Genomic DNA, 60054 nt, shown 5'->3' on the forward strand with positions numbered 1-60054 from the left:
TTAATTATGCATTATAATTGAATTTTAATGGTTGATATTATTTGTTGAATTTTAATTGGGTACATTTTAGGATTTAGGTTTTGATGAATTTTAGTTGTAGGTTTTGTTGAATTTTAGTTGAATTATATTTTAATTGGGTACATTTTAGGATTTAGGTTTTGTTGAATTTTAGTTGTTTATTACATTAAGGTTTTGTTGAATTAAAAGTTATGAAATGAAGTTTTGGGTTTGTGTAGTTTTATGAGATGGTTTGTGTAGGTTATGAAATGAATTTAGGTGATATATGAAATCATGTTTTGGGTTTGCTACAAAATTTTGGATTTATAATGATATGAATAGCCTAGTTTATATTCTAACCTTTGACAAAATTTGGTCATATTTTTTTATCTTTAGTGGTTGAAAATGGAACGGAGTTGGATGTATGGTAGTAAACGATTTTCTACAAGGTTCTTACAAGGGATTCAAGAGTTCATTAAGGTTTCCTTGAAACATCAATCAGAACATGAATCAAGTTTAATTCTGTGTCCTTGTTGTGATTGCAATAATTCAAGGGGGTATCGGGATATTGATGATATTGTTGATTACATAGTTCGTCGCGGTTTTAAGGGTAACTACACGACATGGACATGGCATGGTGAGAGCATAGATCATGGGGCAAGTTCTAGTATGCCTAGCTCGAGTCAGCATAATAATTGTGATAATGGTGATGATAATGAAATTGAGGATGATATTGGTGTTGAAAGTGAGGAAGAAGAGGAGAAAGATAGGATAGATAATATGATGCACGATGTGGAAGACCATCATTTCGTTGAGCGTCCCCGTATGTATGATAGTATAATCAAAGCTTCCGCAACACCGTTATATCCTGGTTCTACACAAACTGTACTTGGTGCCGTCATCGAATATTTCAACTTAAAGGTGGAAAACGGTTGGACCAACAAGAGTTTTTCACAGTTTTTGGAGGCCACGACGTCCGGTAATCTTCCTGAAGGAAACAAACTTCCAAGGTCTAACTATGAGGCCCAGAAGCTTATGTGTCCTTTGGGTATGGATTATGAGAAGATACACGCGTGTCCAAATGATTGCGTGTTGTATCGAAAGCAATATGCAAATCTGCATGAGTGTCCAAGATGCGGATTGTCCCGTTACAAGATCGTGGAGAATGATGCAACATCAACTAAGAAGAAACCTTCTCCGGCTAAGGTGCTTTGGTATCTTCCAATTATACCAAGATTTAAGCGCCTTTTCTCAGAAGAGAAAACTGCAAAACTCTTGAAGTGGCATGCCGAAGGGAGGAAGAAAGATGGGTTAACGAGGCATCCTGCTGATTCTCCACAATGGAGGAACATTGATCAAAAGTACAAGGTCTTTAGGGAAGAAGTTCGGAATCTCAGGCTTGGTCTTTGCACGGATGGAATGAACCCATTTGGGACACTTAGTACCCAATATAGCACTTGGCCGGTTCTTCTCACCATATACAATTTGCCTCCTTGGTTATGCATGAAGCGTAAATACATCATGTTGTCGCTCTTAATCTCTGGGCCTAAACAACCCTGAAATGACATAGATGTGTATCTAGAGCCACTCATTGAAGATTTGAAATTGTTGTGGGATGAAGGGGTGTTGATGTTTGATGCATACATCAAAACCAATTTCACTTTACGTGCCATGATTTTTTGTACGATAAATGATTTCCCGGCTTATGGAAATTTGTCAGGGTATTCTGTAAAGGGAAAGAAGGCATGTCCAGTTTGTCATGATGATTTGGTCTCGAGGCGCCTAAAATTTTGTGGGAAAGATGTGTACATGGATTACCGGATGTATCTTCCTGAAGATCACCCATTTCGAAAAGAGAAGGAAGCTTTTAATGGAGAATTGGAGATGAGAGAAGCTCCTGCCCCCTTATGTGCGTGTGAGGTTTATGAACGGGTTAAAGACATTGAGACAGAGTTTGGTAAGCCTTATAAAGGTCAGCCAAGTGGTGGTTACAAGAAGAGGTCTATCTTTTGGGATCTCCCATATTGGAGAGATTTGGAAGTTAGGCATTGTTTGGATGTAATGCATATTGAGAAAAATGTTTGTGATGCCATTGTTGGGACATTGTTGAATATGCAAGGGACAACGAAGGATGGGCCTAAAGTTAGACAAGATATGGCTGCTATGGGTCGCTCCGAGTTGGCACCTCAAGAAAGGGGAAAACGCTGGTACCTTCCCCCAGCTTGTTTCACCTTGTCTAAAAAGGAGAAAGTTAGATTTTGTGAGTCTTTGCATGGCTTAAAGGTCCCTGCTGGTTACTCTTCAAATTTTCGTAGACTTGTGTCCATGTCTGACTTGAAATTAGTTGGAATGAAATTTCATGATTGTCACGTATTGATGCAACAATTGCTGCCGGTTGCAATTCGAGGGATATTGCCGCCAAAAGTGAGGTATACCATTACAAGATTGTGTTTCTTTTTCAACACAATTTGTAGCAAGGTGATCAATCCAACAATACTGGATGATTTGCAGGCCGATATACTTGAGACCATGTGTCGGTTTGAAAAGTATTTTCCGCCATCATTCTTTGACATGATGCCTCATTTGATTATTCATCTTGTTCGTGAAATTAAGCTTTGTGGGCCAGTTTGTATGAGGTACATGTATCCCTTTGAACGGGAAATGGGTACCTTGAAAGATAGAGTGATGAATCCGGCCAAACCTGAAGCTAGTATTGTCCAACGAACCGTCGCGGAGGAAGTTGCTGCATGGGTTTCTCAATATATGGCACGTTTGAAAGAAGTAGGAGTACCAAAGTCTAGACATGATGGGAGACTTGGGGGTCAAGGTACAATTGGCAGGAAAAGGATATCAATCGGTTCTGAAATGATGTGTAAGGTTGAGCTGTTTGTGGTGCAAAGTCTTAGTGAAGTCCATCCATACGTGGCTGAGCACATGAACTTTCTTAGAGAGAAATATCCTTCAAAAAATGGTCCTCAACTGATAAAAGAGCATAATCGTTCATTCCTCACATGGTTCAAGCGTCGAGTGATGGATCAATTTTCCGACACGTCTAATGAGGTATCTGACATGGTGAGATGGTTGGTATATGGTCCTAAATGTCAAGTCATATCTTATGAGGGGTACGACATCAATGGCTATTCTTTTTACACGAAGCGACAAGATGACAAAACGACGATGCAAAATAGTGGTGTTACGACAATATGTTTGTCTTCAGAGTATGCTAGTGTAAAAGATAGAACACTTGTAGATAAGACGAACTCTTACTATGGAGTCATTGAAGAAATATTAGAGTTGGAATATAAGTATTTTAAGATGTTAGGTTATGATACATATGACAAAACATAAATCATGCGGAAAAACCATAAAGCCAGGAAACATATTATTTACACATAATCATTTAGCATAGTTTAGATGCATACACTTTGTAGCGTGCCTTCCCTAGCTGCGCCCGAACCGAACAAGAACAAGTCTTTAGGACACCAAGTGTCGTCCCTCCGTAGATAGTCCACAGCATGTCCGGATCCGCCTTAAGCTTGACCAACTAGAATCGCCCTTAAGGTTACTAGGATTTTCGGCTAATAGGTTGCAAGTGTTTGGCTGATTTTTGCTTCAAAATCTTACCTTTAGAATACTTCAATTGTGTCTCTAAATTATGACCCTAGGCACCTATTTATAGAGATATGGAAAAGGAATTATAATCCTACTAGGATGTGGATTTATTAATTAGAATCCTATTTGAACTCTAAATAATAAAATTTAATCTATTAGGATTAGGATTTAATCAATACACGAATTCCGATCGGATTAGGATTCGTTACGAACACGAGCGTCGTATGGCCACGAGCATCGCACCACCCGCGCAGGCCTTGCGGCCCACACGAGCAGTCGCTGCTCGCAGCCCACGAGCACGTTCAGCGCGCGCGCGCCAAAGGCCTTGCTGGGCCTGGCCTTGCGCTGGACCTGGCGAGGCTGTGGCAGCTTCGTGTTTGGGCGCTCGGCTTGCTGGGCGCGGGCCTGGCTTCGTGCTGGGCTTTTGTCTAGCAAGCCTCGTCCGATGCTAATTCGTACTATGCGCTTCCGATTAAATTCCCGGTTCCGGAATTCATTTCCGATACGAACAATATTTAATATTTCCGATTCCGGAATTAATTTCCGTTTCGAACAAATATTTAATATTTCCGTTTCCGGAATTATTTTCCGATTCCGATAATATTTCCGATTCTGACAATATTTCCGTTTCCGGCAATATTTCCGATTCCGGTAATATTTCTATTTCCAATAATATTTTCCGATACGTACCATGTTTCCGTTTCCGAAAACATCTACGACTTGGATAATATTTATATTTCCGTTACGATCCATATTTCCGTTTCCGGCAATATCATCGTTTCCGGAGTATTCATTTCTTGCTTGTGACGATCTCAGCTCCCACTGAAACCAAGATCCGTCGATTCCGAATATCCATAGATGGAGTATTTAATGCCATTAAATACTTGATCCGTTTACGTACTATTTGTGTGACCCTACGGGTTCAGTCAAGAGTAAGCTGTGGATTAATATCATTAATTCCACTTGAATTGAAGCGGCCTCTAGCTAGGCATTCAGCTCACTTGATCTCACTGAATTATTAACTTGTTAATTAATACTGAACCGCATTTATTAGACTTAACATTAAATGCATACTTGGACCAAGGGATTTATTTCCTTCATAAGATTCCTCTATTCCGGTGCAAGTGGGTTGATATTAGTCGCGGTGTCAAAAAGGATGAACATGGGTACCTGACACTTGTAAACTTTAGTCGAGTTGGGCATCTTGCAGATCCTTTCATATTAGCATCACATGCAAAACAAATCTTTTACATGGTTGACCCTGCCGATCGTAGTTGGTCAGTTGTTCTGGAAGGCAAAAGAAGAATACTTGGCGTTGAGGATGTAGATGATGAAGAAGAGTACGATGAGCAGTTTAATGAGATTCCACCTTCCTCCTGGCATATCCCTCAAATGATTGACGATGTTGACAAGAGTTATACGCGCCGAGATCAAGATGAAGGATTTTATGTTGAAAAAGAGAAATAGTGAGATAGGTACTATTTTGGCAACTATTTTTTTCACCAAGTTAATTTGTGGATTAGTTAAAAGTTGGGTTCGAAAACGTCATTTTTGCCTAAATATGTACTATAACGACCCAATTAGCCTTAAATGTGGAATAATAGATTAGTACGAGTCTTAGAAAGTTATAACTATGCATATGAGACATGTAATAAGATTGAAAACATTCCTTAAGTTGTTTAGTTAAAAGTTGGGTTCGAAAACGTCATTTTTGCCTAAATATATACTATAACGACCCAATTAGCCTTAAATGTGGAATAATAGATTAGTACGAGTCTTAGAAAGTTATAACTATGCATATGAGACATGTAATAAGATTGAAAACATTCCTTAAGTTGTTTAGTTAAAAGTTGGGTTCAAAAACGTCATTTTTGCCTAAATATGTACTATAACGACCCAATTAGCCGTAAATGTGGAATAATAGATTAGTATGAGTCTTAGAAAGTTATAACTATGCATATGAGACATGTACGTAATAAGATTGAAAACATTCCTTAAGTTGTTTAGTTAAAAGTTGGGTTCGAAAACGTCATTTTTGCCTAAATATGTACTATAACGACCCAATTAGCCTTAAATGTGGAATAATAGATTAGTACGAGTCTTAGAAAGTTATAACTATGCATATGAGACATGTAATAAGATTGAAAACATTCCTTAAGTTGTTTAGTCAAAAGTTGGGTTCGAAAACGTCATTTTTGCCTAAATATGTACTATAACGACCCAATTAGCCTTAAATGTGGAATAATAGATTAGTACGAGTCTTAGAAAGTTATAACTATGCATATGGTTTGGGTTTGAATCGAAATAATGACAGCATGCATGATTGAGAGAAGAGTTTTGTGAGATTGGGTGATTGTTTCTAAGTTACGGTCCCTACGTTATGTGCTTTATTCCAATGATTTTCTCTAAAATTTGTTTATAGGACAAAATAGATAGTCATGCCTTCATTCCTATACGTCTGAAATGTTTGGTCAGACATTGCAATATTCTGATGGTGTCTTTTATGGGTTTCTGTTCCAAAATGTTGCAAAACCCTTGAGCGTTTTAGTGCAATTGAGCATGTAAATGCAATATGACAGAATTGGTACCACTATGTCTTTAATTTTGTAATGAATTTACTGTAGGAAAACAATGATTTAAATAAGAGTTTGGATTTATATACGCGAATGAAGAGCTGTGCAGATCAATGAGTTCTGGTCAGTTCGGTGCACTGATCTGCACAGCTCAGATCAGAACTGTGCAGATCAATGCACAGAACTGATCAGAACTGACCAGTTCTGTGCACTGATCTGCACAGTTCTGATCTGAGCTGTGCAGATCAGTGCACAGAACTTGTGAGTTCTGATTAGTTCTGTGCATTGATCTGCACAGTTCTGGTTTGAGCTGTGCAAATCAGTGCACAGAACTGGTCAGTTCTGATCAGTTCTGTGCACTCATCTGCACAGCTCAGATCAGTTCTGTGCAGATCAGTGCACAAAACTGGTCAGTTCTTTATTTTATTTTTTTAAATCCTGCTTTTGAAGGTAATTAATGTTGATGATTTTCCAAACTGCAGTAGCGTCAGGCATGGATGAAGATCAACACGCAAATTCAGGTCCATCTAACGAATCACCAAATCAAGTGCCCCAAAAGCAAAAAAGGAAGCCAAGAGGCCCTACAAAAGGAATAAAATCCATGCCCGGGGTTCCAAGAATAATTGAATGGGTTCACTTGGACCGACCCACAGGGAAATGGGCAAAGAATTACAAGAATCACATTGGCGAGATAAGTCGCGCAAAGGTTTCAATATTGATCAGAACCTGGGAAGATGTTTCACAAGGAATAAAAGACACTTTGTGGGAAGATGTCAAGGTAACCGGTTTTATTTTGGAAATTCAGTTGTACATATCTACGTGTCTTTTTCATGTGCTAAAAGACTTTCTTGTTCCTTTTCTTTTTCTTTCATTTAGAGAGAATTTCATATCACAGATGAAACTAAGAAAGAAGTTGCCTTAAAGAGTTGTGATAAGCGTTGGAGGGAATTCAAATCAAGATTGGCGACTGGTTGGATCCGGGGTACAAGAAAAAGGCCAAAATATGAAAAGATGCCATATGATTTGTATAGTTATATAACTGAGGATATATGGAAGGAATTTGTGAAGATACGTACCTCCGAAGAAGCTGAGGTATAAAAAATTATTCTTATTTAAAGTCTTGGTATAATCTAAGTTTTATTTTGTTGTAATAATTTCTTTTACCCCCCTAAAATTAGGAAATAAGTGAGAAAGCAAGACAGAGTCAATCTTTCAACATATATCCTCATCATATGGGACAGAAATCATATGCTGAAATGACAAGTGAATGGCAAAGAAAAGGGTACATTCCCTCAGTTTCTTCGTCATCTGAAGGTTCCTCTGCGTCTACAATTTCTTCAAGTTTGCCGAGTAGGACATGTTTACGGCTTCTTGCAAGATCGGTACCAGATGAGAAAGGAAATCCTTACTTGCCGGATGAGGGCACACAAAAGGTCAAAGAAAATATTGTAAGTTCATTTAACAATTTTGCGTAATGTTGTGATTCCTCTAATTTCATTTATGTTCTTATATATGAAACCAAGTGTTGAACTTTTCTCAAAACCATTTGATTTCATGTAGGATGAATGGAAAAGGAAACAAGATGAAGGGGAATTTGTTCCTAAAAGGCTTGATGATGTCTTATCTCGTGCACTTGGTAAGACTAAAGAAGGGAGACCAATAACATTTGGTGGTGGAGTAGGCATCAAAGCTGTGTGGGGGACCGGAGAGCGGCGTAGCTCTCGACGGTATGGAGATGCGGAGATGGAGGAAATGGAAGCAAGAGTGACCAAAAGGGTCAAAGATGAGACAATACAAGAGATGAACTCCAAGATGGATGCCATGGTTATGGAGAAATTTATCACATTTGCTAAAGAACTTGGTGTCCAAATACCAAGCCAGATGAGGATAGACGCAAATGTTCATAGTAGTTGTCGTTCCGGGGGTTTAGATCCATTTGCCGACATTACGGTATGATAATTTGTGTCTTTCAAGTAATTTGTTTCTAGTTAATTCTATTGAACTTTTCTAACATGTTACATTGTATTTGCGTTATTTTTCAAAATAAATAATAAGGAACCTGTCCCGTGCCATCTATACCTGAACATAGGCTCCGAGAAAGTCTTTGTTGCCTATGGTACCATATGTCCAGAGTTGCTCCTTGATCACCACAACGACGTCACTTCCGATAACGTGAAAGTGAGCGTTGATGATTTTGAGCCCGCGTACAAAGAAGCTCCCGTCCCCGTGCCTTCTCAATATATTAAGAAACTTGCTCAAGCTCATGGTACCTTCACTCAGTGGCCAAAGCATTTGGTGTCGCTTACGAATGAGGAGGTTACTAACATATGCATGATAATTTGAAGTAGAACTATTATACCATGTATGCTCACTAATATGTATATCGTTATTTGAAAATCATACCTCAGGTAAACAAGCCTACAAGTAAAGAGCCTAAAGGGAAAGGGAACAAAGGGAAAGAGATAGTGCTTGGGGGAAGTGGAACAAAAGCGTCCAACACTAAATCAAAAACCTATTTCCTTGAAAATTATAAAGTGCAAAATTTGAGTGGTAAGTGCAATGTGATGAAAACTATGATGTTGGGATTAAAAGAAGGGGAGCACGTTAAGGTGCATGGCACTAAAAGGACATTAAATATGGAAAATGACTTTGAAATTAGTGTCACCGTTGAAGACACCGATCAACTTCTCTCGGGAGCATGGCTCAATATATCGATAATACAAGTTTTTGTTATGTGAGTTACCTAAATTCATATTTTGCCCCTAAATTTGATTTTTATGATTGTCTTAACGTCCTTACACTATATATTATAGGGCTTTGAGTGAGTTGTGTTTTCACGATGATTGTCACCCCAATAGTATTGGATTCATGTGCCCGGAGATGATCTCGGCCACCATGTTAAAGACCGATGCAGATTGAATTCTATTGTACATGACGAGGTCCATGAGTGCACTTAGTTCTAAGACATTCATCTTATGTCCATACTACGAAAAGTATGAAAATTAATTTGAACTTCGTTTTTAATTGATTGTTATAAATTTAACTTTTTTTTTCTAACAACATACGTTTATTGTTTGTATGTAGGAGTCACTGGATGCTTTTAGTTCTTTGCTTGTCTAAACGTGAGGTCTACATATTTGATTCTCAACAAAAGTAGAGAAATTTGATGATTAAGGAGCCACTACACAAGTAAGTAAAGTATGCATATGAAAATGTCATTTTGCCAAAAATTTTGCCTAAAAATGACCTAGAACGACCCAATTAACCTTAAATGTGAAATAATAGATTGTAAAGAGCCTTAGAAAGTTGTAAATATGCATATTAAACGTGTAATAAGTTTGAAAACATTCCTTAGGTTCTTTAGTTCAAAGTTGGGTTCGAAAACGTCATTTTTGCCCAAATATGTCCTAGAACGACCCAATTAGCCTTAAATCTGAAATAATAGATTGTAAAGAGCCTTAGAAAGTTGTAAATAAGCATATTAAACGTAGAATAAGTTTGAAAACATTCCTTAGGTTCTTTAGTTCAAAGTTGGGTTCGAAAACATCATTTTTGCCTAAAAATGACCTAGAACGACCCAATTAGCCTTAAATGTGAAATAATAGATGGTAAAGAGCCTTAGAAAGTTGTAAATATACATATTAAACATGTAATAAGTTTGAAAACATTCCTTAGGTTCTTTAGTTCAAAGTTGGGTTCGAAAACTCCATTTTTGCCTAAATATGACGAAGAACGACCCAATTACCCTTAAATGTGAAATAATAGATTGTAAAGAGCCTTAGAAAGTTGTAAATATGCATATTAAACATGTAATAAGTTTGAAAACATTCCTTAGGTTCTTTAGTTCAAAGTTGGGTTCGAAAACTTCATTTTTGCCTAAAAATGACCTAGAAGGACCCAATTAGCCTTAAATGTGAAATAATAGATTGTAAAGAGCCTTAGAAAGTTATAACTATGCATATGAGACGTGTAATAAGTTTGAAAACATTCCTTAGGTTCTTTGGTTCAAAGTTGGGTTCGAAAACATCATTTTTGCCTAAAAATGACCTAGAACGACCCAATTAGCCTTAAATGTGAAATAATAGATTGTAAAGAACCTTAGAAAGTTATAACTATGCATATGAGACGTGTAACAAGTTTGAAAACATTCCTTAGGTTCTTTAGTTCAAAGTTGGGTTCGAAAACATCATTTTTGCCTAAAAATGACCTAGAACGACCCAATTAGCCTTAAATGTGAAATAATAGATTGTAAAGAGCCTTAGAAAGTTGTAAATATGCATATTAAACGTGTAATAAGTTTGAAAACATTCCTTAGGCTCTTTAGTTCAAAGTTGGGTTCGAAAACGTCATTTTTGCCCAAAAATGACCTAGAACGACCCAATTAGCCTTAAATGTGAAATAATAGATTGTAAAGAGCCTTAGAAAGTTGTAAATATTTATATTAAACGTGTAATAAGTTTGAAAATATTCCTTAGGTTCTTTAGTTCAAAGTTGGGTTCGATAACGTCATTTTTGCCAAAATATGTCCTAGAACGACCATATTAGCCTTAAATGTGAAATAATAGATTGTAAAGAGCCTTAGAAAATTGTAAATATGCATATTAAACATGTAATAAGTTTGAAAACATTCCTTAGGTTCTTTAGTTCAAAGTTGGGTTCGAAAACTTCATTTTTGCCTAAAAATGACCTAGAACGACCCAATTAGCCTTAAATGTGAAATAATAGATTGTAAAGAGCCTTAGAAAGTTATAACTATGCATATGAGATGTGTAATAAGTTTGAAAACATTCCTTAGGTTCTTTGGTTCAAAGTTGGGTTCGAAAACATCATTTTTGCCTAAAAATGACCTAGAACGACCCAATTAGCCTTAAATGTGAAATAATAGATTGTAAAGAGCCTTAGAAAGTTATAACTATGCATATGAGACTTGTAATAAGTTTGAAAACATTCCTTAGGTTCTTTAGTTCAAAGTTGGGTTCGAAAACATCATTTTTGCCTAAAAATGACCTAGAACGACCCAATTAGCCTTAAATGTGAAATAATAGATTGTAAAGAGCCTTAGAAAGTTTTAAATATGCATATTAAACGTGTAATAAGTTTGAAAACATTCCTTAGGCTCTTTAGTTCAAAGTTGGGTTCGAAAACGTCATTTTTGCCCAAAAATGACCTAGATCGACCCAATTAGCCTTAAATGTGAAATAATAGATTGTAAAGAGCCTTAGAAAGTTGTAAATATGTATATTAAACGTGTAATAAGTGTGAAAATATTCTTTAGGTTCTTTAGTTCAAAGTTGGGTTCGATAACGTCATTTTTGCCCAATTATATCCTAGAACGACCCAATTAGCCTTAAATATGAAAATAATAGATTGTAAAGAACCTTAGAAAGTTGTAAATAAGCATATTAAATGTGTAATAAGTTTGAAAACATTCCTTTGTTTCTTTAGTTCAAAGTTGGGTTCGAAAACTTCATTTTTGCCTAAAAATGACCTAGAACGACCCAATTATCCTTAAATGTGAAATAATAGATTGTAAAGAGCCTTAGAAAGTTATAACTATGCATATGAGACGTGTAATAAGTTTGAAAACATTCCTTAGGTTCTTTAGTTCAAAGTTGGGTTCGAAAACGTCATTTTTGCCTAAAAATGACCTAGAACGACCCAATTAGCCGTAAATGTGAAATAATAGATTGTAAAGAGCCTTAGAAAGTTATAACTATGCATATGAGACGTGTAATAAGTTTGAAAACATTCCTTAGGTTCTTTAGTTCAAAGTTGGGTTCGAAAACATCATTTTTGCCTAAAAATGACCTAGAATGACCCAATTAGCCTTTAATGTGAAATAATAGATTGTAAAGAGCCTTAGAAAGTTATAACTATGCATATGAGACGTGTAATAAGTTTGAAAACATTCCTTAGGTTCTTTAGTTCAAAGTTGGGTTCGAAAACATCATTTTTGCCTAAAAATGACCTAGAACGACCCAATTAGCCTTAAATGTGAAATAATAGATTGTAAAGAGCCTTAGAAAGTTGTAAATATGCATATTAAACGTGTAATAAGTTTGAAAACATTCCTTAGGCTCTATAGTTCAAAGTTGGGTTCGAAAACGTCATTTTTGCCCAAAAATGACCTAGAACGACCCAATTAGCCTTAAATGTAAAATAATAGATTGTAAAGAGCCTTAGAAAGTTGTAAATATGCATATTAAACGTGTAATAAGTTTGAAAATATTCCTTAGGTTCTTTAGTTCAAAGTTGGGTTCGAAAACGTCATTTTTGCCCAAATATGTCCTAGAACGACCCAATTAGCCTTAAATGTGAAAATAATAGATTGTAAAGAGCCTTAGAAAGTTTTAAATAAGCATATTAAACGTGTAATAAGTTTGAAAACATTCCTTAGGTTCTTTAGTTCAAAGTTGGGTTCGGAAACTTCATTTTTGCCTAAAAATGACCTAGAACGACCCAATTAGCCTTAAATTTGAAATAATAGATTGTAAAGAGCCTTAGAAAGTTATAACTATGCATATGAGACGTGTAATAAGTTTGAAAACATTCCTTAGGTTCTTTAGTTCAAAGTTGGGTTCGAAAACGTCATTTTTGCCCAAAAATGACCTAGAACGACCCAATTAGCCTTAAATGTGAAATAATAGATTGTAAAGAGCCTTACAAATTTATAACTATGCATATGAGACGTGTAATAAGTTTGAAAACATTCCTTAGGCTCTTTAGTTCAAAGTTGGGTTCGAAAACGTCATTTTTGCCCAAAAATGACCTAGAACGACCCAATTAGCCTTAAATGTAAAATAATAGATTGTAAAGAGCCTTAGAAAGTTGTAAATATGCATATTAAACGTGTAATAAGTTTGAAAATATTCCTTAGGTTCTTTAGTTCAAAGTTGGGTTCGAAAACGTCATTTTTGCCCAAATATGTCCTAGAACGACCCAATTAGCCTTAAATGTAAAAATAATAGATTGTAAAGAGCCTTAGAAAGTTGTAAATAAGCATATTAAATGTGTAATAAGTTTGAAAACATTCCTTAGGTTCTTTAGTTCAAAGTTGGGTTCGAAAACTTCATTTTTGCCTAAAAATGACCTAGAACGACCCAATTAGCCTTAAATTTGAAATAATAGATTGTAAAGAGCCTTAGAAAGTTATAACTATGCATATGAGACGTGTAATACCTTTGAAAACATTCCTTAGGTTCTTTAGTTCAAAGTTGGGTTCGAAAACGTCATTTGTGCCTAAAAATGGCCTAGAACGACCCAATTAGCCTTAAATGTGAAATAATAGATTGTAAAGAGCCTTATAAAGTTATAACTATGCATATGAGACGTGTAATAAGTTTGAAAACATTCCTTAGGTTCTTTAGTTCAAAGTTGGGTTCGAAAACATCATTTTTGCCTAAAAATGACCTAGAACGACCCAATTAGCCTTAAATGTGAAATAATAGATTGTAAAGAGCCTTAGAAAGTTTTAAATATGCATATTAAACGTGTAATAAGTTTGAAAACATTCCTTAGGCTCTTTAGTTCAAAGTTGGGTTCGAAAACGTCATTTTTGCCCAAAAATGACCTAGAACGACCCAATTAGCCTTAAATGTGAAATAATAGATTGTAAAGAGCGTTAGAAAGTTGTAAATATTTATATTAAACGTGTAATAAGTTTGAAAATATTCCTTAGGTTCTTTAGTTCAAAGTTGGGTTCGATAACGTCATTTTTGCCCAAATATGTCCTAGAACGACCATATTAGCCTTAAATGTGAAATAATAGATTGTAAAGAGCCTTAGAAAATTGTAAATATACATATTAAACATGTAATAAGTTTGAAAACATTCCTTAGGTTCTTTAGTTCAAAGTTGGGTTCGAAAACTCCATTTTTGCCTAAATATGACCAAGAACGACCCAATTACCCTTAAATGTGAAATAATAGATTGTAAAGAGCCTTAGAAAGTTGTAAATATGCATATTAAACATGTAATAAGTTTGAAAACATTCCTTAGGTTCTTTAGTTCAAAGTTGGGTTCGAAAACTTCATTTTTGCCTAAAAATGACCTAGAAGGACCCAATTAGCCTTAAATGTGAAATAATAGATTGTAAAGAGCCTTAAAAAGTTATAACTATGCATATGAGACGTGTAATAAGTTTGAAAACATTCCTTAGGTTCTTTGGTTCAAAGTTGGGTTCGAAAACATCATTTTTGCCTAAAAATGACCTAGAACGACCCAATTAGCCTTAAATGTGAAATAATAGATTGTAAAGAACCTTAGAAAGTTATAACTATGCATATGAGACGTGTAATAAGTTTGAAAACATTCCTTAGGTTCTTTAGTTCAAAGTTGGGTTCGAAAACATCATTTTTGCCTAAAAATGACCTAGAACGACCCAATTAGCCTTAAATGTGAAATAATAGATTGTAAAGAGCCTTAGAAAGTTGTAAATATGCATATTAAACGTGTAATAAGTTTGAAAACATTCCTTTGGCTCTTTAGTTCAAAGTTGGGTTCGAAAACGTCATTTTTGCCCAAAAATGACCTAGAACGACCCAATTAGCCTTAAATGTGAAATAATAGATTGTAAAGAGCCTTAGAAAGTTGTAAATATTTATATTAAACGTGTAATAAGTTTGAAAATATTCCTTAGGTTCTTTAGTTCAAAGTTGGGTTCGATAACGTCATTTTTGCCCATATATGTCCTAGAACGACCATATTAGCCTTAAATGTGAAATAATAGATTGTAAAGAGCCTTAGAAAATTGTAAATATGCATATTAAACATGTAATAAGTTTGAAAACATTCCTTAGGTTCTTTAGTTCAAAGTTGGGTTCGAAAACTTCATTTTTGCCTAAAAATGACCTAGAACGACCCAATTAGCCTTAAATGTGAAATAATAGATTGTAAAGAGCCTTAGAAAGTTATAACTATGCATATGAGATGTGTAATAAGTTTGAAAACATTCCTTAGGTTCTTTGGTTCAAAGTTGGGTTCGAAAACATCATTTTTGCCTAAAAATGACCTAGAACGACCCAATTAGCCTTAAATGTGAAATAATAGATTGTAAAGAACCTTAGAAAGTTATAAATATGCATATGAGACTTGTAATAAGTTTGAAAACATTCCTTAGGTTCTTTAGTTCAAAGTTGGGTTCGAAAACATCATTTTTGCCTAAAAATGACCAAGAACGACCCAATTAGCCTTAAATGTGAAATAATAGATTGTAAAGAGCCTTAGAAAGTTGTAAATATGTATATTAAACGTGTAATAAGTGTGAAAATATTCTTTAGGTTCTTTAGTTCAAAGTTGGGTTCGATAACGTCATTTTTGCCCAAATATATCCTAGAACGACCCAATTAGCCTTAAATATGAAAATAATAGATTGTAAAGAACCTTAGAAAGTTGTAAATAAGCATATTAAATGTGTAATAAGTTTGAAAACATAACTTTGTTTCTTTAGTTCAAAGTTGGGTTCGAAAACTTCATTTTTGCCTAAAAATGACCTAGAACGACCCAATTATCCTTAAATGTGAAATAATAGATTGTAAAGAGCCTTAGAAAGTTATAACTATGCATATGAGACGTGTAATAAGTTTGAAAACATTCCTTAGGTTCTTTAGTTCAAAGTTGGGTTCGAAAACGTCATTTTTGCCTAAAAATGACCTAGAACGACCCAATTATCCTTAAATGTGAAATAATAGATTGTAAAGAGCCTTAGAAAGTTATAACTATGCATATGAGATGTGTAATAAGTTTGAAAACATTCCTTAGGTTCTTTGGTTCAAAGTTGGGTTCGAAAACATCATTTTTGCCTAAAAATGACCTAGAACGACCCAATTAGCCTTAAATGTGAAATAATAGATTGTAAAGAGCCTTAGAAAGTTATAACTATGCATATGAGACTTGTAATAAGTTTGAAAACATTCCTTAGGTTCTTTAGTTCAAAGTTGGGTTCGAAAACATCATTTTTGCCTAAAAATGACCTAGAACGACCCAATTAGCCTTAAATGTGAAATAATAGATTGTAAAGAGCCTTAGAAAGTTTTAAATATGCATATTAAACGTGTAATAAGTTTGAAAACATTCCTTAGGCTCTTTAGTTCAAAGTTGGGTTCGAAAACGTCATTTTTGCCCAAAAATGACCTAGATCGACCCAATTAGCCTTAAATGTGAAATAATAGATTGTAAAGAGCCTTAGAAAGTTGTAAATATGTATATTAAACGTGTAATAAGTGTGAAAATATTCTTTAGGTTCTTTAGTTCAAAGTTGGGTTCGATAACGTCATTTTTGCCCAAATATATCCTAGAACGACCCAATTAGCCTTAAATATGAAAATAATAGATTGTAAAGAACCTTAGAAAGTTGTAAATAAGCATATTAAATGTGTAATAAGTTTGAAAACATTCCTTTGTTTCTTTAGTTCAAAGTTGGGTTCGAAAACTTCATTTTTGCCTAAAAATGACCTAGAACGACCCAATTATCCTTAAATGTGAAATAATAGATTGTAAAGAGCCTTAGAAAGTTATAACTATGCATATGAGACGTGTAATAAGTTTGAAAACATTCCTTAGGTTCTTTAGTTCAAAGTTGGGTTCGAAAACGTCATTTTTGCCTAAAAATGACCTAGAACGACCCAATTAGCCTTAAATGTGAAATAATAGATTGTAAAGAGCCTTAGAAAGTTATAACTATGCATATGAGACGTGTAATAAGTTTGAAAACATTCCTTAGGTTCTTTAGTTCAAAGTTGGGTTCGAAAACATCATTTTTGCCTAAAAATGACCTAGAATGACCCAATTAGCCTTTAATGTGAAATAATAGATTGTAAAGAGCCTTAGAAAGTTATAACTATGCATATGAGACGTGTAATAAGTTTGAAAACATTCCTTAGGTTCTTTAGTTCAAAGTTGGGTTCGAAAACATCATTTTTGCCTAAAAATGACCTAGAACGACCCAATTAGCCTTAAATGTGAAATAATAGATTGTAAAGAGCCTTAGAAAGTTGTAAATATGCATATTAAACGTGTAATAAGTTTGAAAACATTCCTTAGGCTCTATAGTTCAAAGTTGGGTTCGAAAACGTCATTTTTGCCCAAAAATGACCTAGAACGACCCAATTAGCCTTAAATGTAAAATAATAGATTGTAAAGAGCCTTAGAAAGTTGTAAATATGCATATTAAACGTGTAATAAGTTTGAAAATATTCCTTAGGTTCTTTAGATCAAAGTTGGGTTCGAAAACGTCATTTTTGCCTAAATATGTCCTAGAACGACCCAATTAGCCTTAAATGTGAAAATAATAGATTGTAAAGAGCCTTAGAAAGTTTTAAATAAGCATATTAAACGTGTAATAAGTTTGAAAACATTCCTTAGGTTCTTTAGTTCAAAGTTGGGTTCGGAAACTTCATTTTTGCCTAAAAATGACCTAGAACGACCCAATTAGCCTTAAATTTGAAATAATAGATTGTAAAGAGCCTTAGAAAGTTATAACTATGCATATGAGACGTGTAATAAGTTTGAAAACATTCCTTAGGTTCTTTAGTTCAAAGTTGGGTTCGAAAACGTCATTTTTGCCCAAAAATGACCTAGAACGACCCAATTAGCCTTAAATGTGAAATAATAGATTGTAAAGAGCCTTACAAAGTTATAACTATGCATATGAGACGGGTAATAAGTTTGAAAACATTCCTTAGGCTCTTTAGTTCAAAGTTGGGTTCGAAAACGTCATTTTTGCCCAAAAATGACCTAGAACGACCCAATTAGCCTTAAATGTAAAATAATAGATTGTAAAGAGCCTTAGAAAGTTGTAAATATGCATATTAAACGTGTAATAAGTTTGAAAATATTCCTTAGGTTCTTTAGTTCAAAGTTGGGTTCGAAAACGTCATTTTTGCCCAAATATGTCCTAGAACGACCCAATTAGCCTTAAATGTGAAAATAATAGATTGTAAAGAGCCTTAGAAAGTTGTAAATAAGCATATTAAATGTGTAATAAGTTTGAAAACATTCCTTAGGTTCTTTAGTTCAAAGTTGGGTTCGAAAACTTCATTTTTGCCTAAAAATGACCTAGAACGACCCAATTAGCCTTAAATTTGAAATAATAGATTGTAAAGAGTCTTAGAAAGTTATAACTATGCATATGAGACGTGTAATAACTTTGAAAACATTCCTTAGGTTCTTTAGTTCAAAGTTGGGTTCGAAAACGTCATTTGTGCCTAAAAATGGCCTAGAACGACCCAATTAGCCTTAAATGTGAAATAATAGATTGTAAAGAGCCTTATAAAGTTATAACTATGCATATGAGACGTATAATAAGTTTGAAAACATTCCTTAGGTTCTTTAGTTCAAAGTTGGGTTCGAAAACATCATTTTTGCCTAAAAATTACCTAGAACGACCCAATTAGCCTTAAATGTGAAATAATAGATTGTAAAGAGCCTTAGAAAGTTTTAAATATGCATATTAAACGTGTAATAAGTTTGAAAACATTCCTTAGGCTCTTTAGTTCAAAGTTGGGTTCGAAAACGTCATTTTTGCCCAAAAATGACCTAGAACGACCCAATTAGCCTTAAATGTGAAATAATAGATTGTAAAGAGCGTTAGAAAGTTGTAAATATTTATATTAAACGTGTAATAAGTTTGAAAATATTCCTTAGGTTCTTTAGTTCAAAGTTGGGTTCGATAACGTCATTTTTGCCCAAATATGTCCTAGAACGACCATATTAGCCTTAAATGTGAAATAATAGATTGTAAAGAGCCTTAGAAAATTGTAAATATACATATTAAACATGTAATAAGTTTGAAAACATTCCTTAGGTTCTTTAGTTCAAAGTTGGGTTCGAAAACTCCATTTTTGCCTAAATATGACCAAGAACGACCCAATTACCCTTAAATGTGAAATAATAGATTGTAAAGAGCCTTAGAAAGTTGTAAATATGCATATTAAACATGTAATAAGTTTGAAAACATTCCTTAGGTTCTTTAGTTCAAAGTTGGGTTCGAAAACTTCATTTTTGCCTAAAAATGACCTAGAAGGACCCAATTAGCCTTAAATGTGAAATAATAGATTGTAAAGAGCCTTAGAAAGTTATAACTATGCATATGAGACGTGTAATAAGTTTGAAAACATTCCTTAGGTTCTTTGGTTCAAAGTTGGGTTCGAAAACATCATTTTTGCTTAAAAATGACCTAGAACGACCCAATTAGCCTTAAATGTGAAATAATAGATTGTAAAGAACCTTAGAAAGTTATAACTATGCATATGAGACGTGTAATAAGTTTGAAAACATTCCTTAGGTTCTTTAGTTCAAAGTTGGGTTCGAAAACATCATTTTTGCCTAAAAATGACCTAGAACGACCCAATTAGCCTTAAATGTGAAATAATAGATTGTAAAGAGCCTTAGAAAGTTGTAAATATGCATATTAAACGTGTAATAAGTTTGAAAACATTCCTTTGGCTCTTTAGTTCAAAGTTGGGTTCGAAAACGTCATTTTTGCCCAAAAATGACCTAGAACGACCCAATTAGCCTTAAATGTGAAATAATAGATTGTAAAGAGCCTTAGAAAGTTGTAAATATTTATATTAAACGTGTAATAAGTTTGAAAATATTCCTTAGGTTCTTTAGTTCAAAGTTGGGTTCGATAACGTCATTTTTGCCCATATATGTCCTAGAACGACCATATTAGCCTTAAATGTGAAATAATAGATTGTAAAGAGCCTTAGAAAATTGTAAATATGCATATTAAACATGTAATAAGTTTGAAAACATTCCTTAGGTTCTTTAGTTCAAAGTTGGGTTCGAAAACTTCATTTTTGCCTAAAAATGACCTAGAACGACCCAATTAGCCTTAAATGTGAAATAATAGATTGTAAAGAGCCTTAGAAAGTTATAACTATGCATATGAGATGTGTAATAAGTTTGAAAACATTCCTTAGGTTCTTTGGTTCAAAGTTGGGTTCGAAAACATCATTTTTGCCTAAAAATGACCTAGAACGACCCAATTAGCCTTAAATGTGAAATAATAGATTGTAAAGAACCTTAGAAAGTTATAAATATGCGTATGAGACTTGTAATAAGTTTGAAAACATTCCTTAGGTTCTTTAGTTCAAAGTTGGGTTCGAAAACATCATTTTTGCCTAAAAATGACCAAGAACGACCCAATTAGCCTTAAATGTGAAATAATAGATTGTAAAGAGCCTTAGAAAGTTATAACTATGCATATGAGACGTGTAATAAGTTTGAAAACATTCCTTAGGTTCTTTGGTTCAAAGTTGGGTTCGAAAACATCATTTTTGCCTAAAAATGACCTAGAACGACCCAATTAGCCTTAAATGTGAAATAATAGATTGTAAAGAGCCTTAGAAAGTTATAACTATGCATATGAGACGTGTAATAAGTTTGAAAACATTCCTTAGGTTCTTTAGTTCAAAGTTGGGTTCGAAAACATCATTTTTGCCTAAAAATGACCTAGAATGACCCAATTAGCCTTTAATGTGAAATAATAGATTGTAAAGAGCCTTAGAAAGTTATAACTATGCATATGAGACGTGTAATAAGTTTGAAAACATTCCTTAGGTTCTTTAGTTCAAAGTTGGGTTCGAAAACATCATTTTTGCCTAAAAATGACCTAGAACGACCCAATTAGCCTTAAATGTGAAATAATAGATTGTAAAGAACCTTAGAAAGTTATAACTATGCATATGAGACGTGTAATAAGTTTGAAAACATTCCTTAGGTTCTTTAGTTCAAAGTTGGGTTCGAAAACATCATTTTTGCCTAAAAATGACCTAGAACGACCCAATTAGCCTTAAATGTGAAATAATAGATTGTAAAGAGCCTTAGAAAGTTGTAAATATGCATATTAAACGTGTAATAAGTTTGAAAACATTCCTTTGGCTCTTTATTTCAAAGTTGGGTTCGAAAACGTCATTTTTGCCCAAAAATGACCTAGAACGACCCAATTAGCCTTAAATGTGAAATAATAGATTGTAAAGAGCCTTAGAAAGTTGTAAATATTTATATTAAACGTGTAATAAGTTTGAAAATATTCCTTAGGTTCTTTAGTTCAAAGTTGGGTTCGATAACGTCATTTTTGCCCATATATGTCCTAGAACGACCATATTAGCCTTAAATGTGAAATAATAGATTGTAAAGAGCCTTAGAAAATTGTAAATATGCATATTAAACATGTAATAAGTTTGAAAACATTCCTTAGGTTCTTTAGTTCAAAGTTGGGTTCGAAAACTTCATTTTTGCCTAAAAATGACCTAGAACGACCCAATTAGCCTTAAATGTGAAATAATAGATTGTAAAGAGCCTTAGAAAGTTATAACTATGCATATGAGATGTGTAATAAGTTTGAAAACATTCCTTAGGTTCTTTGGTTCAAAGTTGGGTTCGAAAACATCATTTTTGCCTAAAAATGACCTAGAACGACCCAATTAGCCTTAAATGTGAAATAATAGATTGTAAAGAACCTTAGAAAGTTATAAATATGCATATGAGACTTGTAATAAGTTTGAAAACATTCCTTAGGTTCTTTAGTTCAAAGTTGGGTTCGAAAACATCATTTTTGCCTAAAAATGACCAAGAACGACCCAATTAGCCTTAAATGTGAAATAATAGATTGTAAAGAGCCTTAGAAAGTTTTAAATATGCATATTAAACGTGTAATAAGTTTGAAAACATTCCTTAGGCTCTTTAGTTCAAAGTTGGGTTCGAAAACGTCATTTTTGCCCAAAAATGACCTAGAACGACCCAATAAGCCTTAAATGTGAAATAATAGATTGTACAGAGCCTTAGAAAGTTGTAAATATGTATATTAAACGTGTAATAAGTGTGAAAATATTCCTTAGGTTCTTTAGTTCAAAGTTGGGTTCGATAACGTCATTTTTGCCCAAATATATCCTAGAACGACCCAATTAGCCTTAAATGTGAAAATAATAGATTGTAAAGAGCCTTAGAAAGTTGTGAATAAGCATATTAAATGTGTAATAAGTTTGAAAACATTCCTTTGTTTCTTTAGTTCAAAGTTGGGTTCGAAAACTTCATTTTTGCCTAAAAATGACCTAGAACGACCCAATTATCCTTAAATGTGAAATAATAGATTGTAAAGAGCCTTAGAAAGTTATAACTATGCATATGAGACGTGTAATAAGTTTGAAAACATTCCTTAGGTTCTTTAGTTCAAAGTTGGGTTCGAAAACGTCATTTTTGCCTAAAAATGACCTAGAACGACCCAATTAGCCTTAAATGTGAAATAATAGATTGTAAAGAGCCTTAGAAAGTTATAACTATGCATATGAGACGTGTAATAAGTTTGAAAACATTCCTTAGGTTCTTTAGTTCAAAGTTGGGTTCGAAAACATCATTTTTGCCTAAAAATGACCTAGAACGACCCAATTAGCCTTAAATGTGAAATAATAGATTGTAAAGAGCCTTAGGAAGTTTTAAATATGCATATTAAACGTGTAATAAGTTTGAAAACATTCCTTAGGTTCTTTAGTTCAAAGTTGGGTTCGAAAACATCATTTTTGCCTAAAAATGACCTAGAACGACCCAATTAGCCTTAAATGTGAAATAATAGATTGTAAAGAGCCTTAGAAAGTTTTAAATATGCATATTAAACGTGTAATAAGTTTGAAAACATTCCTTAGGCTCTTTAGTTCAAAGTTGGGTTCGAAAACGTCATTTTTGCCCAAAAATGACCTAGAACGACCCAATTAGCCTTAAATGTGAAATAATAGATTGTACAGAGCCTTAGAAAGTTGTAAATATGTATATTAAACGTGTAATAAGTGTGAAAATATTCCTTAGGTTCTTTAGTTCAAAGTTGGGTTCGATAACGTCATTTTTGCCCAAATATATCCTAGAACGACCCAATTAGCCTTAAATGTGAAAATAATAGATTGTAAAGAGCCTTAGAAAGTTGTGAATAAGCATATTAAATGTGTAATAAGTTTGAAAACATTCCTTTGTTTCTTTAGTTCAAAGTTGGGTTCGAAAACTTCATTTTTGCCTATAAATGACCTAGAACGACCCAATTATCCTTAAATGTGAAATAATAGATTGTAAAGAGCCTTAGAAAGTTATAACTATGCATATGAGACGTGTAATAAGTTTGAAAACATTCCTTAGGTTCTTTAGTTCAAAGTTGGGTTCGAAAACGTCATTTTTGCCTAAAAATGACCTAGAACGACCCAATTAGCCTTAAATGTGAAATAATAGATTGTAAAGAGCCTTAGAAAGTTATAACTATGCATATGAGACGTGTAATAAGTTTGAAAACATTCCTTAGGTTCTTTAGTTCAAAGTTGGGTTCGAAAACATCATTTTTGCCTAAAAATGACCTAGAACGACCCAATTAGCCTTAAATGTGAAATAATAGATTGTAAAGAGCCTTAGAAAGTTATAACTATGCATATGAGACGTGTAATAAGTTTGAAAACATTCCTTAGGTTCTTTAGTTCAAAGTTGGGTTCGAAAACATCATTTTTGCCTAAAAATGACCTAGAACGACCCAATTAGCCTTAAATGTGAAATAATAGATTGTAAAGAGCCTTAGAAAGTTATAACTATGCATATGAGACGTGTAATAAGTTTGAAAACATTCCTTAGGTTCTTTAGTTCAAAGTTGGGTTCGAAAACATCATTTTTGCCTAAAAATGACCTAGAACGACCCAATTAGCCTTAAATGTAAAATAATAGATGGTAAAGAGCCTTAGAAAGTTGTAAATATGCATATTAAACATGTAATAAGTTGAAAACATTCCTTAGGTTCTTTAGTTCAAAGTTGGGTTCGAAAACTTCATTTTTGCCTAAATATGACCCAAGGAAACAAGTAAAGTAGTGATTTATAATTGCACTTACATGTAAAATATTCTTTGCATTTACATGTGTAAACAAAGTATATATAATTTCATATTTTATCGAATGTGTAGTGCTTTTCGGAGTTACAAGAGACTAAGTGGACAATCTAAGGGAACTAAATTAACATGGATTCCAGCACAGGTATAATTAGTTTATTATTTACCTAAGAAGAAAGTTTTTCAAAATTATAACATACAATGTGATAGAAATTTTACTTGTGTTATTTATTTTAATGCATTTAGTGTGCTCAACAACCGGGATCACTAGATTGTGGCTACTACGTCATGCGTTTTATGTACGACATAATAATGAATCATGGTAATAGTCAAGATCTTACTAAGGTATGTTCTCATAAACTACGTACTTTATATAATAAATTGAAGTACACAAAACTATTATATTGATCGATCGTTGATAAATTGAATTATTTACACTTTTTTAGGATTTTTCAAGAACATTGCCTTATTCACCGGAGGAGATTAATGAGGTGAAAGATTTTTGGGCAGATTACTTCATGAACAATGTCGAATTTTTAGCTTAATTTGTAATATGAACTCGATCTCTAGCTAGCTACGTACCTTTGTTGTAATAATTTTATGTTTGTTGTAACATGTTGGTTGATCTATGAAGAATTTAATTGCCTTTTATTGGGAACGTTAATTACGTTGTAAACTTTTGTGACAGGTATTATTTATAAATGTATTCCCGGTATTGGGAATGAAGCGTCTAATTTCAAAGACGATCATGTCGGAATTTCCAACTAAAATATTAAAAAACAAATTTAATAATAAAAAAAAATAAGTCATTTGCCACGCACGTTAGCTTAATGTGCGAGGCAAATGACTTAATTTTTTGGTGCTAAAATTGTCATTTGCGTCGCACATTAAGCTATTGTGCGTGGCAAAAGACTTTTTTTTTGGCGCCTGAAAGTCATTTGCGTCGCACATTAAGCTAATGTGCGTGGCAAATGACTTTTTTTTTTGGCGCCTGAAAGTCATTTGCGTCGCACATTTAGCCAATGTGCGTGGCAAATGACTTTTCAACATGGTGCCTGAAAAGTCATTTGCCACGCACATTTGCTTAATGTGCGACGCAAATAAGGTTCATTTGCGTCGAGAGCTTTTGCCACGCACAATGTGCGACGCAAATGTGCTTAAAAGTGCGATGCAAATGACCCTTTTTCCACTAGTGGATCTGATGACGAATATCCTACGTGGTGCCTATATGTACAAATTAAACTCTGACACTTAAGATTGCGACAACTAAATGTTGTTGCAACTTGCGACCTATATCATCACCCAATTTATTGTACACGAAGATAATTTTTACCTAGTTATTTGTAAATCTTACCTAGAATTTTTATAACTTTTTTTATATTTTGATTAACTTTTATGTAATTAAAAAAAAGGTGATAGATAAATATTTTAAAAGGTAAAATCATCAATTTTATACATTATTAGTGATTTTGAAAAAATAATTTTATATAAATGAAAAAATTTATCACTAAAAATAGATAACTTTTACATATATAAGAGTAACTTTTAGCCATTTTGAGTTAAACTTTATTCCGATGTATAATATTTATTGTGCACCACTTGTAAATGAGAACTTAGGAATAGGTATAGTGTATGGAGGTTTTCTAATTCTCTAACTGCTAGAGATTAGAAATGGTGTACTAAGGACAAAATAGTTAGTTCAGGTGCTATACTAACGGCTAAATTGTAACTTCAGGTAATAAATTGATTATGGCCCACGAAAAATAACATTTAACTTTGACTTGTGAGTACCAAATAAAAATGCAACCACGTTACCAAACTATGTTGTTTGGTACCAAATAAAAATGCAACCACGTTACCAAACTATGTTGTTTGGTATCACATGAGAAAATACAAATACTCTCCTTCTACCAAGCTATGTTATATGGCCGATAATAAGTGAAAATGCAAACTATTACTATCTCCGTATTTAGTTAAGGGATATATTTGTCTTTTTCGGCCGTATTTAAGAGATATACTTGTCATTTTTATTAACTTATCACACTACCCATCTAATTAATTAATCTACCTAATATATCATATGTCCCACCACCCTATTAAGCAAATAATTTCAGAACTACCCCCATCCCACCGCTCTAAAATTACATGGTCCCCACTTGTTTTACTTATTAAAACATTTACCATAACCCTACTTATTTTATTACTTTATTTCATTCAATTTTTCTTCTTATTATCCGTGTATAAACAAGTGTATCACTTAAATAAATACAAGAGAATATTTTTCGGTGAGTATAATATTTCAAATCTCAACCGATTATGGAACAAGACTTTCTCGTAGAGTATGGGACGTCTATACTTGCAGTCTCGCAGTGGTGCAGATTTGCAGAGTAGCAGTAATTATATTTGACACCGACACTTGAATTACTTCTCTCTATTTTGGCCGCCTGCCCAATCGTACTGCTTATAATTTATTGCGAGTACCCTTCAACCACTGGGACAAACCCACCACGGAGAGTAGTTTGAACACAAGGCTCTCAATCTCTCATAGTCTCATTTCTTTGTTATAGCTGAAGATAGATGATAAAGGTCGCAAGTTGCGACAATATTTAGTTGTCGTAAACTTACGTGTCGGAATTTAATTGGTACATATAGGCGTCGCGTAGGTTATGTATCATCATAATATTTTATACTATCAATGCAATATTTTTACTATGAAAATATGTAAATAAGGTAGTCGATATAAAGAAAGAAACAAATTAGAATTGTTATTGGTCGTTTTGTACGACGTGAGGTCGACGCTGGAACAAGTCATCGCAAGTCAGTCCGTCCTCGGATCCTATTAAGGAAGCAGTCAAGGTTGGTTCCTATATTCAAGGAGCCATCATCTCCACTATATGCTTGTTGGACAAGGTCAAGGAAGCTAGAAGGGGTCAAACAAACAGTTAGAGGAGATCAAGGGATCAGTTGAGAGTATCAAGGAATAACTAACGGCATTATTCTGTCTTCTATGCTTGACCTAGTACTATATAAAGACCATGAATCCGCAATGAGAGGCCATCTCCAATCTCCATCCAGAATACCTACGGCTTAACCTAATACTTCTCCGCCAACTACCTAACTTTATCATCTCATTCCCCTAATACCATCAATTATTTCCCGTAGCCCATGAGACACAAATAAGAAGAAGCCTTCCTCCACTTAGTTCCACATGGATATTCTACTAAGCATGCCTAATCATTAATCATTGTCATTTACTACCTGCCTTCTCTTTGATCCATATACTCTCACAAATTAACCTTTCCAATACTGCAAATGCTACGTACGCCATATATATCACTCATAAATACTTACCAACGACTGCCTTTCCCGACGATCCCCTACCCGTTTATCCGTCGTATCGCCTATGCCTTCTCACATTTATGCTTCATTATTAGCTATGTCTGCATATACGCAAATAAGCATTGTACTTGTACTCACCTAGGCTATTTATGCCGACAACATAGTGGATTGGTGGACTCATGGCCACCCGCGGTTTTTATCCCTTTCGGGTTTTCCGCGTCACCATCTCTTGTCTCGCCTCTCTGTATTTTCCGCCCTTTATTTCTTGTTATTTATTTGCTATATTTTATCTAGTCGTCTATGTCCCAACCAAAGGTCGTCCATACGAAATTTGGCATAAACAGTTTGGCGCCGTCTGTGGGGAGATGGCTAGATTTATCTTCAAACACATATCCACAAATATCCTCTCAAACACAATATCCGACCCACTTGGGTTCACCAATAAAGTTGTCGCCAGGCTATGGATTGTTGTCATACTTTGTCGCCACCATGAGATGGAGCTACGTCAGGGCACATGTCGTCAACATGACAGGTGTCGTCGACGGGTCAGGTGCCGTCGACGGGTCAGGCGTCGTCGACGGTCAGGTATCGTCGACGGGTCAGGTTTCGTCGACCGGTCAGGTGTCATCGACGGGTCAGGTGTCGTCGACGGTCAGGTGTCGTCGACGGGTCAGGTGTCGTCGACGGTCAGGCGTCGTCGACGGGTCAGGTGTCGTCGCCAGGCTCGTTAGTCGATGGAATATAGAATGACGTCAGGGTACATGTCGTCGCCAGATCAGGTGTCGACATCAGCAGGTGTCATCGCTAGAAGTGACGCGTCTGAGTGGTCGAATTCAACCTAGATGATGCATATCGTGACAACAACGACACCAACGCTTGATGACATCGAAAATAGGTACTAATATTTATAATATTCAACTCTAATCGTTTGGCCTCGTTTTCGAATACGTGACAGGTTTCGGTCTAGACGTCACGGACCATCATGCAGATGTCACCACAAACAAGATACAATATGAGTTGTCTCGTACCTTGATAAGATCTCGAGACGATTTAACACTTGACGTCGCGAGAAGTATGGTATAAAACTCAACCCCAGTGATTTTAATTTAAACTAATATTGTTTCTAGTCCTTGTTGTCACTAAAACAGATGCGAACACGTGACGTCATCCACCAATGACATGACGTCAACATAGTTTCATCCGACGTGACCTCCACATCAGTCGACGACGTCTCCAAAAACGAAGGCGACAAATGGAGATTCAACAACAAATTGTCGGCAATACTAGATTTTGTGGCTAACTTCAGTCCAAGTATCAAATAGGAGAATTTGTAGTTGTCCTGAAGTCGCCACAGGGGAGCATATAGTATACTCTATCTCATTTAATTTTCATATAGTATACTTGATTTGCTTTTTATATAGTATACTTTGCTTGTTTTAATTTCCAAAAGCACTTTCAAATATATGCTATAAGTTGTTATCCTACTTTTTGTACTAACGTCGTCACCACTTGTCGTTTGATCATGTCGTGTCGCCAAGTATTGTCTTGTTTACAGGTATTGACGTGTCGCTTGGCTAGGTCATGAATACATCAGGCGACCGACGTTAGAATGCAGGTGACAAGGTACTGTCTTGTCTACAGATACTGACGTGTCGCTTGGCAAGGTCGTGAGTAAAGTAGGCGACCAACGTTAGAAGTGTTACACGAGGTCACGACACAACATGAGGTCACGACGACACAACATGACGCCACGACAGCAAGACGCGACCATTCTGGTTACCCCTGTGACGACAAGAAGTTTCTCGGTGTTAAACATGGTACGTAGAAGTGATTATCGAACATCTTTATTTTAACAATATATTTCTTCGTAAGTTCGCCAACAGATCGTTGATTGATACATGAATATCAAGGGGGGCTAAAGGTACGAACATACTTTCGAAGTGAGTTATCTTTTATTTATAATATACACGTATTATCGCTGCCACGTACATCGCAGATCGTGAGGGTCATCAACACAATCGAATGGTATGAGTGACTCAATTCATTTATTAATGACGTCAAAATTTTATAAACTAACACCTCATATCCTATTGAAATTTTCTCATATATCATCCGTGATAACTATTTTTCATTTACTAACGACATGCCGCGACTATACGCGTTAGTATGTATATTAATGACAACAGATTACCTTGATCATGACGGTATGCCCCGACGCCACGAGATGGCAATGACCGATGACACGACGCCACCAGACTACCGAGAAAGCTAAGGAAATCGGAATGTCGAATAATCATCATCAATGACCATGATGACACATGAGTAACTTCTAAACTATTTTTCACACACTTTCTCATTTCAATTCATTCATTGTTGTTCTCTTGTATTAATATGTCTCGTATCCAACGTTCATCAAGTTAAACTAATAAATTTTTGCATCGCACCATGAATGTCTCAATTTTTCTAATGACTAAACCATTTTATCAAATCGTTTTGAGGTAATTTGACTTGACACATGAGACGTTTAGAGGTTGCATCATGCTGGCACGCATGTACGAAGTCAAATATAAACGAACGTCATCATATCTGTGGCCGACTTCAGTCATGATATCTTCCTAAAGCCGCCACAGGGGGGCAAGATAGTACATACTCCCGTTCAGTTTAATATACTTGTTACAACTTTGAAGTTTAACTGACGATGTGATACAATTTATTTTCATGATGATCTTGTCGTAAGATTTTGGTAACAGGTACGATGCTAAGACAAATGTACGAACACTGGGGGCTCAACCACTATCACATGTCGAAATAGGCGGATAAAGAAAATTCATTGGGTTTCCCAAAGACGACAAGTGATAAGACGTCAACCGATTAACAAGAAAGGTAATTTATAAAGAGTTCACATGTATTTGAATTTACGACATATTGTAATGTAAGTTTGTCAAATGATTTTACCAAAGACGTTAAGAAAAAGTCCACTTCTTAAGACAGTATAAGGAATTCACATTAACCATATGTTCTTTCTTGTGCCACATTGCGAGGATCAACCAATAAGTCGACCAACGTTGGAATGGACAATGTCAAGACCAGCGATGCGTCATCATTCAACATGACGGTACGACGCCAGATGTGACGACGATGGTACAAGCGATGGCAATGATCTCAGGAACGAAAACAAGATCGGCGACGAGAGGTGTCACGACATCAGGACAATGCTGTTGATTGTAGAATCGTCATCAAGGGACAGTCAACGACTCGACGTAATTTCGTTACATGAGCCCATATTAAGTAATATCTAACACTTACTTCGTGCGTTAATTAATTTATTACATTTTTTACTACACTGCGATTAAAGTTCAATTTCAGTTTTCGTTATTTGTCGCATTGAATATATCTTTCCAAACGCAATTATATTATATTTATGTTTCATCTTATTCATTTGAAAATCAACGCTAACATCGCATCAAGCGAACGTCCACCTCTACCTTTTCTATCCTCAATAGATCACTTGTTGACGATATCACCAACGACAACAGCAACGAACGACATCATCAGAAGACGACATCAACGAACGACGCTATCAACTACAAGCGACGACGTCTCCATGGTCATAACCCTTAAACTTATTGGATCCCAACGACGACGTGTCTCTTCTAAGTGCGACCACTACACACGACGCAGGTACTATTTATGTGCACATAGCTTCGTTCTTTGAGTACCTTACAAGTGACATTTATTCCACAACGAATAATAGATATAGCATAAACAACATTTTAAGCTAACAACGTGTATGCACCCCCGACACTCGTCCAAACGGCTAACCAATCGCCAAATATAAAATAGCAAACTCACGTCTTTCCTCCTCACAATGACGAAAAACAAAGCAAACCCAGAATGCTCAAAACCTACTTAAATTGATGTTCTAAAAATCCCATAGGCTAAAGTCTTATGCCATAGACTACACCATCAAAACATCTTATCCCTTGTCCCCATGTTATAGGAAACCTCACAACCCTTCGAATATTCTTGACATTCGTCATAAGGTTGCTTCAAATCATTCACTCCATTCACCTGTAACTTCAACTTAGTCTCCTGCTACCTACCCTCACACGACATTACATCCGACTAAAATAATTCGACATTATGCCCAATCGACGCAACTTCCTTCTCTAAATTCTTCGCATGACTACGAACAAACGAAAAGGCTTATATCGCCTACATACGATAGATGTCACATAACAGCGACAATAGAGGCACGCCTGTAAACATCAGATGACCGACTGAGATACAACAGTTAGCCATGGCGCCTGTAAACATTAGACGACAGACTAAGATACAATCGTTGGCCATGACGCCTGTAAACATCAGACGACAGACTAAGATACAACAGTTGGCCATGACGCCTGTAAACATCAGAAGACAGACTAAGATACAACAGTTGGCCATGACGCCTGTAAACATCAAACGACGGACTAAGGTACAATAGTTGGCCGTGACGCCCGCAAATATCAAACGACAGACGAAGATACAAAAGTTGGCCATGACGCTAGATACCTAACTAACGTTGTGTCTCAACATATATGTTTTCGCACAGGTTTTTTGAGAATTACATTCTGTTGTCTCACGCTCGTTAAAAGGAACGATTCTTTCACAAGATGTCAGGTTTACGTCTAATTAAGCTAAGGACACCAACGCCAACATGAAGACGCCAATATACGCATGATGACGTCAAGTGCTGTCAAAAATCATGGATGACACCAAGTTGCGACGCCACTGATCAAGATTAAGTATGGAAGACGACGGACAAGACGAAGACAATGACAGATTAGCATCGACATCAAATGAACGCGGTGACAGACTTTGAAGATTATTTTCCTAACTTTCGACTCCCTACAATTAGGAAAATGGGGGCTATTGTTATTGGTCGTTTTGTACGACGTGAGGTCGACGCTGGAACAAGTCATCGCAAGTCAGTCCGTCCTCGGATCCTATTAAGGAAGCAGTCAAGGTTGGTTCCTATATTCAAGGAGCCATCATCTCCACTATATGCTTGTTGGACAAGGTCAAGGAAGCTAGAAGGGGTCAAACAAACAGTTAGAGGAGATCAAGGGATCAGTTGAGAGTATCAAGGAATAACTAACGGCATTATTCTGTCTTCTATGCTTGACCTAGTACTATATAAAGACCATGAATCCGCAATGAGAGGCCATCTCCAATCTCCATCCAGAATACCTACGGCTTAACCTAATACTTCTCCGCCAACTATCTAACTTTATCATCTCATTCCCTTAATACCATCAATTATTTCCCGTAGCCCATGAGACACAAATAAGAAGAAGCCTTCCTCCACTTAGTTCCACATGGATATTCTACTAAGCATGCCTAATCATTAATCATTGTCATTTACTACCTGCCTTCTCTTTGATCCATATACTCTCACAAATTAACCTTTCCAATACTGCAAATGCTACGTACGCCATATATATCACTCATAAATACTTACCAACGACTGCCTTTCCCGACGATCCCCTACCCGTTTATCCGTCGTATCGCCTATGCCTTCTCACATTTATGCTTCATTATTAGCTATGTCTGCATATACGCAAATAAGCATTGTACTTGTACTCACCTAGGCTATTTATGCCGACAACATAGTGGATTGGTGGACTCATGGCCACCCGCGGTTTTTATCCCTTTCGGGTTTTCCGCGTCACCATCTCTTGTCTCGCCTCTCTGTATTTTCCGCCCTTTATTTCTTGTTATTTATTTGCTATATTTTATCTAGTCGTCTATGTCCCAACCAAAGGTCGTCCATACGAAATTTGGCATAAACAAGAATATTAAGATTTTTCTACCTTTTTTTAGAACATGTTATAGGTTATATAAGTTAAATATTTTAGTTTCCAATTTAAATCATGACACATAAGCATGTCATGTCGTCATTGTGACACGGCTTAAAGGTCGCATGTTGCAACCAGTATCATTTTCGCTAGCTGAAATAGTTTTCTAGTCAATCAAGTCATTACAAAGTCGGGTGGAACCAACCCGAAACAGACCGAATTATTCAACTGTGGAATACAATTGAGAGTGTGTCACAAATATTTGTTCAAAAACCACTTTTCTGATACTAGATTTATATCGATCTTATACTTAATTACTTTTATTACCTCTGGTTGTAGTGTATGACCGTAATACGGAGTACTTGATATATCAGGTGACTACTAAACCTTAAAAACACCTAATGAACATTTCTCTATTATTTTGTAATCTTGTTGTATCTTATTGGGTCTTTAAAGATTGTCCCATCTCCTTTTTTGTGATATTCCTATTCGTTTGTCTCATAACTTATCTAGTATCTTTTTCCAGTTGTTTTTTTCTCTATCTTTGTCTTTAAGGACCCCCCTTTTCAATCCATCCACAGTTTTTACACCTAGAAATTAATAAAGTGAACTTTAACAATCTTTTAGGAACGGAAAGTATTCACTAATATTTAATAAACTTCCAATAGATAAAATGAAAAGGAGTTTACAAGAAATTATGTAATTTATCTCCCCCATGTAAGGAGGAGGGAAATGCCCATAACCCGCACAACATACCCTAATAAATACTTACTTTAGAAGAATAGTTAAATGACACGGCTTAGGCAAAGATTAGGCATTGAATAAGATGATGGGCTAATGTACAACTACCAACTACCCACTTACCCAATTGAATTAATCATGTAGCCACAACTTCAACTTGCAAAATCCTCTATAAATAAGACGAGTGAAGGAAGCTTATACACCATCAACCAAAAGTGCAAAACAAAATCTAACTAGATTTCTCCAAAAACAAAAGAAATTCCTTGAATTCCTTGCATTATATTTATGGCTAGCTCCGCTGTTATCAAGTTAGCTTGTGCAGTCCTGTTGTGCATCGTGGTCGCTGCACCATACGCTGAAGCAGGTATAACTTGTGGGATGGTTTCAAGCAAACTTGCTCCTTGCATTGGGTACCTTAAAGGAGGCCCCTTGGGCGGTGGTTGCTGTGGTGGAATTAAGGCCCTGAACGCGGCAGCTGCCACCACTCCTGACAGGAAAACTGCATGCAATTGCCTCAAAAGTGCTGCTAATGCCATTAAGGGAATCAACTACGGAAAGGCTGCTGGTCTCCCTGGTATGTGTGGCGTCCATATTCCCTACGCCATTAGCCCCAGCACCAACTGCAACGCGTATGTTATTTAATCACTTTTTCTCCCTCTTTTTCTTGCCTCATTTTTGGGAAAAGTAAGATCGATTCTAACATATTTTGTTTGAATGATTTTGTTTGCAGCGTCCACTAAACCGCAAATGTTATAACAAAAATGGAAGATGGAGCTACATAGGAGTGGCCCAGTTACTAAGCTCGTAGAGTGTATGATAATAAAAGAAGAGAGATCATCTTTGCCAAGTCGCTAGCTTGTATTTCTTGTTTCATGTATTATTGCAACTTTTCTATTACTTTTCGGGTTACAAATATCCTAATATTACCAACTACGAAGTACTTCTTATTTACTACAGTATGTTGTGTGCTTCAACAGAGGATATTTCAATCCCCCTCGGTCTCATTCATGAAATCTACGGAGTACTCTTTATTCCACTCTAAAATGAACCAATGAAAGGCCTGGTCTCTTGCAACTTTTAAAGATATCAATACTCTTCCTAAATTTGACCACTTTGGTTTCCATATAAAATATCAACACTCTTCCTAATGTTTTAATTAAAATGTTAAAATACATTTGTTGCAACATTCTTACATGTAAAACCGATTTTCGAAGTATGATTTTACACTATTCACACAATTTCGCTTATTATTCTTTTTGTGATTTATACATAAGGAATTATATAGTTATATGGATTTTTGTTATATTTGTCTTTATATATTTCAAACTATCAACTTTTTAGAATTTTTTTACGCATAGCACACCCAGTTCACCGGAGCTTAGCTCCGACTACATCTGGATCGACCCGGGTCGCACACCTTGCTTATGGTGGGTGAGTCTCCCAACAAGAATTTCTGCATACGGCGAGGCTCGAACCCGAGACCTCCCTTAAGCGGCATCAAGCTGCTTACCACTTGAGCCAACTCTATATTGATAACTTTTTAGAATTTTAACTAATGCAAAATATGAAGGCTAAAGTTCCCGTATTTGAAAAAAGAACTGAAGTTTTGCATTGACAAATATGAAACATTACAAGCGTGAACGTAAGAGACAAACTAGCACGGGCACTTTGTTCCAACCAGTAAAACAATCACCTCGAATCGACTATTTGGTCCAAAAATGCAACTGACAGTATTATTAAGCAATTTCTTCAAAAATGCTACTCCGTAGAAATTTACTTAATTCAAAGGACTATAATACCCTTCTAAAAATACCAATAATATCACCCTGGGTGCTTATTTGGTGTAAACAGAGCTAAAAAAAAGATTGCCAAATGATTAGAGTAATAGAGTCGTGATACAATCTTAAGTCTTTAACACAATGCAAAATATCTACACCTTGTTGTCTTTAAAAAGGAAGACCATAAATTATTAGATGACATGTATCAGCCCTTTCTTTCATCCATTAATTTATTCTTGTTTTCAATTTTTCTTTTTAATTTGTACGTTATTTGTTATACGAAGTATTTTACAGCTTCAACCCATTTTCCACTTCATCTTTCTCGTTCAACATTAATTCACCATTTAATTCATATAACTTCTTTCACCTCATCATCCTCTTTGACACTCGATATTAATTAATTTATATATTTTTTTCAACTTTCAAAATTCACCTCTATATAAATCATATATTCCAACTAAAATCACAAGCCCCCGACAAAATTAGCATTTTAAAATACTGTTTAACAACCACGATATAATTGCTCGTTCATTAAACGAGCTCAAAAGCTAGTTACGGTTTATAAAGTTACCCGACAAGATTGACGCAATGATTAAAGTTATCCACTAATGGAATGGGATTGATTTGTAAGTTATACATAGGTATTTAGCCAAAAGGTTACACTTTTGTAATTGATTGTCTTTATTTCTTCATTAGTCCACCTAATTTGATAACATGTACACCTAGACACCTAGTACAATTACTTGCTTGAAGCCTTGAACATTTTATGGTGTAAAAGATTGTCTACATTAGTGAGTTAGGTACTTCCACTACCTATGTGTAGAGTAATTAATTAATGTTTACATGGTTGGTTTGCAAGTAACAGACTTGTTAAAATGACCAATTAAGTTAAAATTTGAGTTCAGTTCAAGTTATTTGACATATTTTTACAATAAATTTCTACTAACTCTGTTTTAAAATGATATTTACATTTTTCGTTTTACTCTGTTTCATAATGTTATTTACATTGTACTTTATTTTATTTTTGGACATGAAAATTTATCTTTTTACCCTTCTTATCCCGTCATATTTACAATTTTCCACTCACTTTCTCTTATTTTATTAATTTTTTTTTCTTACATTTACCCAACTTTTTACATATTTCTTTTAATTTATTCATATTTTATTATATTCAACCAACTATTTTTACTTTTGTTTTAATATTTATGCAAATAGTAAATGTAATTATTTTATAGAAATGGATGAAGTAAGTTATGAGGCATTTCCAAGAAAGTATGAACGACCCAACATTACATGCAGTGATATGAAATACAAAAGTTCTCCCGCTCCTCCTACCGATTAAATGAATACACTTGGCTTACAATGGGGTGGAGGCATAGACTTTTCTAGACATGAATAGGATCTCTAATTATGGTGCAACTAAATTACAAAAACAAACATTAATACTTCAAGATATGAAGATAAATATATAGGCCCACAAGAAGACCTAGAAGAAGATGCATGTTCAAGATGAAAGGCTTACAAACAAATGTAGAATGGGAGTACCTGAAAATGTATTCTCGCAGTTATTACCTTTCACACCGACACTGCTACTATTTTCTTACTATTTTGGCCGTTTTGTACCGTACTGTTAGCTTTTTAATACCGCCCAATCACGAGGATGCCAATTTTATCGACCTCATTTTTTGTCCAATCTTTGTTCCCTAAAATAACTAATGATACATTAATACGTGTATAATCCAATGAGCGGGTGGTGCAGGAGCGTGCACGTACATCACTGCACACCTACACCAAAATGCAAAAACAAAAAATATCGCAAAAAATCTAAAAGAACGTAATAAACTAAACAAAAAGAACATACAAAAAGAATATTAACCACACCCGCCTCAAACCAAGTTCTAGACGGCTGGACCCGACATTAATTTTTGATAAGAGAGTCTTGAATTTTAAAACGTACTCTAAGAGTATTTGACAATTTGGTTGTCTAATTACATTGTACTTTAGACACATATAGCTTATAGATATTCTCCTAATTAAATCTAATGATGGATAAATTTGTTATTGCCCCATTCCGGTGTATTATTTATTAAAAAAAAAACAAATACGGGTACCTGCACAAAATAATTTTCATCCCCACTTGTCACATGTATCAAACCTAGTCCTAGACGGCTTGACCCGACATTATTTCTTGTAAAGAGTGTTCTGAATTTTAGAACTCTATTCACAATTTGGTTGTCTGATTACACTATACTTTGGACATATATACCTTATAGATATTCTCCTAATTAAAATTAATGAGGGATAAATTTTTTGTTTCCTCATTTTGTGGCATATTTTTTAAAAAAACACAAATAAGAGTACACAAACAAAATTATTTTCTCGATCTATTCATCATATGTGTCAATCATAGTGTTATTCTCATCCACCATTCACTTCGATAGTCATACCTACTTAATCATTTTATATTTACATCATTATATATCCGATCACTTATCACCTACTCCACTATTTACTTTATTCAGTTAGTCATGACTTTGAGGTTGGTTGGGGTCTCCACACTCGTACTTGTCTAAAATCACATCCCTATCCCTATCTCCCATGATAGAAAAGGTACTCACCCCTCAAAGTCTCTTTCTTATCGGGTAAAAGATAAAACACATCCCCGGTCTATCACCCACCCGCATATCCACACTCTCCTAAAATCAACTCCTAGACTCAACATTTTTTTTTGGTAAGAGAGCTTTGAATTTTAAAATTCTACTATAGAGTCTTTTACTATTCCAGTGTCCTATTAGAATAACTGAGTAAGTAAACAAAACATTATAATATGTACTCTGTCTGTTCGAATTTAATCATTTCATGTGATACCCCGAATTTTTAAAACTTGATTAATTATGCCTAATTATTTTTATTTAGCTTAAAATCGTTTTTAATCCCGAATTCGAACTTTATTTTAATTAACAAGGTTTTATTTCACTTGAATTTTTAATATTGTTACGCGATTTATATTTAGATTTTATAAATTGATTTCAGATTTACGAGCTCAAACTATTTTTTTTTTATTTCATAATTTCGGATTTAAATAATTATTTCGAAACGTTATTAATTTATTCGAAAACTAAATTTATTTCATGATTTCGATATTTTTAGGATTATTTCAAAAATTAAGGATTTCTATTTTTGTTTACCCATTTCCTAAAATAGCAACTAAAATTCTGAAATTTACCTATTCTAAGATTATAAAAATATACTCAAAGCCAAAATGCATATTGTTCTCCTGCTCTTCTCTCACGTGTCAACCAAAACAAGGAGCAGACAAAATTTTCTTACTTTCTTGACTCCTCTTTCTCCCTAATTCAGTCCAAGTTCATTTCCTTGGGCTCCAAGTACAACAGCTTCTTCCCCACTCTACTACCATGGTGAGCTCATGGATGATGTCAATGGCATCCCCATGACCCTATAAATGGAACAAAAAAATCTGCTCCCTGCTACCCAAACAATTCAGTGCATTAATTCAACCAAACTCCCAAATTCTCCAGCTCTTCCTCTGTTCGAACAAACAACCACCAACGCCACCTTGTGGCCACCGCAAACACCCCCGCATCCCTCCCCTGTTCGCACTCCCTATCCCTCTCCCTCACTGTTCCACCACCGTAAGGCCAACCACTAGCATCACCCAATCTCCGCCCCAATCCCCGGCGAGCCGCCGCCCAAAAACCAACCGGAAAACCACCGCTCCATCGCGTCACTCCCCTGCTGTGCGCGACCACCCTTTTCCCTTCCTTGCTGTTTCGCCGCCGCGAACCGCTCCACCACCACCGACTCTCCGGCGCGTCCGTACTGCGCCGCCCAGCCAGCCACCCCTGCCTCCCTTCTTCTTCCCCTGCTCCTCCTTCGTGCCCTGCCCCTCCCCTGTTTTCGTCCTCCCCTGCCCCGTGTTCCCTTTCTAGAAAACTGAAAACAAGTTTCAATAATTGAAACTTGATTTATTCTCCCAAGCCCAACTTGAATTGGCCCATTTTAATTGTTTGGACTTTTGGGTAAGTTATACCAAAATTTCAGATTCTCCTACTTATGATTATTTATATTTTTAAATAAAGTATTATAATATATTATTTACTAATAAATCATTTATTATTAATATTAGATGGGCAAATATATTTAATTATTGATTTTACTAAAATAAATCCCTAGCTTTATTTAGCAAAAACGAAATTTAAATAATATTCGTATCGATTTATGAAATATGAATTTCGTTTTTTTAATTAAAATTTTGATTAATAATAACATTTTCGTTAAAACTATGAAATTATAAATTCAATTATTTATAAACTTATTATAAAGTAGTAATTTTAAAATATTAATCGTTTAATAACTAATCGAATAATTTAATATCTTGAAAGAAATTGGACTTGGAGCTCAGGAAGAACGGTCCATCGAACAGGAAGTATAAACTACGGTTGAGGTAACATCTATTGTTAACACCCACAATTCCCTTATGAAATGTGTTTTGATGAGATTATGAAATATGTTTATAATGATATGTTTTTATTGGATTGTGGGATATGAAATGTGTTTATAAAGTATGTTTTATGATGATTATATTCAAGCATGTTTATGTATGATTTTATAAGAACGATGTCTATGAGTTAATAATAAGATACGAAACATGATAAATACAAGTGTAACCGGTTCTGGCAGTTAGTGGGGTTACTATTTCTAGGTCGTGCACGTACCGCCGTACCGCGGGACACCCAACAAGGGAGAGTGCTCCTTGAGGGTTACCGCAAGCTAAAAAAAGAAACTAATTAGGTACGGGCGTATGTCCAACAAGGGAGAGTGCTCCTTGAGGACTATCGCAAGGTGGGAGACGTCCCGCAAGGCTAACTTGTCAGTTACCAAGTAAAAAGAAGGTTTTAAGAAAGATAATGGGAACTATCAAAGTTTCAAGTTATAAATGATGTTTTATTGCATTTATGAAAATGTTTTACTATGTTCTATTCTCCCTGATTGCAAAGTAAATAAAATGAATTGAAATGAGTTTACGCTGTTAGGGTAGTATGTTACTGGGCCTCGGCTCACGATGTTGCTTTTGTTTTAGGTACGAAGAAGATCATGGGATGCCTTAGAGTGAGGATGCAACCATCAAATTCACGATCGATGTTTAGCAGAGACAATTATGTCATTAGTAATAAAGGGATGTATTAATTAAACTCTAAGTTTGATCTCATGATTTGAGTTAGATTTTAATACTAATATTAACCAAATGCTAAAAGTATTTATTATTAAAGTATATTTAGTAATTGAAAAAGGTTATGTCGCCTTGTATTTTCCACGAGGGAAATACGGCAAGTGACGCTCCGACTAAATTAGGGTTTCCGCTGCAAATTAAAGATAATTAACCTAATTAATGGTGTTTAGAAGTCGGGGCGTTACATTTTGGTATCAGAGCCAAGGTTCTGCGACCATAAGTGCTAAACTTTACGGGTTTTGCACGAAATAAAATTTATTAGGTTTTAAGCAAGAATTTTAAGGAATGAGTAAAAAGAATAAGTTAAAATCATGCTAAGTTAAAATGAAATGAGTGTGAGTGATAGGACGGGGAACGCAACGGGAATGTTTTCTTTATTATGATTTGCAGAATTTCTTAGTCTAATTTCAAGAAGAAAAGATTATTTGAAGTGTTGTATCCTTGCGATCAGATCGGCGATGACTTCAAGCGGAAATATTCCTATTGACGGCACTAGAAACGATAACGATGTTAACGATGGCAATGGTAATCACAAATCTGTATTAGCGCTGGGAGGAATGCAAGAAAGAATTGAAGAATTGCGCAAGGATCCCATTTTCGGGGACACTCCAGGAGAAACAAGCGATAATCGAATGGATTTAATGAGATTGATAATGTCGGAACTTCTGCAAGGAAATCGTCAAAAGCCAAGGTCAGAGCAAGAAGAATGCTCCAACATGTTCAAGAAGTTCGCTTCTCATAAACCCCCTACCTATGATGGCAAGCCAGACCCTACTGAATTTGAGGAATGGATTAGCGATATGGAGAAGTTATTTGATGCAACTCAATGCCCCGAGAAATGGAAGGTCAACTATGCTGTCTTTTACTTGAAAGGACAAGCCAACCTGTGGTGGAAAAGTGTTAAAGGAATCCAAAATGAGCCTGGTTTTGGTTGGGAAAAACTGACGGAAGCTATGCGGGAACAATTTTATCCCTATTCTCTGCAACTGCAAATGGAATCGGAATTTATCAAATTGAGTCAAGGAAAGAAGAATGTTCTGGAATATGCAGTGAAATTCAATGAGCTTGCTCGATTTGCCCCTGACCTGGTGACTACTGATAGGCAAAGGATGAATCGATTTGAAGGAGGATTAAGCATTGAGATCCGCGACCGTCTTTCGAGTTCTAGAATTTCCACTTTCCAAGAGTTGTACGATCGAGCAATTAACGTCGAAAGAATTATCAAGCTTCGAGAAGAAACATATGGAAAACGAAAAGGGAGCTTCGAAGAAAATCAACCGAACAATAAGAAACAAAACGTCAATGTCAGCTATCAAGGAGGGAATAACGGAAACCAAAGCTTCAAGAATCGTGGATGCGCCAAGTGTGGAAGATGGAACCATACTGAGAAAGAATGTCGACTTGGTACGCGAGATTGCTTCAAATGTGGTAGCAAAGATCACCAAATCAGAGATTGTCCTCAAATACATCGAGAGCAAGGTGATAGGAGAAACGATGAAAACAAAGGGAATGGTGGCACTACAAATTTCAACCGTAATCCCCCACGTGGACCAACTTCGAATGGAAGAGTGTTTGTAATGCAAGGAAAAGACGATGATGCAAATGACAATGACGACTTCGCCAATATGGAATGAAGAATGAAGCATAATGACCTTTTGAAATCGTGTGATCGAACATCTAGAATATTTTAGAATAAATGATGGAAATTTTGAAAGTAATATGCGCTAATCGAGTATCTAACTAAGATGTTTCACCATCATTAGTTATATGAATGTTATGCTTATGTATGAAATTTTCAATTAAAGAATTATGTGTTTAAGATATGCTTTATGAATTATGTTTATGCTGACATGATTGTATTGGTAATAACTAATCGTTACGTATGAAAGTCGTCTTCGATGGAGGTTCTCCTGAGCTCAGAGTACGAGATTATTATAACAAATGACTTTTACAAATTATTTGACTATTATAATTGTTAGGTAAATATTTATTTTCATTATATCTATCTTCAGAATTATAATTTCGTATTAAAAACATTACTACTTTTGGAAGAAAATATTTTCAAACGGGATCTCACAAAGAAAAATGGGAGCCTAGTCTACGCTAACAAGTTTGCCCTTTTTATGTTCTTTGCTCCTCGATCCTATTTTATGAAGTAAAGTAGAGATACAAAAGACGATGGCGGAATATAATTGACCTTAATGACGATTAAGATCAACATATAATTTTGCCCCTTTTGTATTCTTTACTCTTCGATTCTAGGTCTCGAGTTGAAGCGGAGTCATTAAAGAAGATGGCGGAATGAAGGCTAGACAATGTCGGAATTGGAATGAAATTGTGAGATCTTGGTTTTAAAATAAAATATCGTACTTTTATTCAAATATTTTCGACTTTCAAAAAAAAATCAATTCAAGTTTCGAGGACGAAACTTTTTCTAAGGGGGTAAGAATGTGATACCCCGAATTTTTAAAACTTGATTAATTATGCCTAATTATTTTTATTTAGCTTAAAATTGTTTTTAATCCCGAATTCGAACTTTATTTTAATTAACAAGGTTTTATTTCACTTGAATTTTTAATATTGTTACGCGATTTATATTTAGATTTTATAAATTGATTTCAGATTTACGAGCTCAAACTATTTTTTTTTTATTTCATAATTTCGGATTTAAATAATTATTTCGAAACGTTATTAATTTATTCGAAAACTAAATTTATTTCATGATTTCGATATTTTTAGGATTATTTCAAAAATTAAGGATTTCTATTTTTGTTTACCCATTTCCTAAAATAGCAACTAAAATTCTGAAATTTACCTATTCTAAGATTATAAAAATATACTCAAAGCCAAAATGCATATTGTTCTCCTGCTCTTCTCTCACGTGTCAACCAAAACAAGGAGCAGACAAAATTTTCTTACTTTCTTGACTCCTCTTTCTCCCTAATTCAGTCCAAGTTCATTTCCTTGGGCTCCAAGTACAACAGCTTCTTCCCCACTCTACTACCATGGTGAGCTCATGGATGATGTCAATGGCATCCCCATGACCCTATAAATGGAACAAAAAAATCTGCTCCCTGCTACCCAAACAATTCAGTGCATTAATTCAACCAAACTCCCAAATTCTCCAGCTCTTCCTCTGTTCGAACAAACAACCACCAACGCCACCTTGTGGCCACCGCAAACACCCCCGCATCCCTCCCCTGTTCGCACTCCCTATCCCTCTCCCTCACTGTTCCACCACCGTAAGGCCAACCACTAGCATCACCCAATCTCCGCCCCAATCCCCGGCGAGCCGCCGCCCAAAAACCAACCGGAAAACCACCGCTCCATCGCGTCACTCCCCTGCTGTGCGCGACCACCCTTTTCCCTTCCTTGCTGTTTCGCCGCCGCGAACCGCTCCACCACCACCGACTCTCCGGCGCGTCCGTACTGCGCCGCCCAGCCAGCCACCCCTGCCTCCCTTCTTCTTCCCCTGCTCCTCCTTCGTGCCCTGCCCCTCCCCTGTTTTCGTCCTCCCCTGCCCCGTGTTCCCTTTCTAGAAAACTGAAAACAAGTTTCAATAATTGAAACTTGATTTATTCTCCCAAGCCCAACTTGAATTGGCCCATTTTAATTGTTTGGACTTTTGGGTAAGTTATACCAAAATTTCAGATTCTCCTACTTATGATTATTTATATTTTTAAATAAAGTATTATAATATATTATTTACTAATAAATCATTTATTATTAATATTAGATGGGCAAATATATTTAATTATTGATTTTACTAAAATAAATCCCTAGCTTTATTTAGCAAAAACGAAATTTAAATAATATTCGTATCGATTTATGAAATATGAATTTCGTTTTTTTAATTAAAATTTTGATTAATAATAACATTTTCGTTAAAACTATGAAATTATAAATTCAATTATTTATAAACTTATTATAAAGTAGTAATTTTAAAATATTAATCGTTTAATAACTAATCGAATAATTTAATATCTTGAAAGAAATTGGACTTGGAGCTCAGGAAGAACGGTCCATCGAACAGGAAGTATAAACTACGGTTGAGGTAACATCTATTGTTAACACCCACAATTCCCTTATGAAATGTGTTTTGATGAGATTATGAAATATGTTTATAATGATATGTTTTTATTGGATTGTGGGATATGAAATGTGTTTATAAAGTATGTTTTATGATGATTATATTCAAGCATGTTTATGTATGATTTTATAAGAACGATGTCTATGAGTTAATAATAAGATACGAAACATGATAAATACAAGTGTAACCGGTTCTGGCAGTTAGTGGGGTTACTATTTCTAGGTCGTGCACGTACCGCCGTACCGCGGGACACCCAACAAGGGAGAGTGCTCCTTGAGGGTTACCGCAAGCTAAAAAAAGAAACTAATTAGGTACGGGCGTATGTCCAACAAGGGAGAGTGCTCCTTGAGGACTATCGCAAGGTGGGAGACGTCCCGCAAGGCTAACTTGTCAGTTACCAAGTAAAAAGAAGGTTTTAAGAAAGATAATGGGAACTATCAAAGTTTCAAGTTATAAATGATGTTTTATTGCATTTATGAAAATGTTTTACTATGTTCTATTCTCCCTGATTACAAAGTAAATAAAATGAATTGAAATGAGTTTACGCTGTTAGGGTAGTATGTTACTGGGCCTCGGCTCACGATGTTGCTTTTGTTTTAGGTACGAAGAAGATCATGGGATGCCTTAGAGTGAGGATGCAACCATCAAATTCACGATCGATGTTTAGCAGAGACAATTATGTCATTAGTAATAAAGGGATGTATTAATTAAACTCTAAGTTTGATCTCATGATTTGAGTTAGATTTTAATACTAATATTAACCAAATGCTAAAAGTATTTATTATTAAAGTATATTTAGTAATTGAAAAAGGTTATGTCGCCTTGTATTTTCCACGAGGGAAATACGGCAAGTGACGCTCCGACTAAATTAGGGTTTCCGCTGCAAATTAAAGATAATTAACCTAATTAATGGTGTTTAGAAGTCGGGGCGTTACATTTCAATATTCTTTTCATGGAGTTTTATGCGATAAGTTATTGTCAGCTTATATATTTTAATATAATAAAAAAATAGGTATGCTAAGAGATAGTGAGAATTATTTTTTATAAGATCCACTAGTGGTAAAAGGCTCATTTGCATCGCACATTTAAGTGCATTTGCGTCGCACATTGTGCGTGGTAAAAGCTCTCGACGCAAATGACTAAAATTCATTTGCATCGCACATATGTGCGACGCAAATGACTTTTCAGGCACCATGTTGAAAAGTCATTTGCCTCGCACATTAGCTTAATGTGCGATGCAAATGACTTTTCTTGCGCCATGTTGAAAAGTCATTTGCGTCGCACATTAGCTAAATGTGCGACGCAAATGACGTTTTTGGCGCCATGCTGAAAAGTCATTTGCCTCGCACATTAGCTAAATGTGCGTGGCAAATGACTTTTTGTTTTTTTAAAAAAAAAAGACCTCCACAATTTATTTATTTAATCTGCACTATATAATGTAGATTAAAATAAACAAAATGTGAAAGTCTTAGTTATATTTTCCCTCACACTAACAATATACAAATTAACATTCAATTTCAACAATAAAATAGTCTACAAAAATTAAAATAAAATGATATCAATAAAAGGGAACATTCCAGAGCATTCTACTTCCATGACTTGCGTAAGAAAGAGGTATATAGATCTAGAAAATATCTGTTGAAGCTGCATCAAAGGAAACATGATACATACAGTTTGGGAAGTATCCTTCAATACCTCTAACCTCTCAAGTTATCAAATCCTATTTCACGTATTAGCCTTTGACATTATTTAATGGGCAATGCTACAGGGTATTATTAGAAAAATTATACAAATTAACTAACAATCTTGCATATTACACTAACAATATTTTACTGGCGATGCCATCAGAGTATTAGGTATACTTTTAGTTCTCTTTCCCTCTTCCGATATCATAGCTATCAAGCTGTAAATAAAAAATTTGAAGGAAAAAAGTTAGAGCAACATCCGGAATTAAGAAGAAAGCTTATCATAAAGAAACAAGAAATCACAAGGACTCGAATTACAACAAAACAGTTAACATCTGCAAAGAGCACATATTCACAGCATAAAAAGCCTTCCATTAGTATTGTATATGCTTCTTCCATTCTTTATTACAGCAACATAATCTCCAAGAGACGTAAGTTCAAAATTACAACTTACGCTTTAGTCCAACTCTGAATCTACATAGATTCAGATTTTAGGATTGGTTATCCAAGTCACATAAAAAGACAAGTCCCATACCAATTTAGTATGCAGTCTCACGACTCTAAGAAATAGATCGATTCAGTGGCAGCTAACATCTAAGAAGAAGTACCACAAACTCTTACAAGCAACATACCAAAGTGAATGCCATAAATTTTGAATCAAATCCCATACTTGCATCAGATTTCCAAGAACATCAATATATGAAAGAGCTACTGCAAACTACAACAAAGCCCCATAGGAACGCTGAACAAACAAACTCAGACCCTAACTTTCCAAAGAAAAACCCATCCAAATTCTACTAGTAAACCAATTAAAAAGAATAGTTGAAAGCTAACCATCAAAAGAACTTATATTACTAAGAATTGGACATGGAAAACAATTGAAAAAGTCTTACTTATTTCAAAAAGAAACAAAGAATGTTACAGAGTTCACTACTGGACACTGGGACAGTCCGCAATTATGCATATTTGTACTAGTGTTTGTTAGCCTTGAAATTTTGGATTATATGACGAGGATAGAAGACAAATTCAGTACATATTAGCAAAGGTGTACCTGAATATCATAGGCAGGTTCAGGGCGGAAGGTTCAGGGCAATGAACCGGCAAAAACCAATAAGACTTGAGTATGTGTTAGGGTCCCTGATGAGTTTTCTCCAAACCATGATCAGTATCAGCCTTGTCATGACGCTAGCAGGAGGCATGTTTCAGCTTCTTATCATGTGCACGAGGTCCCATAAACTGTCACGAAACAGAGAAGCATTATGTTACCATTAGTTTTTGAGTAACAAACATACAAAGACATGTTCAGGATTCAGAAAAATAGCAACATTAGTGGATATTATATAGAGCAACAGACGATGAACTAACTTGCTGCACTAAACACAAAACTTCAGCACAATTTTGAGAATATATAGAGCAGCGTCAGGTGACCTGAATCCATGGCAGCAGTACTATTGGTACTCAGAAACAGCAGCTAAGAACAACAGACAACCAAATACAATAAAGGATCACCCCAACTCTGAACAAGTATCTTAAAATACTACCCGTTTCCTCTCCGCAAAAGAGTTACAAAGAACGAGCTAACTCGGCTTCTTTGATTATCAACACATGTATACACTTGAATTATAGGCCAATGTTAAAGTAGAACACATAGAAGTACACTCAAGTAAACGATTAGGCAAATTAAGTCCAATGACGCCGTAGATTGCTCTCTGTGAACCTAGGGCTAGGGCGTAAGCACTTCAGGTAGCCATCCCAAGGAACCTTTTTCAGGCCTGCTCTATGAGAGATCATGTCTCTGACCCTGCAAAAAGAAATAGATACAATAGGCAACAAATTGATCCGGTATCCAACATAACATGTCTATAAAAATGTATCAGAGAGAGAAATATTCATTCACCTCTCGGCAAATTCGATGGGAGTCTCTCCAGGTTTTATTGTTTGGGGCTCTAGATACCAAACATCACAAACAACGGCCCAAGATGTCATTAGCTGAAGCAGGTTTGTAGTAAATGACTGCCTGCATATACATAGTTCAGAATTTCTCCAAGATAACCAGACATTCAAAAGAGCAAAGCTATCAAAGATTACCAAACAAATTTTCAGCATGAATTTTTATTTTATCCAATCCACACAACGAGAAACTATTTTATTATATGCTCTGGATAATCAAATCAACAAATTAAACAGAAGACTAGTGAATACATGTATTCCATGATAAATCTGTAGAGTAGAAAATTAGAATATGTAATTAATCTCTTTTAATTAAATGTAAAACTAACAAATCTAGCAATTCAACATCAATATAAAAAAAAAGGTCACAGTACATCAAATTCAATTCAACACTTAATTTATCATCAAATTCAAATCAATCACTTAATTTATCATCAAATGCACAAGCGCACACCGAAACTCATATAAAAAATTGAAAAAAATACTTGAATTCACAAACTAACCAACATAACTAAACCCCAAATTCATATTAAAAAAATTCAGAGCAAATTAATTAAACATGGAAATCAAGATAGGACATAGAATATACCTGAGCATCAAGGTAGCCAAGGACGGGCGACGAGTTAAACTAGAGCTCCAACACCAACAATTCGTGATCCAGTAGTGTGGTGTGTTTCACAGCCTTAAAAAACTAAGCCTTTCTGCTTCAGGATGTCACCTTTCTCCCCGCGCCGAAACCTAGGGTTTCTCCCCTCTTCCCATTTTCGCAGAGCTCGAATTTTCAGAATAAATAGAAAGGGGCGGCTTGGTGAGAGAAGACTTCGAATGGATAAGGTTGATTCTGAATTTTTGAAGGTGAGATGGGAGGTGTTGGAGTTCTGGCAATGGAGATTTGGAAAGGAGGAGGAGAGAGAAGGAGAGGAGGCGAAAAGTTTGTTCGACCTGGATCTATGCGAGAAAATAAATGAAAAAATATAAAAGGGTCACTTGCGTTGTTCAATTATACGCGTGTGTCCATTCTTAGGTGGACACGCAGTGCATCGCAGATTTGTAAATTTGCGTGGTAAATGACTTTAGGATGCTCCTAGAGTCATTTGCCACGCAGATTTGTAAATCTGCGACGCACTTGATTGAGTCATTTGCCTCGCAGCTTTGTTAATCTGCGATGCAAATGACTCTGGGGGGCATCCTAGAGTCATTTGCCTCGCAGTTTAACAAAGCTGCGACGCAAATGAGTAAATTTTATGCTAAAATTTGTTATTTGCATCACATGTTCAGAATGGCGTGGCAAATGCGGGTATGCAAATAAGCCTTTTTCCACTAGTGATCGAATCAAGTATAAGAGAGGCAAATCAAAGAGCGACATAGCTCCACATCGATTTTCGTTATCCAAAATTATGACTTCCTTGGGTTGTTTTATCTCCTCCACTAATCCAATATATACTCTACATTTCTGACTTTGTTGATCTATAATCATTATTATCTTATCTTCTCCTTTCTTTCTCTCTCTTTTGGGCACAAGTTCTAGTAACTCCATCTGACCCACAAGAGTGTCATTGTGTGTTGAGAGTTGTGTAAACCTGAGGGAACCAATCGATGTACACAATTGTGCATCCCGGTTGCATCGTACCTCTTTTTCAAAGCAGTGGTTTGGTTACCACGGCACAACAAGTTCCGAAGATTTTCTTATTTTTCTGTTCTACATTTTAGCCTTTAAAATACCTAAATACAACAATTTAAAAACGAGATTATGTCTATTATCATGGCTAACTCTATGTTGAACAAGACTCTTCTCGACCTCTCTAAGTTGGATCTCCTTAATGGAAATAACTACAAGAGCTAGATGGTCACAAAAAATATTTATTTTTTTGAGCAACTTGAAATATATTATTTGCTTTATGAGGATGTGATCGAAGCAATTGAAGCAAGCAAGGCAGTAGCACCTGATCCCTCCATTTCCGCGGAGGATGTCAAGAAGGCGGCCGAAGCATTGACCAAGAAAGAAAGAGACAATAAACTTGTTCGGGCTCACATTCTACATCATATGAATGGAATCTTGTTTGACCTCCTCATCACCAATCAGTCAAGCAAGTCCATTTGGGACACCTTGCAAAAGAAGTATGGAGTCGATGATGCCGGTAAGAAGAAATATGTCGTTGGTAAGTGGATCAACTTCAAGAAGATGGATGATAAATCCAAGATATATCCAGTCCATAATTATGAGAACATCTTCACCGACATCTTCGGTGAAGGAATGAAGATGTGTGAAACCCTTCAAGCCAATGTGCTCTTGGAGAAATTTCCACCGTCATAGAAATGACTACCGCAACTCTCTAATGAACAAGAAGAAGGCTATTAACCTTCAAGAGCTTGGTCATATGAGAACCGAAAAGGCTAACCGCCTCAAAGATAAGTTTGAATCTCTTTCTTTGATTTCTTATAAAGCTAATTTGGTTTAGAAGAATTCTTGGCAAAGGGAAGGTTCACCTTAAACTCACTTCTAGGAAAAAAAAATTCTTTGAATAATGTCTTGTATGTTTCCTCCCTTTGGAGGAATCTTGTTTCGGGTGCCCTTCTCAACAAAACCGGCCTAAAACATACCTTTGAGGCGGAAAAGATTTTTATCTATAAGAATGGAGACTTTGTTGAGAAAGGCTACCTTATTGAAAGATTGTTTGTGTTAAATATTTTGAACAATAATGAAAGTACTTCTTCTTTTGCTTATATTGTTGAGTCTATTGATGTTTGGCACAATTGACTAGGACATTGAAATGTTTCTTACATGAAAAAGTTAAAGGACATGAACTTGATTTAAATTGACAAGCCTCTAAATGTCCTATTTGTGTTCAGGACAAACATACTAAGAAAACATTTAAGCAACTGGTAACGAGAAGTACTAAATTGCTAGAGTTGATTCACTCGAATTTAGCGGAATTTAAAAGTTGCACTACTAGTAGAGAAGGGAAAAATTACTACATAACTTTTGTTGATGATTATTCAAGGTTTACCAAAGTTTATCTTTTGAAAACTAACGATGACGTCGAAGGAGAATTTTTAAAGTAAAGCCGAGGTTGAAAATCAACTTGACCTTACAATTAAAAGAGTTAGAACCAATAGAGGTAGTTAATATGGAAATTGTTCTTTGAAAGAGTTTTGTGAAACCAATGGAATCATCCATGAGTTAAGTTCTGCTTTTACCCCACAACAAAATGGTACGTGTTGCCGAAAGGAAAAAATGAATATTTAAAAGACACTATGAATGCCATGTTTCTAAGTTCCAGATTATCCAACAAATGTGGTGGGAGGGGGGGGGGGGGGTGTTTGGTCCGCTTGTTATGTACTCAATAAAGTGCGCCAAGAAATTGGATAAGACACCCTATGTGCTTTGGAAGGGTTATAGTCCTAACATGAGTATTTTGAAAGTGTGAGGGTGCTTATTAGCTAAGGTTGCGCGCTTTTCCAGATTTAAAGAAAACTACTATTGGTTCTGAAACTTCGGATGGTGTGTCCATTGGTTATGTTCATAACATATAGTGTCGCATATAGAATCATGCTTTTGAGTGATCATTCCATTTTTTAATCTAGGGATGCAATTTTCATTGAGCATATTTTCCTGTTGAACACATCTTTGTCTTCACATGTGCACGAGTCGTGCGTTGATGGCCCTTGGATGTTTCTTTGCCTAGTCCTAGTATTCCTCTTCCTTCCACTATAGTGAAAGAAATCTAACATAGGAAGAGTAAGAGGCTTAGATTAGAGACTACCTATAGACCTGATTTCTTAACTTTTTTTCTTGTTGAGTACTTTAATGTGGATATTTTGAGTGAAATTGTTATTTCTTTGTTTCTATTAGAGGAAGACACAAAGACTTACTTATAGTGAAGCTATGAAATCCATAGATGTTAGTTTATGGAAAGAGACTATTAAAAGTGAATTAGATTCGACCTATCTAATCATACTTGGAACTTACATGATTTGCCTAAAGGGTATAAACCCATAAGTTATAAATGGATCTTTACTAAGAAGAAGAAATCCGATAGCTCTATTGATAAGTTTAAGGCTACACTTTTTATTACAGGTTTCACTCGAAAAAAGGGAATTGACCTTTTTGATGCCTACATACTCGCCCGTGACTAAGATTGCCACCATTAGGACTTCGGTTGTTTTATCGGCTATTCATGACTTAGTGATCCATCAAATGGATGTTAAAACGGCTTTTGTTGGTGATCTTGATGAGGAAATTGACATGACTCAACCGGAAGGTTTGTGCTTTAGGGTCAAGAGCATAAGGTGTGTAGGCTCAAATAGTCTTCGTATGGTTTGAAAACAAACTCCTAAGCAATGTTATGGAAAGTTAATTTGATAGTACCCTTAGGAGTAATGACTATGTAACTAATTATTCGGACTCTTGTGTGTATTATAAAGTGTTTGATTCCTCTTATGTTATTATAAATAACTACCATAACAAACCACATGAAATAATTAAAGTGAAAAATTAGTTTTACATGAAAACGTTTTACAACATACCAAACACTCCATAAAACCTTTACAGTTAGTTTATACGATTACCCACATATCTTTCTATACACTCTTTTTTCTCTTAATCTTTGTGCAAAATAGTTAGTATTAGTAGTTCAAAAAATGATATAAACTAGAATATGATGATCGCATCCTTAAGGACAACATCGGATCTTAGTGATGGCCCGGGTGGGTTTGCACCCCCACCCTAAACGTAACAGAAAATTTTGGTAGTGTATATTAGTTACAACCTTCCTAAAACCAAGTATAATTGAAATTAAAATTTTGTAATATATTGTTTAATTTTCTACCGATCCCGGAAGCTAAATCGTCTAATTAAGGTCATCCTTCACTGCTTAAGGGATTGTTTGGTTTGGTACGTGTAGAATATTTTTCCAATTCTCAATTAACTTTTTGTTGTTTGAATTGTAAAAGGGTGGGAAACAATTTTCAAAGATAAGAAAATAACTTTTTCTTGTGGTTAAATTTTTATTTTTCTTTTGCTCATCTGCATAGTGAGCATATCAGTAGAAAAATGTAAGGATTATATAGTGGCATAGATACATCCGGTGCGTAGTAAATGTAGGAAAAAAGAGCTGCTGAAACCAAGAATTTACGATTAATAGTCGTATAAGATGTTACCCGATTATATAACATATAGGAAAAAATAGTTGCGTCGTGGTATGAAGGCCACTGACTTAGAAGCAAATTTTGCCACTAACGGTACAGGCTCTCAAGTGACGAATGCCCCCCAAGGTTAACACAACTCTCCTTCAAATCCGTGTACCCGAACTTGAAAGGTGGAACTGCTCAAGAACTGCTCAGATCTCTAATAGGATTTTGGGTTTGTGTTTATGGTATATGTGCGTGTATCAGAAAAGACCAGAACTTTGATATGTATATACCGTATACAAAGAGGAATACATCAATTGATTAGAAGAGAGAGAATATTAGTGGGACCCGCCAATATTGTAAACCTCCTAAGAATTCCAAGTTCCACGTAACTCTTGTCAATATGCTAATATCAAAATACAAAGAAGAAAATCATGATTCTTATCCTTAAATTAGTTAGGAAAGGCCTAATAAAAAGGGTGAAAGAGTTTTGTGGTTTACAAACTCGTTGACTTTGTATGATTTAAGGGGACAAGAATTAATTGGCATTCTTTCTTCACAAACAGTGAAGATCACTGCCTACCCGCGGCTCATGATACAAGCCACACTTTAGCTGTGGCATTAACTGACCATCATCAAAAATAGTACCAAGTATCTTAATTTTTGCATTACGACCAACATTCCCCCACTAATGCAAAATAGCACTGGATTTAGAGAACTGAGCAGTAAAAATTAGGCTTAGTACTTAAATGTTAGTATCCTAAAGGTTTGAACTAACACATAGTGGAGTGGGGTGTTCAACGATCTAGAGAGTGTCCAAAGGATTGAACTCCTAGACTATAGAAGGGACCCGACAACACATACCTCGCCGACAACACATACCTCGCCATTGAAGCTTGAGCAATTCCTCGATAAATAACACGGCCGCTCATCTTGGGACTCTTAGTGAACGCTCTAGAGAGATATTCCATCACTCATAGAAGGAGGCCATCCCTTCACATTCACCGCAGGTGTTCCACGAACATTAAGAACATTTAAGTTCAACCTTCCATCTATACAACTCACCGGTCATCTCACGACATCACTTACTCGAGTGACCTATGTCTATGAGGCTAGTTGTATAGATCTTCTCATGACACCATTAACTCAAATGGTTTCGGTCTATGAGGTTAAGTAAAGAAACCATTGTATCTACACGAACATCTCATGACATCACTTAGACAAGTGACCTCGGTCTATGAGGCTAGATACCAGACAATCAACAAGAACATCTCACGACATCACTTAGACAAGTGACCTCGGTCTATGAGGCTAATCTTAAATATTAGTGTTTACATCAAACATCTCGTGACTCTGTCCATCAAGGAGGCCAATCAGGTCTATGAAGCTAACACATTAAGCATGTATCCACCATAACTTCTCATGACACCATCCAAACAGGAGGTCTGGGTCTGTGAGGCTAAACAAATGCAAAGCCTTAAGCTCTAACTCGTCATCACCCCATAAGGGATGGATCAACGCATGAATTTTTAAAACTCATTCCCCTCAAAAGGTTAGACACCATCACATAGTGATTCATTCTTCGCATAAAGATTTGAGTAGTTCTTCTCTTGTCTAGCATATATACTCCACGTGGAGTACCACGTTCACTGCTTGCTCACGTCTCACACTATAGTGTTTTTGACCTTCAGAAAGATCGGAATTTCTGGATGCACATGCAAGCCAGTGAGTTAAATTATAGAGAATCAGAGGAATTACCAACCCCCACATCGAACTATCATGCAATAATAATCACTTGACTTCTTGACTATCAAGATCAACCAATAAGAAATTGTCTTCATAGTGGAACTTCAATACTCATTTGCTTTTCCGACTCCAAAGATAAATACAAATGAGTCATCGCCAGGTTTGTCCGAATACGTGACATAAAAAATCAGTGACAGTCGACGTTTCGAAGAGGGAACCTATGCTGCCCAGTCTGAAAGGACGAATCTATCCCCAACCGAGCGCGAACCCAAAACCCAAAACTCAACGTCAATCACTGTCATTGTCAATGAAATGAAGATTTCCCGAGGTGCCCGAGTCACTCCGCCAGACTGTTCATGAATATGAGAACTCCTAGGTAATAAAACACGACCACTCAAACATGAATGTTGTCTCTGCTAGCAAGTCTACTTCATTGTAAAAGCAACACCTAGTCAAGAAAATTTGTCAAGTATTAGAATCTCAAACTCATAGCATACACAACTTTTTGAGACATACCTTCTCAGTTACTTTTAACATCAGTTGGCTAGAGTCACAATAAATGTTTATTAACTAATATACACGATAGTTAATTTACCACATATCTTCTCTACACAAAGAGATTGAGTTTATATGTACTTTACCAATTCATTGATCTTACCACCAATAATGCATTAAACTCAATTAACCAACACTTTGGCTTTAAAGGATTCAGCTTTAGTCTCTAAAGCTTCCTGTGTATACTTTATGTAACACCATGTGATTAGTCAATCATCAAAGTCCAACAATACATACACAACCAATAATAATCAAGCTAATGAGGCAATACAAGTTACATGAAACTACTCATACCACGCTTAGGTATCTGCAACTGACCTTAGACTTCTCAAGACCACTACCAAACATTCCTTACTAGGAAACAACCAGCATGTAATTGCATTATGTACACATCCTTATCTAAGGTGCCACACAACAATGCAATTTAAAATTCTCTTTGAACTTCAATCACACATGAAACCATGTTGATGCAAATAGACCCCCTAAGTTAGACAAACTTAGTCACAAGAGATACATAATATGTGGTCAATAATAAAGCTAGAGAGAATCCTCTAAAAACATATATGACTTGTGATGCCCTTATCCTATTACAAGCTCTTACCTTTCAACTCACACCTGAAAGAAACTTAGTAGTCAACCCCGCTAAGGTTGGGCAAGTCAGAGCTAACATATACAAGGTACAGTAGGTCTTAATAAAAAGACTCGTAATCACTTTTATATTACAGCACTCATCCAACTAGTTCCAACTAATGCACATGACCTCTTAAGAGAATTCATAAAAGTTAACCATTACTTATCAAAGAAACCCCATGAACTTCACTGGTCCCTCATAACTTCTTTAAAGCAAAACATAAAAGAGTATGGACTCCTCTAGTTGTGTTCTTACCTTTGCTACACCTTAGTAAAACTGACTCATCCAACACATTAGAAATGACTGGAAGCAAAGCGAAAATTAACAACAGTGAGTGAACATCGACGTACCTTTATCATACTTTTGCAAGATTGCATATTCAAATGATAACTTCATAGGATTCACAATAAGACAGGTAGTCAATACAAATAAATGAAAACCAGGAAACATTTAAACCATGCAACTTGTTTGGCATTCACAATAAAAGAGAGTACCCCATAAGTGCACAAACTAACTCTGGCTTACGTCAAAGTTAGAAGTCTCACAAGGGTTACCCACACCCCCACAGTTCCAAGAACTCGTAATAACAAACATACCCTTAAAAGGACACACCTGGAAGAAACCACTTCAAGTGAGAGAAATCATTAACCGTATGAAGAGCGAAACCAACTACTACCCCCACACATGGTGAAATTACTCAACTTCAATAAATGCACCACAAAGACAAACAAGTCTCTCCAGATTAATTGACCTCATTCTTTGGTCTAATCCATTTATTTTGTAAAGTTTACCAAACAAACCCTCATGGAAGATACTCAACTCCGCACCCTCACTAACGAGAGTAAAACTAACTTACTTGTTAGTCTCAAACACTAGCTTCACCCCCTTAAGTCTTAACAGAAACACCAATTAAGATGATGTATAGAAAGGGTCACATAATAACAATAATAATATTATGTAAATTAAAGCTAGACTTTCAAAATAAATAAAATAAGAGAACTTCCCTGTAAATGAGTAGGCAAACATGTTAATATTTGCCAAACATCAAAGGTTGTGGATACATGAGCAGGAGAGATCCATTGAGAATTACTTGTCTGTAAGCTTTTGAATGTTCCCCGCCAAACTCATCTATTACTTACAGAACCACAATAAATTGAACACCTTGTACTCCGTATTTGACTATGAACAGAACAACCACAACACTTGTACATTTTGCCAGACACTACTCAGAGCAATCAACATGACGACACGTACCAAACTTCCAATGATTGCTGGAGACCAACCGTGTTGAACAACTAAGGTGCAGCTTGTCAGACTATATCAAGCTAGAATTTTACTATGCTATGATCTTGAAACCAAACTAGTGCACTTCCAAGTTCAATCATAAAGTCTCGAGCACGACCCATTGTTAGTTCATTATCCGCAGCAAGCAACCAGAACAAGTTACAACTAGTCTATAACATTATCGATCACTTGCGATTCGCCTAACAAAGATTTTTTTTTTTTCGATATTGACCACAATGTTTGGGTCTTGCACCTAAACCAATTTATCATTAACGAGATACATAGTACTTGTATTTCTTATTTGATAGTCGCACACCTTTGAAAGGTTTGAACAGTACGAGGCTTCGTACTCCCAAAACAAACACCAAACAATTAATCTTTCCATGTGTATGCTATACTTAATTTATTCTCGGAGATTATTAATTTGAAGATTCCAAAGCATACTTACCCAATTAACCGCCAACTTGAAATTTATAACAACTAGGTTTTCTCTTAGTCCAATTGGTTATATTAGACAGTCAACTGGCATAGTCAAAATATACGTTTTTCCGCTTTCGCAATTTCTCGAACAAGCATAAATCATGTATTCACCCAATTCAAGGAATCAAAAGTATAAATTTGCTTCTAAAATTGTAGGAAAAATGAGCTGTTGAAACCAAGAATTTATGATTAATAGTCGTATAAGATGTTACCCGATTATATATCATAGAGGAAAAAATAGTTGCGTCGTGGTATGAAGGTCACTGACTTAGAAGCAAATTTCGCCACTACCGGTACAGGCTCTCAAGTGACGAATGCCCCCCAAGGTTAACACAACTCTCCTTCAAATCCGTGTACCCGAACTTAAAAGGTGGAACTGCTCAAGAACTGCTCAGATCTCTAATAGGATTTTGGGTTGGTGTTTATGGTATATGTGCGTGTATCAGAAAAGACCAGAACTTTGATATGTATATACCGTATACAAAGAGGAATACATCAATTGATTAGAAGAGAGAGAATATTAGTGGGACCCGCCAATATTGTAAACCTCCTAAGAATTCCAAGTTCCACGTAACTCTTGTCAATATGCTAATATCAAAATACAAAGAAGAAAATCATGATTCTTATCCTTAAATTAGTTAGGAAAGGCCTAATAAAAAGGGTGAAAGAGTTTTGTGGTTTACAAACTCGTTGACTTTGTATGATTTAAGGGGACAAGAATTAATTGGCATTCTTTCTTCACAAACAGTGAAGATCACTGCCTACCCGCGGCTCATGATACAAGCCACACTTTAGCTGTGGCATTAACTGACCATCATCAAAAATAGTACCAAGTATCTTAATTTTTGCATTACCACCAACAGTAAATATTATGGTACGCTTTCTCTACATACCCAAATAATTTGGATACATGTTATCTTTATAATTGCATTTCTTAACCCTTGAAAAGCCTTAAAACACTTAATATTTTAATGATGACACGATTTTCTTAAAATCTATGAAGTTCATGTGAAAGATAAAGACAGTCCTATTTTTAGCAATAATGGGCCGAGTGTGTTGAAGAAAAAGAAGATCACCCATCTTAAATGATAATATATTTACAAGCCCAAATGTGAATTTCTTTTTGTACAAAATGGGTCTTACTAAGGCTCGATTCTCTCCGCAGTATTACTTTGCTTAATTTATTTTTGATTAGCTTCATATTATGTTTTGTTGAAATTTACTTATTTTTTTGAACTCATATTGTTGGTGTCGAACTTCAATTATTTTTATTAATTTAAGGTAGTGTTTGGATACATTATTTCATTTGAAATGATTCATCTCAAATGTGGAAATTCAAATACTGGAATTCAATTTCAAATTCTTTGTTTGTTAAAAACCAAGAATTTCAATCATTTCAAATTTCCAAATTTCATTGAAATGATGGTATCCAAACAAAGAGGAATTTTAATTTTTAGAATTTTGATTGCATCAAATGTTTGACAGGTAAACAAATTATTTCATTAATGAAAAAGAATATT

The 60054-nt window shown here is 35.4% G+C and overlaps 2 protein-coding genes and 1 long non-coding RNA gene across 3 annotated transcripts; 2 read left to right on the forward strand and 1 right to left on the reverse strand.

The window, feature by feature from the left end:
* The first annotated feature begins 24107 nt into the window (after nt 1-24107).
* Nucleotides 24108-24615, forward strand: LOC130460754 (uncharacterized). The gene is made up of 3 exons (XR_008920868.1): nt 24108-24179; nt 24281-24379; nt 24481-24615. It is a non-coding gene; the product is annotated as an uncharacterized lncRNA (long non-coding RNA).
* A 9327-nt stretch (nt 24616-33942) lies between these two features.
* On the forward strand, nt 33943-35099 carry LOC110780032 (non-specific lipid-transfer protein-like). Its single transcript, NM_001426336.1, has 2 exons — nt 33943-34583; nt 34685-35099. The coding sequence occupies exons 1-2, from the start codon at nt 34240-34242 to the stop codon at nt 34692-34694; spliced, it is 354 nt and encodes a 117-aa protein (NP_001413265.1). The 5' UTR covers nt 33943-34239; the 3' UTR covers nt 34695-35099.
* A 13222-nt stretch (nt 35100-48321) lies between these two features.
* LOC130461944 (glycerol-3-phosphate acyltransferase 9-like) lies at nt 48322-50834 on the reverse strand. The gene is made up of 3 exons (XM_056830255.1): nt 49298-50834; nt 48656-48775; nt 48322-48559 (listed from the first exon to the last, which is right to left on the reverse strand). The coding sequence occupies exons 1-3, from the start codon at nt 49303-49305 to the stop codon at nt 48439-48441; spliced, it is 249 nt and encodes an 82-aa protein (XP_056686233.1). The 5' UTR covers nt 49306-50834; the 3' UTR covers nt 48322-48438.
* Between the last annotated feature and the right edge of the window lie 9220 nt (nt 50835-60054).

Source organism: Spinacia oleracea, chromosome 5 (assembly GCF_020520425.1).
Source record: "Spinacia oleracea cultivar Varoflay chromosome 5, BTI_SOV_V1, whole genome shotgun sequence".
In the NCBI taxonomy this organism is placed as follows: domain Eukaryota; kingdom Viridiplantae; phylum Streptophyta; class Magnoliopsida; order Caryophyllales; family Amaranthaceae; genus Spinacia; species Spinacia oleracea.

Bases quoted from the DNA above. Each gene is read 5' to 3' on its own strand.
- LOC110780032 (NM_001426336.1), top strand. From the start codon at position 34,240: ATGGCTAGCTCCGCTGTTATCAAGTTAGCTTGTGCAGTCCTGTTGTGC.
- LOC130461944 (XM_056830255.1), bottom strand. The intron at 48,560-48,655 runs GTGAATGAATAT...TTCTTTTTGCAG, and splicing joins CCCATCGAATTTGCCGAGAG to GGTCAGAGACATGATCTCTC.